The sequence below is a fragment of the Amphiura filiformis genome, chromosome 20 (assembly GCF_039555335.1).
Source record: "Amphiura filiformis chromosome 20, Afil_fr2py, whole genome shotgun sequence".
NCBI classification, from domain to species: domain Eukaryota; kingdom Metazoa; phylum Echinodermata; class Ophiuroidea; order Amphilepidida; family Amphiuridae; genus Amphiura; species Amphiura filiformis.
Genome location: NC_092647.1, coordinates 50,658,056 through 50,730,144, shown reverse-complemented (window position 1 = coordinate 50,730,144; position 72,089 = coordinate 50,658,056). Strand labels below are relative to the sequence as shown.

Here is a 72,089-nt window from a genome sequence, read left to right as displayed (position 1 = left end):
TTAGGAAATGACGTCACATTGACCAGCGAAATTGACTGTCAGAGTCCTGCAATGGTCTAACCTAATTAAATAATGGTCTGCCTCAGTAAGCTGTAATCGATAATATACATGTATTATCGATTCTATATTATTAATGCACAGAACTTGTAAATACGCAAGAGTACACCAAGCAAATTATAGTGTCATATGCAATAAGAAAGCGATTAAATGGGGTGTACTTTGTTTTTACGAATATGTTTAGAGTGTACAATTTGTAAACGCGGACATTCCATTATAAATTAATGTAATGTCCACTTTTTACGGATTTCTTTTTATGTTGTTTATTTTTAAACAGAGCAGGTAAGACCCTATATGGACCGTTAGATATGCACAAGATGGTATAAAAAGGCACCTGGTCTCAGGTGATAGGCCCATGCATAGGTATTATCACCACCAGGGTAGATGGAATTTGAAAGTGGTGCAATATTTTACTTGCCAAAGATCGCTAAGTTGCGTAAATTTGATTTAAAATCACATTTTTAGTCGTCCACCAATGAAAAAAAATAATAATAAAAAAATAAATTTCGGATTTATGTAGCACCTTTTTCCAGCTAGATCTTGAAGGATTCAAAGCGCTGTAATTTCGCTGCCATGATGAATCATCACAATCAGATCGCATCATCTAGGCCAGTTGCAGCCGAACCTGGCGCAGACCTATCCGCACTATCCGATTGTAACATCCACCAAATATCTGTGCAGCTCCCCAAATTCCATTGGGTGGAGGGAGTTTTTGATAACCAAACAACTAATCACCGAATTTTTGAAAGCAGGAGGAAACCGGAGATCCCGGGAAACGTCTGCGAGAGCAAGCATGGAATCGGGATAAGCCAAATGCACATACAGTCCTTGGGCACGGCCGGGGCTTGAACCCGAGACCTAGGTGGTGCAAGGCGAGGGAACTACCGCTGCGCCAACTCGCAGGAATGTGTAAATGTTAAGACTGAGATTTGCAATGTAGTTACATAGACATACAGGGGCGGATCCAGGAATTTTCAATAGAGGGGGCGCCGAGCCACCACCGCCACTGCTGCGGCTCGGCGCCCACACAAAGTCAGGCGCCGCTCTGCAAAAATACACAGAGTCAGGCGCCGATCTGCAAAAAAATAGAGGGGCGCGCGCCGGGTGCGCCCCCCTCTAAATCCGCCACTGACATAGGTAATGCTCATGATGATATTTTCACTACAAGTCTGCAAAATGATAATACAAACCTTTGCTTTAAAGCAGCTTTTGTAAAACTCTTGCAATACTTGATTCAAATCTGGCCACACTTAGAGAGTACAAATTGTTATTCAAAGAATCCCCAACATGTAATATTGGCGATTCCATGAAAGCGACAAATTTGGTCAAGAGGAGGACTTGTAGTCTTTAAAAGGACTACAAGTCCTCCTCTTGACCACATTTGTAACTTTTTTGTTGAAAAGAGTAGTTTGGAATCAGATCTCATTTACACATCGTTTTTGTACGTTCTTGTAATATCCTTAAGGTGGTACTACACCACTGACCAATATGTTGCCTATTTTTGCATTTTTCTCAAAATTTATAGCGCGTCAGTGACAGGTAAGATATGTATATTGTAGGGGCAAGGACTACAACTACTGCACTAGAAATTCAGCAACTCAAGGCAAGTACTTATTGATTTATTGATCAAATATTGGTTTTCCCTCATTTTTGGCTGTAACTCCACAACTGTTGTCTGTGCTGAAATAACATTTCCAGTGTAGTAGTTGCAGTCCTTGCCCCTATAATATATATATCTTACTTGTCACCAATAAGTTATAATTTTTGAGAAAAATAGGCACACAATTTGCCAGGGGTGTAGTACCACCTATTAATGCTATTTAATACCAACTCAGTGCCCACGCTGCTAAGAAGTATGACTGCGATGAATGTGCAACCACTGTAGAAGTGAATGGAGAGACGTGATAAACAGGTTCATTCCAAATGATTGTACGCCACGGAGAACACTGTTATATTCATGTAAATGCTTAATGGTGTGGACGAAAGAGTGTGAGCTACTACATTTTCATGCAGTGGCGTAGATTTCTTTTTGACATTCCCTCGTTTCCTGTCATGAGCTTATCTTTTGTTCAGGTACTAAAATTCAGGGAAATAAAAAGGGCTATGGGCGGAACGTGTCTGCAATAATTATTGCGTTAAGAAAAGCGCCGCTACTTCATTGGTCAAATACCAACCGACACACTGGGGATCTGTGTAATGTACCACCAGTGTGAAATGGGTTATTTTCCCATCTGTGCTGAATTTCAGCTTACCCTAGTACCGTAAACGTTCGCCTAATGGCGCACCTGGGTCCTTTGCTTTGAGATAAATTTCATGTACAAAACAGAGAGCTCCCTCCTCTAAAATTCCCAACAAGAATTTAGGGTACATACCCTTATTTGCTGGTGGGATTATTTTGGGAGGGCACTTTTAGTTTGTGTCTAAAATTCCAGTTATGTCAAGGGAGCCCATAGCGCCATTAGGCGAACGTTTACGGTATGTGGAATAAGAACTCCCATCCTCTACGAAACTTAGGACGAAAGCTCCCATCCAAAAACAACACGAGACAAAAACAAGCTAACAAGCCAACTAATTTGGCTCACCTTTCCTAACCAGCTGTGTTGCGAAAGGAAGTTTTAAGATAGAGAAGGTAGTAGACAGGTTGAAAGATAAAAAAGTAGAGTAGTGTAGGTAGGAGCATCCAAAATGGGACAAGGTGTAAGTACCCAATTGGAGAAAATCCAGCACCAATGGAAAGAGTTGGCACAAGTGCCAAAATGCTGGCAGAAGCTCCTCGACACTGAGATAAGTGTTGCATATCAATGGACAGCTAATTTATTCCCCCTTACACATTTTAAAAACGTTGATTTTCTCAAAACTATAGAAAATGGATTTAATTCCTTTTGAAAACAAACTCTTCACATAGGTCCTGTTACTATGGCATGTGTTTGCGCGTTAACCTCAACTACTAGAACCACCGACATTACTTGCAGGACTAATTATCCAAATTATAAAATAAACCGTCCCTGATATGTCAACATCTACATGCTTACATAGACATAGGTAATGCTCATGATGATATTTTCACTACAAGCCTGCAAAATGATAATACAAACCTTTGCTTTAAAGCAACTTTTGTAAAACTCTTGCAATACTTGATTCAAATCTGGCCACACTTAGAGAGTACAAATTGTTATTCAAAGAATCCCCAACATGTAATATTGGCGATTCCATGAAAGCGACAAATTTGGTCAAGAGGAGGACTTGTAGTCTTTAAAAGGACTACAAGTCCTCCTCTTGACCAAATTTGTAACTTTTTTGTTGAAAAGAGTAGTTTGGAATCAGATCTCATTTACACATCGTTTTTGTACGTACTTGTAATATCCTTAAGGTGGTACTACACCCCTGACCAATATGTTGCCTATTTTTGCATTTTTCTCAAAATTTATAGCGCATCAGTGACAGGTAAGATATGTATATTGTAGGGGCTAGGTAGGAGCATCCAAAATGGGACAAGGTGTAAGTACCCAATTGGAGAAAATCCAGCACCAATGGAAAGAGTTGGCACAATATGTGCCAAAATGCTGGCAGAAGCTCCTCGACACTGGGATAAGTGTTGCATATCAATGGACAGCTAATTTATTCCCCCTTACACATTTTAAAAACGTTGATTTTCTCAAAACTATAGAAAATGGATTTAATTCAACTACTAGAACCACCGACATTACTTGCAGGACTAATTATCCAAATTATAAAAGAAACCGTCCCTGATATGTCAACATCTACATGCTATATCTTGCCATAACTCAAAGAAAGTAGTATGTGAGTCCTTTTGCAATTCTTAAATTATCGTCATAGAACTTCCCATTCTTAAATTATTTACATTATACTTGTTTCAATACATTGTTCAATGTTTTTTATATTCTTGCGTATCATGTTCCCCACGGGAACCCTAATAAAGAAATACAACTTTGAAATTGCTGAAATTAACTGTAAATTAACTTTACTTTTAACTGTAACTAAATTATGAATTAATCACTACTCTTTGAAAGTACTTTCTCTTCCTATCTTCTCGAGTTATTTTCTGTGAGCATTATCAATAATGAAAACGGAGTTATAAATATTTAATTTCATCATAATTAAAACAGAAAGTAAACACATAACGGCATGCAAGTGGCGAATTATTCTTAAATAAAATACATTGCAACGTTAAATATAAATTACAATTTACAATTATTGATTAACGTTCGGAATATATTATCTGATACAACATATCGCCAATATATACACCTATATACACGTATAATAATTATAATTGTCTTGTACGTTTTCTACACTTAAAACTATGATTGGGACATTGTTTCTTATTAACCCTAACCGTACCATACATCAAATAAAAAACCCTTTAAAAAGGGATGTACCGGGACAGGAATGATTTCATGTGAAGATTAAATAATCCTTCTGAAAGATGCCTGTAATGTGTAATATTTGACAGGCGAGACATGGTTTTAAAATGACAATTGTGATTCAAGGTTATTGATTGGCCTTGGTTGGATGCTTGCAATTAAACATATGGGGTAATCTCTGATAATTATGTGATATTGTTGGCTGGCAAAATAGGGAGATTTTGGATGGTGGGAAGTACTGGTTGATTGGTGGTAGGGCCTATTGGTGAAAAGGATTAGTCCTAGATGACGCTAATTCACATGTCCTCCTACTCAAATATTATTATCACCAGGTTTGGATGACATGAGTAGGAAGCAGACACTGTTAGGGTACAAACACCCCTACACATAGGCCTATACCCCACATACATGGATTGCTAAATGGTCTTGTGGCCTAAAAAAACAACCGACGTTCGCACCTTAGGGCCTATATTATAGATTAATTCATCATAGCTCTTTTTGTTTTTGAGAATTTAAGCATACAAAGTAACAAGCAAAATTTCGAGAAATATTATTTTTCGAAAACTGAACCCAAAAATAGCACCTTTAAAGCCAAGAATTGAATGTTTACTGATAATATTCTGAATTTCTTTTAGAATACCCTACCACTGTAGATTTTCAATGGGGGTCTTTTATGAACGACCCATAATGTAAAAAGTGGTAGGGTATTCTAAAAGATAGCCAATATTCTACGTAACAAAATTCAATCATTACTTAGGACCTATGCCCTAAGCTTCATTCTAGTTGTGACATATGTGTCATCATAAAAATAGACCCAAATATTTGAAGGTGATGTGTGCATCAATAGCTTTTGGTCATCATCGTGTTACCAGGAAATGTACATATTTCCAATATTCAGTGATCTTGCTTAGTTATTAATAGGCCTACAGGTCTTCGATGTGTGTTACATGTAGTTGAAAATTATCCAACACATAGGCCTATTAAGATAACAGACCACCACAGACAGACCACTAGGAACATGAATAGAGTAAGATGTGTAAATTAAATTATGTCATCATAACTCAGCAGGTACCTCTCACCAGAGATATTGGATCACATACCATACAACAAACTGAGATACTGAACTCACACAAAGCATGTATGGTACCCGGTGTGTCTGCCCACATGATCCCATAGCCTGCCAAGATAAGTGTTCTAGTGAAGAGAACCAGCAAAACTTCCTAGTCTAGATTCAGAAATATTATTTTCCTAAAACATATACCTATTTTACCTTACCATGCAAAATTAACACAATATTTCTGATATCCGTTCAACCACAAGTTATATGTTTACACATTACAAGCATAAAACATCATCAAAACAACTTGATTCAGGTACGTGCTTTCTTTATGAATTTCTGTTTCATACATAGCCTAGAAACAGCAATTTTTTATATCCAGCTAATAAGTACCGCGGCCAGCTTTGCTGGCCCCGGTACAAAAAACATCAATTCCAAAAGCATATGCACGGGCAGGTATCCTTCGTGATGCGATTGCAGTCATATGGTGACGGAAAGCTTGAGTCAATGAGTCAAGGGTGAGTCTATGCTGGTGTTTTTGGTGTTATGTGATGTGGTAGGCACTATATTATTCATTTTGACAATGTAATGAAACCTTTAATGGTTAGCTTTAATTATTAGACCAACACAATTATTTCAATCGGCTCACAACTTTTAAAGATAAGCCCTTTTAAAGAAATGTACACGTTTTTTACTCTGTCCACAGATGAGGTTTGGCTACATCAAAGATTGAAATGAAATACACGGTTAATGACATAGATGACAAAGATGATAATAGTATAAAGCTTCGGAACGCATTCACTAGTGAAATAAACCTCACTCTACTTGATTTCTTCTTTTGGGGCAAAATCCAAAGCAAAGTCTATGAGCCAGGACCGCCAACTAGCCTCAAAGATCTTTGCCACCTTATTCCAACTGTATTTACAAGCTTCCGACATAGTAGGTAAACTTCGATAGTCAAAAATTACCAGTTCCAAAGCTCCCAAAAGTACTAAACTTGCACAAACAACAAGTATCAATTGGAATACAATGGTGCACTAGAACAAGTGATGAAAATCACTGTGCACATAAACAGACTCGGTAAACCACACAACCAATGTAGGCACAAAAACAGGCAAAGCTAGAATGGCCAAAAATTGCCAATTTCAGAGCCCACAGAAGTGTCAGCAAAACAGTATACAAGTACAGTGGAGCAGACAAACAAAACAAAACAGACAAAAACAACCGACGTTTCGACCATATAAACTGCTCTTCTTTTAGTAGTGAACTTGCTTTCATAGAGTAAAGACGCAGCATATTTTGCTCTGAGCTTGTTGTCGTATTTGCTTCTGAGTTCTGTTTGAACTTGCCTTCAGTTTTTGACTTGAATTTGATTTTAAACTACAGCATGTAGTTTTCGCTATTTATTAGTGTAGTATGGCTGTCAATCACATAACAATACAGAATCATAGAGTAATTAAACTAAGAAATATTACACATATATCTTTTTACTACGATTACTTTTAATATCTAAGCCTGGTGATTTAGCTGAAGATCTGATGAGATTCCTTTGCAGGTCTCAGTTCTTGATCCAAGATCCGGAAATGTCCAAGATCCTGCCTATTCAAGGCCCACCCCTGATTTACCACAATCTCAGTATACAGTCCTGCTGACTATATTTTCACTATCCTAGCTGCTACGCTAGTGTTCTGCAAATGTCCTTCTATGTTAGTCGTAAACTCCTCTCTCGGAGATCTCTTGAAAGAGATCCACTTGACAGTCAGATAACACACTGTGTTATTCCAGCAAAATACCACAGTTCAATGATGGAGATATTTCAGTCTGCCGCTTCTTTGAATCGACAGCACAATCGAGCAATATTGGCCCTACTACCGCCTTTGGCGTATTTTATTCTCTCCAACACAAGAACCACGGACCGAAGTTTGAAGACTTCAATTATAGTAACTTTGTACCAATACTAGGGGTGGGCACACAAGGACTTTTTTCTACAAACTTACACAGGAACCAGTTTTTCTATGGCCAAATTGCATCAGGAAAAAGAATCTGTCAAAAAAAATTTCACCAGATGAAGTCTTAGGTCGGGTTTTGGCGAAAATTCAAAATGGCCGCCAAAATAGGTGTTTTTTCAAGATTTTGCCACTTTCTGTATAGTTTTAGGCCAAATGCACCAAGTACTATGTCTTTATATATGTTTTTGAGGCCGCTGATTCCAAATCTGCCATTAATATAATAGCCATATGAATATCTAGATGGCTAAAATTCAAAATGGCCGCCAAAATAGGTGTTTTTTCAAGATTATGCCACTTTCTGTATAGTTTTAGGCCAAATGCACCAAGTAATATGTCTTTATATATGTTTTTGAGGCCGCTGATTCCAAATCTGTCATTAATATAATGGCCATATGAATATCTAGGTGGCTAAAATTCAAAATGGCCACCAAAATAGGTGTTTTTTCAAGATTATGCCACTTTTTGTATAATTTTAGGCCAAAAGCACCAAGTAATATGTCTTTCTATATGTTTTTGACGCCGCTGATTCCATATCTGCCATTAATATAATGGTCATATGAATATCTAGATCAAAATAGGGCACAAATTTAAAATGGCCGCCAAGATCACCTTTTTTAAAGAATTTGCTGACAGGGACCCATTTATATTGAGTAATAAAAATATGTCTTTTTAGGTGTTTTCATGTCGCAGACTATGAATCTCTACTCGATAATAATCAAATATGATTAATCATTGTGGCAATATCTGATAATATATTCATAATGGTACAAGAGGCACCATTATGTCAAATGTACTGCACCAAGGTTTTTTAGTACGCCAATTGTGTAATTTCAGGTTCACCATAGCAGCTCAAAAACAAACATGAAGCCACAATATCGCTATTTAAGTCTTGCTGGGTTAGCGGGTAGATCAGCCCTACAATGAGGAATGCAAGTTCAAGTCTATCGCTAATTTAAGAAATGGATGCTATCGGTAGAGTGATATTTCAGTGTCAAAGAGACAGTAGCCAATATTCGCAAATAATCAATGTCAGCCAAATTGTGACAAGTGAACTAACAGAGGACTGATTCAAGAAGAAAGTGTTGCTAAGAGCCTGCATATGCAGGATGCCTTGAATCCAATAAACAAGTTGGTATACCCTGGCTTCAATATTTTGTCAGAGTTGAGCACTTTGAATGCCTATACACTAGCAATTAGACTACAAGAAGCATGCCATTAAGTACTCCGAGCTTTGTTAAGCTTTGGTAAATCAAATCCAGATAGATGGTCATGCCTACTAGACTATGAAGTCAGTCTGGATGATCTAGCAGGCATCATATTTCACAAGAAAATGTTGATTTTCCAAGTGACACTTTATTGACAGTGATGATGCAGAGCCTGAGCCAAACAGAGCTGATATTGCTTCCACTATCAAACAACGGAGGTCAAATGGAGACCTAACACATGTCCAAGTCGCTGAGCCATGAACCGCTACTTGGAGGACATTATCTCAATCTCCAACACTCGCTCGATAGAGCAGACAATGTTGTCACCGCAGAACTTAACGATACACAAAACCTGCTGGTCACAAGCTCAATGACATGATAGGGGAGTGACCACATGGTCGATGGGTCTAGGCCTAGCGTAGCAAGAAATACAATGACCACTGGCTATATCGAAAATTCAAGGCTTACATCTGCAGTCTCTTAGCAACACCTTCCTCTCTCTCTCTCTCTCTCTCTCTCTCTCTCGCTCTCTCTCTCTCTCTCTCTCTCTCTCTCTCTCTCTCTCTCTCTCTCTCTCTCTCTCTCTCTCTCTCTCTCTCTCTCTCTCTCGCTCTTTCTCTATTCTCCATTTTCTCAGCCCTTTCAGCCGATTCGGTTTTGGATGCTCCTTGTTTATTCTTTCGGATCCATGAGTTGGAAACAGTAGCATTGAAAGTAGCTTTGTAAGAAAGTATTCCCCGATGCAATTGTCCATGTAGATTTCGTCTTCTATAGTCATTTTTGACATCAAATTCTGCTTCTGTTTCTTTTAGTAGGTATCTGTTTTTGCACGTATGTCCTAAGTATTTTAGTTCATATCCCAATTGAATTGCCCGACTTTATCAAACCAATCTTCAGATTTTTGAGTAGAGATTTGAATTGGTCATAGTCAGCGAGAGATTATGCTGTCATCATACACTCTTCTTGATCCAGTCCTCTGTCATTTCCCTTGCCTCAATTTGGCTGGCACCATTTGCTTATATTGTTCATTGTCTTTTTTAGCCCTTGGACACTGAAATATCATTCTACCGATCACAAAGGATCCATTTCTTAGATTTTAGATTAGCGAAAGACTTAACCATGCATTCCTCGCTGTAGAGCTGAACTACCCGGCGATTCAGCAACACTTTACCGATATTATGGCTTCATATTTGCTTTTCCGCTGTTATATGGTGAGCTGTTATGAAGCTGAAATGACACAATTGACACCATATACAGTCGTGCCTACCAATAATATAAAAAACAAATGCCTTGGTGCGGTACATGTACCATTATGATTATCTGAGGTGATTATTGCCACTATTAATCATATCGCTTAATAGAGTAGCGATTCACATTCTGCGAAATGAAAACACCTAAAAAGACACATTATTCAATATATCAATATAAATGGCTCACTGTCCGCAGAAAGTCTTTTTTTAAAAAGGTGATTTTGGCGGCCATTTTTACCATTATCTAACCTAAATATTCATTTGGCCATTATAGAAATGGTAGATTTGGAATTAGCAGCCTCAAAAAGATATAGGAAGACATATTACTTGGTGCTTTTGGCCGGCCTATACAAAAAGTGGCATAATCTTGAAAAAACACATTTGGCGGCCATTTCGAATTTTAGCCATCTAGATATTCATATGGCCATTATATTAATGGCATATATGGAATCAGCGGCCTCAAAAACATATAGAAAGACATATTACTTGGTGCTTATGGCCTAAAACTATACTAATAGTGGTAAAATCCCTAAAAAAACACCTATTTTGGCAGACATATTGAATTTTCGCCAAAACCCGACCTAAGACTTCATCTGGTGAAATTTTTTTTGACAGATTCTTTTTCCTGATGAAATTTGGCCATAGAAATACTGCTTCCTGAAAAATTTTTGGGTCAGTGCCCACCCCTACCAATACTGGCTAACATAAATTTCACAGAGTTCCCTCTTAGAATTTCTTACAGCCCCGCAAGATCATTTACTGTCCTGGCTTTATATACCATTTCTTATGATTCTGGATTAATCTTAACTATTTATGGCATATTGCAACATTTAATCATCCCATATATGGCACATTACATTATTTCTTAAAGTAGATCATCAAATCACCACAAGCCAATCAGACTCATTAATCTGTTACATCATATCTAAAAATAACACATTTCCACAACACAAACCAATCAGTTTTATTGTGTACTGTACCATGATTCTTGACATAGCGCCAGCAGCACTTACTACTGTGGTAACCATGTTCTATCCGATTCCATTATGATCCAGAAACTTCTACACATTACTATATATGACTTTCTTGATCACTTTAATCATTAGCATTCTAGAATATACCATGTACAAACAAATGGATATAAATATCAAAACTAGTAAAAACTAATGTCTAATGACAAAGTACATAACTTTTAATTAATATTATGGAACATTTTGGGGGCACATAACAATTTTGACGGTATCTTTGTTTTAAGATTTCGTTCGTTTTTATTAATATTAGTTTGTAATATGACAAATAGTGTTTTAATTCTAAACAATTCGATCAAAACACGTTTTCTTCAAACAATAAATAATTACACACATTTTTGTTTATAAAACAAAACCTGTTTTTATTCATATTCACATTTGCATTTAGAAAGCACAGCCACCGACAACAAAAACATTAAAAAGGCAAACTTACAACGCTAAACACGCCTGAAATATAGCCCTTCTTTATTACAAATGATATGAACAATATCACAAATGAACGTGTGTTTTAAATAAAATTCCAATATCGTATCCAAAATATTGCATGGTAAAAACATATTCTAAACCAAAGTGAAAAAATGACAAGCACAACGAATTTAAGTCAAACGCTGAGGGATATATAGTTGTTCTTATCCTGACCCAATTGTTGCAATGCCCCTGTCACACTGTCAGACTGGTACGACATGCATCTTGTCGCAGAGAGAAGCGGCATGAGGTATTAGCCAATGACAAACCTTGAATGGATCCGTTTGTGTTGCGACATACTAGTATGAAACAAGTATTATTAACTCGTATATAATGTCGATACAATTTAAGCCGCATTCCCTGCAGTTCCCGCCAAGATTGAATTTCACACTTCAGGTGATGAAGTTTAATTTCTGAAAATAAGGGCAACTTTTTATGTGCGAATTTGTGATTTTCCTTAATCTGTAACTACATCGTAAGTGTGATTCGCAAACTTATCAACTGATACCGATTTTGAACTCTAGAGATTGCATAATAATGTATTATTACAAATTTTCATTTCCCGTGGCAAAATGGTGAGTGAATTTACTCCTTGGAACTTCAAAGCGCTTTATTACATCCAATACATGAAAGAAGAAAAATGCCGTATTTAAAATCTCTGGCTCGATAACGTTTTATCTGTAATGTTTGACTTTTACAACACAGTCCGTATGTTTCATAGTTTAGTAGTTCGTAGTTTGTTAAAATTACTTTCATCGTGCCTCCACCGTGATAGATCCGGCCATTGTTAATGTTTGCTACCATGTTAGATAAGTTAATAATAATATTGATGTATGTCCAAAAAACGAGGGCACCTGGTGCTCAAGCAACTTATACTAAAAATGTATGTAGCTGGGAGGAAAACCCGACCATTATCTGAAAATTTTGACCTTCCGCGTGGAAAATAACAAATGCTTTAGGTTTGCGTTGTAAAAGCAAACCCGTGAAGTTAGTGCCCTCTTAAGTTATATTATGCTCTGTGTTCTGATTAAAGGGCACCCTGCACAAAATCATACCTTTGTTATGATATTGAATTGCTATACGGAAGTGACATTTTCTTATGGAGATAATGTGCAAATCTAAAAATTGATCGCACGCAGTTTAATTTTGTTAATGAGATCGAACTAATTGTACTAATAGATGATTAAAATCTAATACCCACTTCATTTTGCACTATTACTGCTGGATATGACCCACGCAAAACGTTCATTTACCAGAGATGATATTCCTTTTCAGCACCTTTGCTATTTCCATGAAGGGGTGTGTTTGCAAAACACGGGTTAATTAAACCGGAGGCGCTTGCCGTCAGTGCTGTACTCAAAATCATCAGAAAAGTTTACAATCGACTTTATTTTGGGATTAGGCACTCTTATACAAGTTTTCCAAATGTCCAGTATATCGAACATGATGCAATATTTTTACGCATACATGGATTGCATTGTTCGATGCAACTCTACCGTTGGTGTACCTATATGAACCTTGCTATACAGTAAGCAAAAGAATTAAGGTACCAGTTGTGTTCACTCCTATATATCCTAAATAATGACAAATGAGCTCTTTAGCTCCGATTTAAGACCGTATTTGTTAAAATTGGTTGAGAATTAAAGAAAAGGTGATCCAAAATCTAATGAAGATACGAAATAAAAAGTTGCACTTTTGTATTTTAATCATTGAAAGCACGACGCTAGTTTTTCGTGCTAATCAATGAAAGCAAGGCGCTACTTCTCTTGTTCGTGAACGGTTTGTGTACAAATCAATAGGGCATGTAATGTGTCAAACTGTAACTTTTTCATTTGCATCTTCCTTGGGTTTTTGGATCGTCGTGTCTTTATTTCTTGAACAATTTCAACAAATGAGATCTTAAATTCGAGCTAACAGATGCAGCTATTGGCTGCTGGTTCCAATTGTGACATATCTGCCTTTATTCAGGATACAGGGAGTGAACGTAACTGATACCTTAATTATTTGGCTTACTGTATACCCCGAGGGATTTTGTCACCAATTTACATAAATGTTGTCAGGGAGTACATACCAGATCTTAGACCAATTGTCCGAAGTGTTTTATTTAGTACATTTTCTCCATTACAATCAAGCACCAAAGCTTCTAGTTATCTTATTATACTTAATGAAACAATACTTGAGCAAAATATGATATGATTACTAAAGTGGAAACCTGCACTGGTTGCGTGGGGGTTAATTATGGGTTTTGAGTTGTGTCAAATTTTGAGTGATCGCCACCTTATTATTATGCCCTTATGTTCAGTACAATAAACGAAAGGGCATTTGCCCTGCAGTTACATCAACGAGGTGATGAGTATACCCACTAACCGATTATTTATAGCCTCCTACGAGAAGAAAAGTTTATCTAATAGTGGGTGAGGGGTGTTCGGGGAGAGGTGTAGAGGTCAAAAGGAAAGAAGACAAAAAGAAAGAAGCAAATCGCAAACTTTGGCAACATATTGTATCATTACACACAACATTTTTAATTGGTTGTTCCAAAATAATTGCAGCGATTCGACGCCCAATAAGACGGCGTCCATGGCAATTGACCGCCCCAGCAACGCCACTGACCTCCAAATCGCCCTAATTTTTCCAAAGGAGATTTGAGTTTGCCGGTCTGTAAACACAGCCATATGGACCTATAAAATCTTTACCCTAATGGACTGGTGACAGACGGTAAGATTTTTTGATAAAAGGTGTTAATAAGCAACGTTAAAAGGTTGCTTGGTCAAACATTGTCAATGATCTGGTGTAATATTGGAATCGAAAGATTGCCCTACAGCAGATTACCAGCATAATTCAAAAGGGGAAGATCAGCTGAGACATCTCGTATACTTATATGAAAAGTCCGGTAATGAGCATGACGTCATTTATCATGGTTATAGTAATATATTTATGAGAAGATTTGTTTCGGTATGACCAAAAAGGACAATATCTTTAAAGTCTCGATCCTCGCTGCACATATCTATATCTATATCTAATTCCGTCTTGAAAGGTGTAAGTGGCTTCTCAGATGGTTTAAATCATGAGTTGGATATTAATTTTCTTTCATATGTAATAAAGTAATACTGCAATGAGATATAAAAGCAATATTTTATTTCGTCCCGTTTAGCGTTTTCTTTTATTGAATCATGGCAAATAATTACGCTACACTTGGATTAGTTTGTTCAACACGTTTAAATAGTTTTACCTTTGCTTGTCTTAGAAAATAAGGGACGATGTACTTTCGTAGCAGTACAGTTTTCATTTTTATTACTTGAATATACTCACACTTTTGTAAATCTAGATCTTTCACAACATTCATAACATTTATTCCAAATCTTTATAGTGTGGATCAAGAAAGGTCTTACACAAATGCTCATGCACGACGGAGGAAAGACTACTTGTTTTCCGTAGGGAGTACGTTATCAAAGGTGGGTGGACAGATTTTTTTTTCATATTATTTTTCTGATTAGCCAGTTTTTAGTTACTCTAAACAGTATGAATAGTATACAAATTTTGAATGTTTATATTTCACCAAATGTAAATATTCTTTCCATTGAACGAATAAAACATTCAATATTTGTTTTATATAACTTCTTTATCTTCCACACAATTGGCGGTCATTATAAATAATCCCCAATTCAACAACTCTTCCTATACCTTTGTACAGGAGCCAACCGTTGTTAATCCGTGATGAATCAACACTTTTACTGTAGCGTATACGCGAACGCGAGCGAGACTACGCGTTACGCGAGAGCGCGTAAAATTCGTCATGCCTGGAACCTTTGTGAGTATGCAAGCTTACAAGTTGAATTCAGTATTTTTCAGGTAGCGTTGCCGTTTTATTCTGTAGTTTTATTGCTGATATCAACAGAGAAATCATCGAAATTTTTGTAAGGCTTGTTCTAGTGGCAATGATTAACTGACATTCCTCATAAAATAATCGTGAATTATATACGATCTTTAATTTCTTTTCGTTGTTGAAAGGATTCAATCATGTTTCACCGTTGTTCATCACCGATTAACAACTCGCGTCTGCGTGGTTTACTTCGCTCGGGCAGCTAAAGCTGCCCTCCGAAGTAAACCACGCAGACAACGCGGACGCATCGTTGTTAATCAGTGATGAACAACGGTGAAACATGATTGAATCCCTAAGTCAACGAGGTTCAAGAAAGTTCTCTCAATGTTAATTATTGTTGGTTATACATACCTACACAAAATACAATGCCTGGTAACCCACCACTTGAATAGGTTTTAGCCAAAGCAAGCAAAGACCAGGGCTATTGAAAATTATATAGTCATCTAAGGTAGAAGCTTATTATTCACTTTAACAATAGGATCATTGATTGGTGTTTGACTGTCAAAATGAGATAGATGTCGCACCCGTTTGTGTTACCGATGAATACGACCGTCATGCACATTTTACACTGTAACTCAGAATACAATTTATGGAATTTACGGCTCATTCGTGCTATACGGTCACATATATACATTTATTTTGACTGACAAAAACGCGAGAAAATCGAACATATGGAGGGGAAACCCGTTTTAGGTCCACACTCACAAAGGCGTACAACTTAACGTAAAACAAAACCTTACACTATTCCGACTCCCAGATAATGTTCGCTTTTCCCAGGCTGCGCAGGCAGCAGAGACTTTGCGCAGACTAAGCTCTAAATTGTTCATGGTGATTTGTATAAAAGATCGGGGGAACATTTTTCACTTCCGGGTAACGAGAATGCGTCATTTATAGCGGGAAAAGCAGTGGACCATTTCATCTGTGATCAAGCCAAGACGGCGAAAGCCCAGTTCCGTGAGTAATAATTTTTGGATTTGGCTGACAAAATTAACAAGTTTATAAGCACCACTGTGTTTGAAAACCACTCTTTGTTATGAGGTTTGGGGAAAGTCAACTTATTTATGTATTAATTTATTCTTCAAAATCTACACAGATCTCAGAAATCACAAAAACACCAAAGGCCGGTAGAGCTAGATGAGGTTGGGTAAAATGTGCAGAACTTATTTCTAATGGAGTCCCTTAAAATAAGATGATTCCGTTAACGAGAGAAATGGTTAAAACAATTCAAAAGAGACACAAAAGAACAAGTCAATTATTACTTTTCCACTTACATTTCCTTTCGTGAAAGAAAACAGCATAATATTCAAATGACCCTGATTACCATGGTTACAGTCAATTTATTTCTAGCACTGTCTATGATCTGAACGTGGCTAAATTGATTTGAATTCTTGATTTTCTGCTTCCATTGAGGAGTTTGCTTGATGCACTGTCTGACGACTGTCTGATTGAATAACGCGGCCCTCTTCGTCAAAAACGTGTTTCATATCCAAACTCTGGACAAGTCGTAGGGTGCAGTAATCAGTGATGTGTTTTCTAGCTCTGCAAATATTTTACTATACATGTAACTTTATTTTTTTTTATTGATAGAAACGTCAGAGAGATATCTTGGTACTGGGAGAAAACAAGTAGTTTAATCAAAGAAGGGGCAAAAGGCTGAGTATGCATCTTACTAAAGCGTAAAGGCCACATAACTTACACAAAATCCCAACAAAAAGTGTTCATCGGTAAGTTGTGGTGAAGAGACTCCAAAGCATAACGTTTCTGATATGTATGTACTTTGTAATGTTTTTATAAATACAAGCAAAGAAATCCTGATGTGTAAACCCCAACTGCATTTTGAGGGTTTTTACCCCACTATTTCACTCGTGTTCGCAATTTGAAAAGAAATAAAATTTGCATCGCGTTGCGTAGTCTCGCAATTTGTTAATGCACAGATACGGTACGCCAATGCAACGCTTATCTGCATGCGCGGCGCAACATATGCATGGGAAGCACTGATTTCACAAGTGGTCAAATGCCTCCGTTTTAGCAGATAAAATGTGAGGTTTTTCAAGTTCTTTCGACCGATTCTAATAACAAGTTATAAATGAATTTCGGTCAAACTTCTCAAGGGTCTGTAGATGTTGATCGACGTAATTTGAGGGAGAAAAACGAGAGTTATCGCATCTTCATGTGAGCTTTGAAGTGCAAAAGTGACCACTTTTAACATTAACGGCGATTATTGCCATGTTAATTTTCTCGCTGAAATGACTATTTAGGTACACGATAACCCACTTTGTGGCTAAACATGGACCTGTGCATCAGTGTTGGACAAAGGTGCCATCCGGATTAGAATTAATCGTTACAGTCTCCTCTATATGTTTAACCCGGCTGGCATTTCTGAAAGGGACGAGAACTGTTTGTCACACCCTGTATATTGACTTCAGATTTAAATCAGTATAATCTATGTTCGTTATGCTTTCCAGCAATGTATACATTGACATGCCTATAATTGGTACATAAAAGGTATAACAATTCATTTCCAAGTTTATGTTTTCAGCTATGAAATCAGTATGTCACAAAAAAGTGTCCCAATTTGTAACACATGGCCACAAATGCATTTTGTCTTTGCAGACGTATTTGTTTTGTTTTCTTAAGTAACATGGGCAAAGCTTTAACTCTAGTCTTACAACGGGTGGTAATGCTTTACTTTGTGGAATAGTTTACCACCCGGTGTAACTAATACACAAGTAAACCACCAAATGACCTGGAATAATCATAGGATCACCATTCATTGCACACGGTATGTATCTTCACTGAAAGCCAAACTGGAGTCAAGGTGACTCTATAAGTAGAGTCCAGCCACTCTGCGACTCTATGTCTAAAATGTCTCCATATTGGGAGTCATTTGACTCCCTTGAAGAGTCATAAATTTCTTGACTCCGCGGAAGAGTCACCGTTGATGACTCTACACAGGAGTCATTTGACTCCCAATATGGAGTCATTTTAGACATAGAGTCGCGTAGTGGCTGGACTCTGCTTCTAGAGTAACCAGACTCCATTTATAGAGTCACCCTGACTCCATTACAGGGTCACCCCGACAGTTCGGAAATAGCACAAAATAATGCTACACATAGATGTACATCAAGATAATAATTCAAAGTGTATAACTACCGGAATAGGAGACTTTACTTTGAGTTTCACGCCATACAGGCGATTGTCAGACGACAGGATAAATAAATTTAGGCTGAACCACCATCCCTTAGGAATGGGAGAATATACATTACATGGTGTCAACAGTCAAACTATTCCAGAGTCTGACTCTCTTGAAGAGTCATACACGACTCTGAATGTAGAGTCAATTGACTCCAAAAGTAGAGTTAACTGACTCTCCTGTGACGATCAGGTGACTCCTTTTGAGAGTCAGTGCAAGTTTACTCCACTTAGAGAGTCACTTGACTCTAGTCTGGCTATCAGTGTTGTTGGCGAACAAAATGACTTACCACCTTGATGGAATATATAAGGTATTTGGATGCGGTTGAAGCCGGGTGATATTTTGCTCAATACAAATCTTATACAATAATGGCCGTTTAAAACAAAAATCATATTATGTACACTTTTTAGTCAAGAAATCAAATCTCTACAAAATAGGGCGAATACCATAAGGTGTTTAATATGAAATTCAGAGAGGGTTGTACCGAAAAATAATACTTCAGTACAACAATGCTTAAAATAAAATAAGAAAAACAAAAATAAAAAACTCAATTAATTCTTTAAACTGCTTTGAGTCCAACCCAATCAGATGATGATTGCGAAGTTGGAAAATGTACAGGATGTCCCTGAAAGAACTGTATCGTCAACAACCGACTTTTGACAATTTGACCGCTCCGTTTTTGAGAAGAATTCTAAGAAGCGACCTAATTTTTAATAATTTTTTTTAAATAATTTCAAATATCTATCAATGACAACAGTCGCATCATGTATAGACTTCTCCGTAGTCCACTTGCCCATTGTGCATACTCTGGCTATTGTATTTAAGCTTAAAACTCTGATTTAATTAATTTGTGCACAATTGATAGATTTTCACATCTAATCTTTAGTTCAGTCACCGTACTCCCTCTGCGTGTTAGCTTCCAACGACTAATACACTGGTAGATTCTAAAATCAGAATTGTTCATTATTGAAGTGCCATTATAATTATGACATTATGATAATTAGGTTGCATTCAATACGTATACTTTACTTTTACTGTCACTAATATAGTTATATAAACTTGTTCATACATAACAATTTTATACAAGTATTTTGATGTAATAAATATTCAGTATAATTTCAACTTCAACTGAATGCTTTCATGATTAATAACATGTTATTATTTATCAAAAATCGACTATGGCATAGTCTACATCATGTGCTGATGTTGCGCAGTGATTATGCCAACTTATTTTAATCATTCGTCTCAAAGCACTTCCCAAGTTAAACACCAAGTACGGAATGCAGTTTATTTTCTTTTTTACTTTAATGTATTGTAACTGTGGCAAGAATAAACCGCCTTATTTTCTCCCAATGATGTTGCACTTTGGTCAAGATGAAGCATTTGTATTGAGATTTACGCTTTATGCTTTAGGCTATTTTGATGTCGGTCTGACGATGTCAAACGTGAGATTTTTATGTGATGGATCGGGGAAAATAAAACAGCGGGAATTAAATCACGATGGCCGTGGCGCTCTGAATATAGATCATCGATTTATATTTGAATCCGTGGAAAGACTTGAAAATGGGGGAGCTTCGTAAAATTCTTATATTTCAAGAAAGTTATGGTCAATTGTCAAAATTCAAAAAGTATGTGATAGCTGATTTATTCCTCAACCACACCAAGAATCTAGTTATGTTGTGGCGTTAAAATACTCAAACAATTAAGGTTTCGACGATACAGTTTTTTCAGGGACACCCTGTATATACCTAGTCTTGCTGGATTTGATCAGTATGTCTAATTCCTATCCTGTGTCTCGTATCAATGAAGGGTCTTGTCTCGTTATCTGGATGGCTTCTTGGGCCAGTCTTTTGTTTCCATCCCATGTACTTTTATGTTTTCACAGTGTATTTTGTGCAAGTTCTTACTCACCTTGTATGGCCGATTTGGAGCCAGCAGCTTTGGACTTTACCGTTCGGCAAGTCTGTTTTGAAGCTTCTTGCCTGACTCTCCGGGGTAAATTACGTGGCGTGACAATCTAAACATGATATGTCATTCACTGTCCCTGACTATTTCAATTTGTAGACCTTTCATTGTATAACACATGAGGTTGCTAAATATACAGAATTCCAATCTGTATGATTCCGTAAACAAGAAAATCGGTTAGAAATTTAGAAGAGACAAATAAAAAAGAAAGACATAACTCCCGCAGAGAGGAAAGAAACATGACTTTTCCACTTACAGTTCTACTTATGAAAGAAAAGATTTTATCCAAAGAACATGGCGGACATGGTTAAAGGCAATTTATTTCTAGTACTATTTATAAAGGGTCAAATTGAGTTAAAATCTTCATTTACTACTTCCATTGATGAATTTGCTTCAGGCACTGTCTGACGACTAACTGTCTGAATACACCTGCCCTCTTCGTCAAAAACACATGTTATATCGGACGAAGTCGAGGGCGCAGTAATCAGTGCAGTTTTAGTTTTCTATCTCTGCAGATGCTTGACTCTACCTTAACTAAACGGTTTATTGATAGCAACATGAGAAAGATTTTCAAACAAGATGCAAACAAATAGATCTATGAATCAAATATGACAAGGGCCTGACTACCAGAGCAAGATTTCCAGTCATAAGGCTATTGCTTCGCGATGGTTTTAAGGTGGTGTTTGCGGCATATTCTAAAAATTAGTAAATACTCTGAGCAAGTTTCAAAAATGTTTTTAAATGTAATTAAAACGTTTTTAAATCCTGTTTATTATAACCCGACATATATTAGAGTCACGCGGTAGCCGTGACCAGCAAGTTTTTAAAAAAAAAGACTGATAAAGAAGGCTAATAACAGATGCTCCCGCGAGACTATATTTACAGCTAACATTAAAACACTTGACTTCTATTGTTCGATGTTATTTTTCGCTGGGTACAAAATGTATCTAAAACCATGCTAAATGTTATTTACAGTCCCAGGTGTAATATCTTGACAACTCATTCATTCAAAAGGGCCACCAATCCTACAGTCAATCATTGTTCGTAATAAACAAATATTTTTGCTTCCATTTCACGCGGTATTTCATAGCGAAAATTAGTTGCAAATCATACTGATCCAGAATTTTTGGACACTGCTACAGGTCTACCTGGTTATCACCTTCACACTACTTTTTCAGATTCACTTCCAATTATACCCTAGCAACTTCTGAAATACCGTACATACAAATTCCGAACCCCATTCGCCAAAAAATCAAGTTTTTGGACAATTCGTTTGTTCTTTTCGGACGACACATCAATTCATATAATAAATATTGTACATCGACACGCTATTTCGCAGCCGAGTCTCGTGGTGTAATGGTTAAGGCATTGAACTCCTAATCCGGGGACTCGAGTTCGAAATCCGACGACCAACTTATTTTTTTAATATTTTATTAAACAATAATTTTATTGTCATTAATCAAGGATAACACAATTTTAATCATCCAGTGCTATTATGATATTATTTTTTTTTATCAAAGCAAGATGTTACCAATATTTTTCTCATTTTTAGTTCTGTCCTACCACGGGCGATTCGCATGGTAATAGGACAATATGTGATATGTATGAATGGTTGTTGAATCGATCTAGAGACCTGTCCCTTTGTCATCTTCAGCTATCGTAGAACTGTATTCCAACATGACTGTCATTTCAATTGTTATACCGTTCCGGTTGGTTTATTGCATACATTCTATAGGTGTGAAAAAGTATTATTATATGGAAGGCCAGCAGGGACAAAAACGTATCCAAAAAGATACAACCAAATATGGAAGGCCACTAAAGTCATAGTTACGTAAAGGCAAATTAGCAAAGCGGCAAAAATACCCAAATTCCTATTAAAAGGAGGGACTGTCCCCACCACAGACACACGGAACCCCCGATAGAGAGCAGGGCTTGGAGAATGAGGGAATTTAAAACTACAAACCGCGAAAGACCGCCATCAACCGCCGCATAATAGGGAAATCAACTAGATTGCTTCGCAATACAAAGAACTATCAACCGCGAAATTTGGATATCCAACTAGATTGCCCCGCAGGGCTACAAAACCACAATCATGGTTGGCATGAAGAATGAGGGAAATCAAAACTACAAACCGCGAAAGACCGCCATCAACCGCCGCATAATAGGGAAATCCAACTAGATTGCACCGCAGGGCTACAAAGAACTATCAACCGCGAAATTTGGATATCCAACTAGATTACCCCGCTGGGCTACAAAACCACAATCATGGTTAGCATGAAGAATGAGGGAAATTAAAACTACAAACCGCGAAAGACCGCCAACAACCGCCGCTTAATAGGGAAATCCAACTAGATTGCACCGCAGGGCTACAAAGAACTATCAACCGCTAAATTTGGATATCCAACTAGATTGCCCCGCAGGGCTACAAAACCACAATCATGGTTAGCATGAAGAATGAGGGAAATTAAAACTACAAACCGCGAAAGACCGCCAACAACCGCCGCTTAATAGGAAATCAACTAGATTGCCCCGCAGGCTACAAAGAACTATCAACCGCGAACTTTCGATATCCAACTAGATTGCCCCGCAGGGCTACAAAACCTACAATCATTAAAACATAATTATCTTGCTAAGTCGTGGCACGTATACGCTTCCGTAATATAAGCCATGCTACATATACACGCATTTCTCAGCTTCAATTTGAAGTAAATCGCACTGATTCTGTGTCTCGCTGGCATCGTCAACATTGGGTATGTGTTGTTCATATTTACATTTTCTTAGTTGCCTTGAATAAAGATAAAAGATAAAGATAAAAATAAACGGCTGATAAAGTTTTATTAAATTATTTACTGTCATAAATCAAGGATAACATATAATTTCAAACATCTATGTTTCGTTTTATTCGTTTTATGGAGTACTTCGTAAACCCGATGACTTTCCAAACTTAAAGCTGCTTGGCTACATCATAAAGAAATAAAATCCACCAAAAAACGTTGACAACGTAAAGAAAGCAGCAAGTTTAAAAAGCCCCCACCTCGGCTCACTTTTTGAAACTTGGTCCCATTTTGAATATCAACAGCAAATCGGTGTTTTAACGTTTAAACAATAGCATCATTGCCATTAACATGCCTACTTATTATAAAACAAAACATATATAGGATATTGGCCAAGAACAACATAATAACCTTTCTGATCGTTCCAGAATGCTAACAACTTAATATCGCATCGGCACATTAAAGATACATAACACTTCTGGAAATGTTGTAAGTTGATAATTATGACAAAGTTTAAATCAGTATCTTTTACAAAAGGGACCAAGTTTCAAAAAGTGAGCCGAGGTGGGGGCTTTTTAAACTTGCTGCTTTCTTTACGTTGTCAACGTTTTTTTGGTGGATTGAATCTACATGTGACATGTAATCTCCACAGCAAATATGAAGTTCATACTTTATTTACTTTCAAAGTTATAGCTGTTTTAATAATTGACATTTTTGTTTCAAAATAGGTACAAAAAATCACAAAAATTTCATTTTCAACTCAAATATCTCAGCCCACGTCACTTTCCAGAAATGCCAGCCGGGTAAAATGAAAAGATCAAAGTGTGTACATTTTAACCACATAAGAAGCTTTGTCCAGCGAAAATGTCAAAATCACTATGTATATCCAAACAATACAGTAAAAATCCAAAAAAATGAGAAGTCTAGAACTAGACATCAAAAATGTAGCGCATAGCCTATTTTCTGCTGCATCACGTACGAAAATTGTATTTGATTTGGTTGCATGGTTGCGAAGAAATTAACAATTACATAATGCGCGCATCAATGCAGTTCATTCCAAGTATGATCAACGGGCTTTTTTTTCATACTCACTCACCGCTTCTTATTATACAGTTTGTGTATCTTATCAAATTTAGTCCACATTATCAATCCGATGGTGCTCATGCTTTCACTGAAGATGAATAACAGTTAGTCCGAGAAAAAGGTTGTTTTCTGCAATTGGAAGCTTTCCACCTTTAATTCTTTACGTTGTGCAAATGTTATATTTTAACTTTCCATAGAATATTTTAGCCAAGAATGACAATGAACAAGTGCTTACAGCTTTACGTGTAATTTTTGTTGATACCATGCAACATTAATGTTGATTTTTTAAAAGATTAAAACTTTGCATTAAAATTTTTTGGAAATATTCCAAAAACATTAATGTGTGTGAGATTTTTTTAAGCTAGATGGAATTCTTTATGCAATAATTCTTTATGCAACATTTATATCAACATTAACGAAAAAAGATATAAACAAGTAACGAAAATCATCTTACGTGCAAGCTTACATTTCAATATCGTGCATGTTTTCAAATTTGAACAAAACATAACTAAATGTTTTGCAAGAAACAGATTATTTTAAAAGAACGAAAAGGATTTCACGGTACAAAATATGAATATGACAGTTAACTAGTGTGCATTGTGTTGAATGATCTTTCCTCAAACTTGGAATTAAGTGAATTGACGCATGCTTTATGTATTCGCACATATTCTTCGCAATCAGTCAACCGATTCTAGTAAAATTAACCTATGAAATGCAGATGGGCTACACGCACACATTATTTGATTCTGATTCTGATTTTTTGATTCTGATGTCTATTTCTCGACTTACGTCCAAATTCATTCGCCCGGTAGATTTTTCTGGGACACCCTGTATGCATTTCATGCTGAAATGGCCTTTGGTTTTCTGGAAGGCATAAGTCAAAAACTATGGGTCACAGAAATTAGTCACTAGCAACTTTTTCAATTCAAAGATCCTGCTCAATACATTGATGTCAAATAGATACATTTTCACTCAAAAAAATAACGCAAAATGGGAATTTTTTTGGTAAAAAATTATTAAAATCATGAAAAAAGCATGTTTTACCCAAATTTCGCCTCAATATGGTATGATGGAATATTTTTGTTAACAGATATAAAATATCCATATGCCCTCTATTTCTCAGAGAAAAAAAATTAAGGTTGCAGCATATTTTCTTTTGAAGTTATTGCTACTTTTAGAGTTGACATTTTGGGGTAACAATTGAATAAAAGACGCAAAAAAAACCACATTTTTTAACCAAAATATCTCAGTTCACTTTTCAGAAATGCCAGCCGGGTTAGACAGATTAAGTAGACTCTAACGATTAATTCTAACTCGGCCGGCACCTTTGTCCAAAAATGTTGCTATGTAGCGAGAAAGTGGCCTCTCTACTATTCAGTCTGTATGAGACTGAACATATTGAGTATGTGTTGAGTCACATGAGACTATATATCAGACTTGTAGTCGAGTCACTGAAAGTCGAGTCCGAGTCGAGTCGAGTCATCGAGCCCTCGAGTCTCGAGTCGAGTCGAGTCATGAAGCCTTCGAGTCCGAGTCGAGTCGAGTCATTTGAAGTTGTCAGTCGAGTCGAGTCGAGTCGAGTCAGGCCATTCTGTCGAATCGAGTCGAGTCGAGTCGGATATATTTTGTCGAGTCATTTCGAGTCACTTCACGTTTTATATGCTCATGATACCAGCTGTCAACTTGATAGCCCAATTTGCATGAATTTGTACTTTTTTGAAATTAAAATCCCAGTGAGAGTACATAATATTAATTTTTGAATCTATATGTTCCATCCAGTGCATTGTGGAAATCACTAATCAGTCAGACTTGTAGTATTGCCATTAGGACCCCCATGAGTATGGGTACGGGTGCGTGTCTCGGACCACGAGTACTTGTACGGGTACGGGTACGGGTCCCAGGCCATGGGTACGGGTTTCAGGTCATGGGTAAGGGTACGGTACGGATCCCTAGTCATGAGTATTCAGTACGGGTCCATTCCAAAATAGGGTGCGAGTACGGGTACGGAGCCATGGGTACGGGTACGAGTATCAGTATGGGTACGGAAATTGGGACTCGAGTACGGGTACTGGTCCAGTAGTGGTATGGAAATTGGGACTTCAAATACTTGTATGGATCCTATTATGGGTATAGGTATAAACAAATTAATTAATCAAGTACAAAAAGAGATCAAATATTGGTGGTCAGAGTGAATCTAGCCTAAAGGTGGCATATTTTGGGATGCAAGTGAAAAAACTATGTCTATGTACAGTATGGACAGCCAGCCTGTGCAATACTAATTTCAACATATATTTAACAATGATGTACATAGCCGTTTTCGCCAAACGTTTGACAAACATTTAGCGATCACAAACGTTTGCCAAACGTTTACGAAAATGTTTGACAAACGTTTGGCTCCTTATCCGTTTATAAACAGTTTGACCTATAAATGTTTGACAAACATTGTGATCGGCAATTGTTTGACAAACATATGTTATTAGCAATGTATATTAAATGAATTAAATTAATGTTTGGCAAACAATTAATAAATACGTTTTGTTAATAATTTGTAAAAATTGTTTGATAGTAACTTTTTATAAACATTAATCTTACGTTTTGTCAAGAAAATCATTAAATTGATGTTTGTACATTTTCAGCAAATGAAAATTTTTACCAATAATCGCATTTTTGATCAAAAGTCTCAATTTCGGCTAAAAATTACATTTTGAGTTCGATTAAAAATCACATTTTTTGACCAAGAATCACATTTTTGATCAAAAATGACCAAAAATTATTTTTTGACCAAAAAATCAAATTTTCGCCAAAAATCACATTTTTGACCAAAAATTTTTAAAAAATCATATTTTTGGCCAAAAATCATAAAATAAACGTAAATTTAAAAACGTTTGGCAAACATTTGTAAAACAAATAAAAGATGATTAAAATAAAACGTTTGATAAACATTTTGCTCCATAAACATTTGACAAACGTTTTTAAAACACGTTAAATTAGTGTGTGGCTCCTTATCCGTTTATAAACCGTTTGACTATAAACGTTTGACAATCATTTGCACAAACGTTTGTCAAACGTTTGGCAAAAACAGCTGTGTATAGCTTTCGAGTCTTATTATGCACATCTGGATAATTATATCCATGTTTTATTAATATTTTAAAATTCCTATACATCCCAAATTTCTGTATATGGTATTAAAGAACCTCTCTATTCATTTGACTCGGATGCACATGCCCAAACCTGGGCACAAGAAGTACATGTGGCTGGTGGAAATGCTCACACCAGTCAGTCACATTACCATGTAGTTCTTCATGTGTGCAGCATATATCAAAATGATTAATAAAAGCTATAATAATGATATTTTAACATGATAACTTGAAATTCACCACAAAAAAGAAAGTATCTTGAAATGTTTTCCCAGTTTGCTGGGTTTTTTTTCTGTATTGATCAGTCATTGTGTGAATGAGACATGAGCATGATACATGTAGGGGTGTGTGCACAGGATGTTACAATGACATGTGTGTAGCATTCATGTACATTTTGTGTAGCCAGGGCTGGATTTATATACCTTTTTCAGGGCCCAGGACCAGGCTAAAATAAAATTAAGGGCACTTGCTATAGCTTGCTATCTGGATCCATGCGTTACTCCCCACCCAACCCCATCCACGATGTAACCTATTTGTTTTGATTATGATCAGAGGACTCACAGTGGGATTTCCTGCATTTGTGTAGCCATGGGTACGGGTACGTTACCCGGACCATGAATACGGGTACGGGTCCCATGCCATGAGTATGGGTCCGGGTCCCAGGCCATGAGTACGGGTACGGGTCCCAGTCCATGAGTCCGAAGACAAAATAGGACATGAGTACGAGTACGGGTCCAAAGCCATGGGTACAAGTACGGGTAAAGGTATGGAAATTGGGACTCGAGTACGGGTACGAGCACTACAAGTCTGGTAATCAGCAATGATGGACAGTGGACTTTTCCACCATGCCAAGTTTGAAGCATGTAAAAAAAATGGTGGATCCTTTAGCCAGATCAACAGGCAATCATACATGTATATGGTCAATTCCAGCGAAAGCGGGACAAAATTCTCTCTATGTTAACTTTCCACTTTAAAATGTCATTAATAAAGGAAATCCCGTTATTGATGGAGCATATCATGTCACGTCCAATGTGCTCTCTTTGAGCATATAGGCCTTTACTAGCAAGTCATACCAGGGGACAAGTTATGATAGCTTAAATGAATTGGCGTTACCCACGGATTCAAAGATAAAGCACCATATATGTCATTGAATGTCCTTCAATCAAAATGAAATTATTACCGTTAGAAAGACGTTTGCATGATCTTTCATCATATGTAAAACGATTGAATTCCACCAAAGTTTGTGGACTCTAGAGGCCATTAAGTCAATTTGGCTAATAATTTTGTTACCCGCGTATCAAAAATAAAATGATCGTTCTGAAAAATGTTAAGTGAATATGCCATAAATGACTATATCATGAAACGAAGTTTCGTTCTATAATTCTGAGGTCCAAGTGATTATTTTATGCAAATACGTTTTACCCATAAAATCCCATAAAATCAAATTTGACGTTACCCACGTATCAACTGTTACCCACGAGTCCAGCAAATATAATTGCCATAACTTAAATTAACATTTAATGACTTTGGACACTGAATTTAGTTTGACAAGCGCTTAAAATTGTAAATCGTAAAAATACGTTCACCGCTTTAAAAAAGAATCTACGACGGTTTAAACTTTTGTTACCCACGAATCCCGAATAGATGCTAACCTTGAAAAATAAGGAGATTGTTTATTTTAAGTTTAAATCAGCACATATTCAAGCCATGGGTATGCTATAATTTTGACAGTACTTACAGTTTATACACCTAAGAAACGCAAACCCCAAACGGTACTATAGTACTTATAGCTTTACCCACGAATTCGGCGTTACCCACGAATCAAGGATTTACTCGTAAATTATATGTTTCTTATGCATCTTAACATTTTGAAAACATGCGAAATAGGTTCCAAAACAGTCCTCTTTAATAGCGTCCTCTTGAAGGTATAGTGAAGCTGCATCATGAAGTTTTGATTGATTATCCTAAATTACCATTTTTTGGGTAAATGCAATTGGTTAGAGAAACGGGAATCATTGAAACACAATGGAGGAATAACCGCATGGTGGTTTCCAACCTTCTGTAATATTTTCTATTTTGCCGCTTACCAATACATACCTTCAAATATGTGTTACCCACGAACATTATGGTTACCCACGAATCTCTACTTAAATTATAGTTAACAATGTATTGATAGTGTTTTAGTTCATAGGAACTGTCAAACACGAGTTAATAGAATATTGCTGCATGAAAATATGGAATGATTTTACTAAAATAATAATATAAAACTGTTTGCTCTGTCTATTTGAATTTGGCAACTTTATTATTCTCAAAATTTTTATACCCAAAATGCCATAATGATCCATTTTAAATATTCCATGTAGTCTGTATTTTGATTAAAATTCATTTTAGTGCCATTGCAGCCTGAATTATTGACATACGGAAAAGTATTTTTATTTTTATTAAAAAAAAATAATAGGAATTGCTATTTTCCAGACGCTGTTACCCACGAATCCATCCGAGATCCTCATCCTGCGACGAGATACAAAATCTAACTTTATATTTATATGAAGCATTTATTCTAATCTTTCGAAATAATACAGTAATGTTAAATGATAGCCACTTTGGAAAGAGTTCGAAGAATTGACACAATCTTAACTGTACACCTGGTTCTTTCTTAAAATTTGTAATAACCAAAATATTTCTGTATAGATATATGTAATAAAATTCTATTTTACGTTCAAAGTCTTCACCGATTTCTATAGTGTATTATGAGTCACACATAAAATATTGAAAGATATTAAAGAAAGTGAAATTTTATGGCGTACAACAGGTGAAAAATGCTTGAATTCGTGGGTAACATGCATATGCGCATTTAACACTTTATTTGGTCTAGCAAGAAAAGTTATTTTTCAATCCGATGGCACTTCCACCTGATGATTCACTAGACATGATCGTCTCATTTGATAAGTCTAGAATTGAAAAGGAAAACATTTTCAAAATGGCCCCCAGAGAGAATTTTGGCCCGCTTTGGCTGGAATTGACCATATACATAGTACACACATACATATAACTTATATTTTTAGTTATTATAAAGATGCTGAGAGATAGTAAGCCCACTTTGTAAAATATAAGAATCACAATACACTGAGATGTGTGGAAGAAAACATGCAGATATTATTAGAAATATTATTCAGGTATAATTTATATTTTCGAGTCATTTTTAAAAGGTCGATTCAACCACAGTGACTCGAGTCACAAGCCTCGAGTCATCGAGTCGAGTCATTAAATTTCGAGTCGAGTCGAGTCATCGATTCATCAACCCTCGAGTCGAGTCGAGTCGTCGAGTCACCTTGCCTCGAGTCGTGTCATCGAGTCACCAAAACTCGAGTCAAGTCGAGTCATTTCGAGTCGAGTCACTACAAGTCTGCTATATATACGGCAGTAAATAGCGCCCTCACCTGAGTTAATAAATGTTTGAGTTAATATGCGACACTATACAATATAAATAAGCAGAATTTAAAGTTTAAGACTAAAACGAGGTATGGGCTGGCTGGTGTGGCTACGGGGCGTTAGCTCAAAGACAATATTGATCAAGGGAGCGCCGCTGGCTTACAAAGAAGCAACGTTGCTCCAAAAACAATAGTAAACCAAGTTAAACTATAAATTAGCCCCCCGATAGAGGGCAGGGTCTGAAGAACGAGGGAAATTATGGGGTAAAAGGGTGCACTACACTAAATCATAGTTCCGGTAAAAAATAGCACCTATGCGAAATATATCGGCGTCCCGAGGGAACCAAATTTGAGTGACTCTTGGTTGTTTTGATAAAAACGATAGAATAGGAGCTCAACATTACAAATCTGTTCAGAAAATGTTCCGAATCGAATGTGCATGGGTAATAGGCCCTCGGAACAATATCATGGCCGGAACTGGTAAGGAGGCGAGAGTGCCGGCTGAAATTCGGGATGGCGCTGTTCAGGAGTTCGTATCTCTCAAGTTTGTCTTAACTTGTCCCAAAAAATTAAATAAAATAAAAGTTTAATCTTTATTTAAGACATTGGTTTGATCAAAATATTAAAAATGTTGTTACATGGGGTAGAAAAATAAGCTTACTTTCTTGTATTTTCCCGTGTTTTTCAATGGGACGATTATTTAGTGGTGTGTGCCCAAAAGGGAAAGAAGGGCGCACACCACTAAATAAACTCCCATTGTAAATATACATGAAAGTAAGAAATGGGTGACGTACTGTCTCTAAGTATGGGTATGGAGGGCAAGATGAGAAAATGTCGTATGGATTTTCTAAAAGTAAAAAGTCTGTAATTTAATACAAATTTTTTTGGGGGTCCTTTCAGTCGAACTTTTGAGCTACAGGCACCTGAACAGCGCCCTCACGAATTTCAGCCGACAATTTCGCCTCCTTACCAGATCCGGCCTTGATATCATTCCGACAACCTGTCACTAATTCACAATCGATTTGAAACATTTCTTGAACCGATTTTTAATGATGAGGTTCTACTCTATTGTTTTCATCAAAAACAAGCACGATTCACTTAAATTTAGTACCCTCGAGAGGCTGATATATTTCGCTCAGGCGCTATTTTTAACCGGAAATATACAAGGTTACACCAAATGCGGAAGGATTTAGTGTTGTGCCCCCATAACGGGCTGCCGACAACTTTCGTTATCGACAGCCAGTCACTAAGTAGAGACAGGCCGTTACCTTTAAGGTTACTCTAACCCTAACCCTAAACTTGATGCTTTGTTCATGCGCGTATTTTTTTTGGGGGGCTTTAGCGCCAGCCCCGGGGTCAAATTAGGGGCGGCAAAAACGAAGGGCGGCGGAAGAAGAAGGGCGGCAAAAACAGGGCGGCAAAAACAAAGGGGCGGTAAAACGACCGTGAACACAATTCGGTCAACCTTTTCGGGCTGTTAAGTAAGGGCGGCAACCCCCCCAGGGTTGGGGCGGCCACGGTACGCCACTGTTGTTGATACCGGGGCCCTAACCCTAACCCACTAACCCTAATCCTATAGTTTGATCAGCTCGTAATAGATAATATAAGGCTTTTACCACTACGCCGAAAAGTAGACCAACGTTATCTTGTGTGTTAAAGAAAGTAGACAAAGTATAAGACTTGAATCAATAATTCGTGATGCTTCTGGCGAGATGTCACAAGAAAATTCTCAAAATAAAATATTTTGATATTAATCCGCGATGTTACGATCCACGATCTGATCAAAGTATAACCCACTATCACACTAACCCTAACCCTAACACTAACCCACTAAACCTAACATTAACCACTAACCCTAACCCTTACCCACTTACCCTAACCCATACCACAAAATAATAAACACTCCAAGTGGGCAAGAAAGGGCAAGAAAGCAAGATTGACCTTAATGTTACATTGCCCAAAAGCAATCTTAATGTAAAACAGAGGACGCTATTTACTATACTGCCTTATCTTCAGTCAATTATAGACTAATGGATTCAGTCGCAACAAGATTAAAGGGAACAGATGTGTACATGGACTGTGACCCCGGACTGTGACGTGTTATGCTCGCATAAATTATTATCATTGGTGTCTGCTTTATAACTGTTTTTGTGTTCTAATATTCTGTCTAACGCTATATTGCATCACCGCTATATATGCGACGTGTCATGTCAAAAGGAGGCACTTTTGGGCAGGTTATCAATTTTGAGGTTTTTACATATCTTAAATAATAGCGCCGTTTTCCCCAATGAAATCGGACATTCCTACGCGAAGATATCAGGTATTGAGTTCGTAAGTTATGGTATTATAAAATTGGAAATTAATATATCGGCCTTTAAAAATATTATTGACAGTGTTGAGAGTAGGAATTACCTTGAAAAATCTCTCAAAAACTACAAGATCCCAGTTATATTCCGGTCTGAAACTATCAGACAATATTCTAAACATTAATAACATCACAAATTCGCAACGAACCAAAATTGTAAAAAATATCACCCCGGGCAGATTTTTGGCTATTTCTCCATTTTCGACCCTGTCCAAAAGGGTCTCCTTTTGTTAAGACACGTCACATATGCGCATTTTGTTTAGTGATTAAACCAGCGATGATATACAGACATTAATTGCCGTTTATGAAGCATCTAAGTGGTGGGAACTGGTAACTTTCGGATGCATTTACATCTAAAGCTTCTGTTTTACTTGAAAATGTGACAAACTTATTTGTGGTGGGTTTTTTTATTCTATTTTAATGATCAAAAGTGTTATTTTCAACTTCAAAAGTATATTTTGCAGCCATTATCAGCGATTATATGATGTCTATGGATCGATTGCGTTGTAGGGGTTGGCGGTATCAGAAAGGTTAGTCAACAGTACCGCGATATGTTTGTGCTACTATCTAGATTTTTTTATAGGTCAACTCTTTTGTACACTACATACATCACTTTAACGAAATGAGACTGAAAAAGAATCATTTTTAACAGCCAGTATCGGCCCGCAAACTCAATAAACTGAATTGGTTCGTGTATAATGAAAATGCCATACCAGGAAAAGGACAGGTGCCTTGAAAAGCTTATCTCATGGAGAATTCGTCGGCTGTATTCCATAGTGGCGTATAGTGACTTTTGGTCATTTTTTTGAAAATTGGCACATATGTTTTTAATGATGTTTTCTTTCATTTGTCTAAGTCTCATCAGTCAAAAATAGCTAATTAATTAGTAATTAATTAATTAAATGTGGCGTATAGTTACAAAGTGAAATTTTTTGTTTTCCATAGTGGCGTATCGACCATACGCCACTTTTTATACACAGTTTATAATTATGAAATATCGGCAAAAATGAAAAACATTGTATGTCATAGTGGCGTACACGTCATAGTGACGTATCAGACCTATACGTCACTATGGAATACAAACGACGAAAAGTAACGCCATAAGGATTACACGGCGACCGAGGTGGCGTAAGGTTAACGTTAGGTTAGGGTATTGCGTTTTGCTTGTTTTCCATAGTGACGTATAGCTTTGTGCTTTTTGTTTTCAGTTTGCCAGCAATAGTATGTATTTATTTTTTTGAAAAATATATAACAATAAAATCTATTTAGTTTACTACAGAAATTTCACATCATTTACAAAATATAATGAATGTCTGATTTACACAACTCGATTTTAAATTGGCATTTCTTCAAACCCGATTTTCTCGAAAAGTTGTTTATTCGCGGCGCTATGGAATACAGACGACGAATTTTGCTTCATTCATTGAAAGGCCAATGTCTTATAAGCAATTCATTCATTCATTCACTCATCTTTTATTTCATTCATTTAAAATACATAAACAACAACAGACACAATGAGGAGGTACTCATAATGGCAGATGACCTGAATATAAGTACCCCTGGTCTAAATTATGTTTCAAAATACAACACCAACAAAATATACTCCAACATGTCAACATACAATCCCTTCACCCAACTCTGTCAAACTCTAAACAAAATAAACAAAAAGCAATTGATTACATTATACTATTTGTGACACGATCTGATCCACTCAGGCTAAAGTCGGACATTTTGAGAATTGAGTTTCTACCATATTACCAACTTGCTGATGTTGAATCCCCAGGTCTCTAGAATATGAACCTTTCATATATCCATGTTCTTTTTATTGTTTTTCTCCTCATATTTTGCCTATGTCTCGGAATCATTATTGCCGACATTAGCCTGATTGAACCAGATCTGGTCATATAACTTGCAATTTTGTATTGCATGATGAAATATAGTATTTTTTTTTGATTGACGTTAATTTCCGTTCATAACTTACTGCTCACTATAGATTTTTACCTTTTCGCGACTTCTAGAGGCTTTCTTGGCAGAGTGGTTTTGAATAAATAATCCTCTATTAAACGTAAGTATATTTACTACAGAATGTTGTTCCAACATTCGTTAAAATTCGGGCAACAAAGTAAACTGTTGCATAGTTACTCTAGACTCATACGCGTTTGGTTGCTGTGTATGTTGTTGCCTCCACTGCGATACATGTTTTTTATTTTAATTTCCAAGCAACTTAAACAATGTAATGCAAACTTGAAACAATAATGTTTGATTGATTTAAGATATAACAAGCATAACATACGTACTGTGGTAAATATCGGACTACTCTCTGTGTAAATCACTGCACTTGCAGTGGCGTGTCCAGCGGGGTTGAGGTGCTGTTAAAAATCATGTAAAATCAGCCGTTTTTTGGTGCTTTTAACCATTTAAGCCCCAGCATAACTCTGAAAAACCCTCTGAGCCCCCACCGGAACAGATCCTGGAAACGCCGGTGACTTGAGTAATATTACAAAACAAGTAACATCGCAACTTTATCATTAAATTCTCATGAATGAAATTAATTGCAAACGTAGTTCATGCAATGAATACTCCGTACACGTCAAAACCGTTGCATACATATTACGATTTTTATCCAACATTGAGTAACTATGTAACAGTTAACTTTTTTGAGCAAACGTTTACTACAGAATGTTGTTCCAAGTTTGGCCTAATCGTGGCACATTATACGTTGCTCAACGTTGGTTCAATTTTGGTCAGCAAAGTAAACTGTTGCATAGTTAATCTACACTCATACGTGTATGTTTGCTGTGTACAATGTTGCCTCCACTGCTATATTCTAATGTCCAAACAACTGAGGCAATGTAATTCAAACTTTAACACAATATATATAAACTGCTCATGTAGAAGATGGTGTGTACTGTTTCCCCGAGGTGATATTGAGACCATGGGGTCTCCAGTCTCAGAGGAAACAGTTCTCATCATCTCCCGAATAAAGAGCAGTCTATATTTGTTTTATACACCTTATACATTTTTTTCTGGCATCTGATTGGTTAAAAGCATTTTTGTATTAGGACCCTTGGCTTGCAATAAGCCTAGGCCAATTAAACCTATAAAGACATAGACAAAGAGACATAGGCTTAGCTAGGCTAGGGCTAGGCCGGTTGGATGACCAAAGCTTTATAATACGCTTATCATGAAAATGTTGCAATCTCTTCAACCGGTGTCATGGGACGAGTAGGTTGTTTGCTTCCAAATATTGCTCGCCTTTGCAAATTTGATTTGCTTTTTGGTGTCAGCAATATCTTTCCCTATAATTCCAAACAAATCATCATCTGTTAACTACGCTAAAACGAGAATTACTGGTCGATTGTACTGCAGTGGAATTTTATTCTGCTAGTCGCCATGATTTGTGTTCTGGTTCGAGATGTGCAGTAAGTACCATCTCTTCCACTGACTGTGCTCTTTCGCGTTACACATCCAAATTATTAGACTGTGTAAGAGTATATCACATGAACTATCGTAGGGTGATAGTAGCTTTAAGATGGGTGCTGTCACCCCGTGATAGGTATTATCACCCTGTTTGGTTTTTCCCTAAAAGCAGAAAATGGTAGAAATAACACATGTCATTTTAACCAATCAGCTGACCGAAAAATATGTATGAAGTGTTTAATAATGTTTGATTGATGTAAGATAGAAACATAACGTACGTAATGTGGTAAAAATTACAAACATCTTAACTCTTTCCCTCAAACTCTATTATATGCACGAAGCACGGCCATAGCTAATAATTTATTGTAAAACGAAACACTCGTTCTAAATCACAGTCAAATAGTCGTCAGTTAGATAAAAAAATATAGACCATACGCGCAGGAGATAATAATAAAATACAAAGTAATTCAGCCTGGTGACGGAGAAGTATAAGGAGATACTTCTGCTGCCTTTGTGTAAGGCTAAGTTACGCCCACTCTTTTCTTATCAATAATATATACTATTATTTAAATGGTATCATACCTCAAAATTATTATTCATCAGCGGAATGCGTGTGTGCTATTAAATCATTACTCAAGTACACTTGTTCTCACTCTATGGTTCGCTTACCTCAATCTTATCACTACACTAAAAACGAGTTATTACACCTTAAATATACATACTTATAGACATAATTATCTTAATGAAAAAACATAAAAATATATGTCTACATCAAGGCAGCATCAAGAACAGCATGTTAAAGATGTCGTTAGGTAAAGATAGCAAAATTAGCGAAGTTCAACGATCATTATCTTACATACTTTCTCTTGCATTTTAAAGAGTTAACTGATTCCTGAAAAATGTCTGTTTCTTTCAATAACCGCATTTTCTATCGCATTTTATGTTATTTAGGATGCAAAGGGCCAAGGGTCTAGGCCCATATGTATATACAATATATTTTTATATTACCAATTAAAGACAACATTTAATCTTAAAAAGAAAATGGTGTACAACCCGTTACTTTATCAAATAAAATGATATAATAAATACTGTTCATCAATACCTTCAGATGACTGTATGTAAGCGTTTAACAATATTGAAAGATTTATATATGATAATAAAAGTAACTCAATAGCTTTGGTTTAAAAAAAAATTAATATTGCATAAAGGGAACGGAGAGCAACGTTTACACAGCACTACTCTGAAAACGTTCCTACCCGATCCCTTAACATTTCAAAACTGTCAATTCCCTCAATAAAATTTAATTAATTTGCATTCACTTACAGCCTAATAAGAATAGTCAATCTTAAAATTCAGTTTCTAACTTTGTTTTGTATATAATCTGCATTAATTATCCACAAACCAATTGAGATACAAGATATCCGTTGCATTGTTCCGACATGGTACCGCGTTAGTATTCCAATCAGTAGCAGTGAGTAGTTGAGAATTATTCACCTGGAGAAAATGAAATTAGAATAATAATACTCTCAATAACCATGATTAAAATAATTGATGAGTGCATGGGAATCATAATAGTAAGAACACGTGTTTATTTGGTTCCAATTATTACAATGGGAGAACAACCCCTTTCTGAATTTCTATATTAAATGTAAATCCGTCTTTGCTGTTCAATTTGGTAAAACAAAATAACTATTATATTATATATTATACAGTAAGCCAAATAATTAAGGTACCAGTTACGTTTACCCCATGTATATCCTAAACAAAGGCCGATATGTCATTATTGGAACCAACAGCAAATAGCTACACCTTTTAGCTCGAATTTAAGACCTCATTTGTTGAAATTGTTCAAAAAATATAGACACAACGATCCAAAAATCCATGGAAGATGCAAATTTAAAAGTTGCAGTTTGCCACATTGCATGCCCTATTGATTTGTACACAAAGCGTTCGCGAACAAGAGAACTAGCGCCGCGCTTTCATTGATTAGCACGAAAAACTAGCGTCGTGCTTTCACTGATTAGAACACAAAAGTGCAAATTTTTTATTTCGTATCTTCATTAGGTTTTGGATCTGCAACTTTTAAATTGGCATCTTCCTTGGCTTTTAGGATCTGTGTGTCTTCTATTTCTTGAACAATTTCAACGAAAGAGGTCTTAAATTCGAGGTAAAAGATGCAGCTATTGTCTGCTGGTTGTTCCAATTATGATATATCTGTCTTTGTTTAGGATATGCAGGGGTGAACATATTAAACTTGTACCTTAATTATTAGGCTTACTGTGTGTTCTCTGTATTTGTCTTATATGTCCACCTCTGGCCTTCTTTGCCCTTTTAGACGGCACGCCATGCCAAATTAGTTTTATGCATTTAATTTTTATTTTAATATTTTATTTAACTTAAAAATGTATCTATGTTATGTTATGTATGTAATATATTGGCATGGAAACAAATAAATACCCTCTATTATCCAGTGATATCAAAAGAAGCACCAACATTCTGGGCATAATGTTCCTATGATTTCATAATCTAAGTCAACATTGGGATATGGTATTTTTCACTTCATTGTATGAAGGAAACCACTATTCTTGTCTTAATTATTAACAATATTGAATTCAATATCTCTTAGATACTTTATAGGAGCAAAGCATCTCTACTCTTATTGAATACACGTCAGTATAGGAGAAATAATAATTGGACACATTAACTATATTATAAATTTGTACTGATACATTATGGAACTTCCTCAGAAGAAGTAGTTTACCAGCATTTTTTCATGAATGAAAAAAAGGACCCGTAATCAAATGATGCACTAAAATATACTAGACTCAGGAAGAAAAGAGCAAGGTACGCCAACTTGACGTGGGGAAACAAGCAAATTACAGGCAAAAACAGCAAATGTAGGCATTAGAAGTAGGTTAAGTTCGATTGCCAAAAATTACCAGTTCCAAGGCCCACAGAAGTCCTAAACCAACTAAATAACATGGATCAATGGGAATACAAAAGTGCACTAGAACAAGTGATGAAAATCACTGTGCACATAAACAGACATGATAAACCAAACAACCAAAAACAGACACAGTTCAATGACCAAAAATTGCCAATCCCAGAGCCCACAGAGGTGTAGGTAAAACAGTACAAAGGTACACTGGAAGTGATGAAAATCGCTTTGCACATAGCAAACAACCAAACCAAACGGACAAAAACAACTGAGGTTTCGAGCATATAAACAAAATATTACATGAAACAGTGAAAACTGCATGCTGTAATTTAAAAAAATTCAAATCAAAAACTTAAGGCAAGTTCACATATGGTGGAGAATTAGCTTTGATAAAGTTAAGACACGCCTTATTTTGCTCTGAGCTTGTTGTCTTGTTTGCTACTTAGGTAGCGTCTAGTCTGTATTTTACTTGTTTGGTTTCCAACATCACGTTGGTGTACCTTGCTCTTTTTCTTTCCAGTTGTTCATATTCAAGGTATCTTCTTGTATCATTTATTGATCTTTGATGTGTTTTGCGTCCTCGTCCGTTGGATTCACCATTACCCTCTTTTAGACTCATGTCAGTGTACTAAACATCTTTTTTTTAAAAGTAACTACCCCCCCTTAAATAATGGCCATTATTCACAACGGGGCTATTGTATTACAAATCTGTCAACTGAGTTGGAAGCAGAATTTATTTTTGCGCATTTTGACACCTCATTTGATACGATAGCCCAGAAAACAATAAAACACCGGTCAATTTAATATAGTGAGGTCCAGATTTGAAAGTTGCACTTACATACAAATTTTTACAATACAAAACACCCAGATATCGTTACACCGATTTCCTTCCATTACACTGAATACAAAATCAATACAATTTACTGCAACTTTCAAATCTTGGGTTACATTGATTTAAATGTACGCTGTGACGTCAATATTTAGTCAATTGCTACAAATGAGGTGTCAAAATGTGCAGACATAAATTCTGCTTCCAACGCATTTTACATATTTGTAATACAATCATTCGTTTAAAAAAGTAACTAACCCTCCCCCTTAAATAATGGCCATTATTCAAAACGGGGCTATTGTATTACAGTCTGTAAACTGAGTTGGAAGCAGAATTTATTTTTGCGCATTTTGATACCTCATTTGATACGATAGCCCAGAAAACAATAAAACACCGGTCAATTTAATATAGTGAGGTCCAGATTTGAAAGTTGCACATACATACAAATTTTTACAATACAAAAACACCCAGATATCGTTACACCGATTTCCTTCCATTACACTGAATACAAAATCAATACAATTTACTGCAACTTTCAAATCTTGGGTTACATTGATTTAAATGTACGCTGTGACGTCAATATTTAGTCAATTGCTACAAATGAGGTGTCAAAATGTGCAGACATAAATTCTGCTTCCAACGCATTTTACATATTTGTAATACAATCATTCGTTTAAAAAAGTAACTAACCCTCCCCCTTAAATAATGGCCATTATTCAAAACGGGGCTATTGTATTACAGTCTGTAAACTGAGTTGGAAGCAGAATTTATTTTTGCGCATTTTGATACCTCATTTGATACGATAGCCCAGAAAACAATAAAACACCGGTCAATTTAATATAGTGAGGTCCAGATTTGAAAGTTGCACTTACATACAAATGTTTACAATACAAAAACACCCAGATATCATTACACCGATTTCCTTCCATTACACTGAATACAAAATCAATACAATTTACTGCAACTTTCAAATCTTGGGTTACATTGATTTAAATGTACGCTGTGACGTCAATAGTTAGTCAATTGCTACAAATGAGGTGTCAAAATGTGCAGACATAAATTCTGCTTCCAACGCATTTTACATATTTGTAATACAATCATCCGTTTAAAAAAAGTAACTAACCCTCCCCCTTAAATAATGGCCATTATTCAAAACGGGGCTATTGTATTACAGTCTGTAAACTGAGTTGGAAGCAGAATTTATTTTTGCGCATTTTGACACCTCATTTGATACGATAGCCCAGAAAACAATAAAACACCGGTCAATTTAATATAGTGAGGTCCAGATTTGAAAGTTGCACTTACATACAAATGTTTACAATACAAAAACACCCAGATATTATTACACCGATTTCCTTCCATTACACTGAATACAAAATCAATACAATTTACTGCAACTTTCAAATCTGGGTTACATTGATTTAAATGTACGCTGTGACGTCAATATTTAGTCAATTGCTACAAATGAGATGTCAAAATGTGCAGACATAAATTCTGCTTCCAACGCATTTTAGAGATTTGTAATACAATCATCCGTTTTTGAATAATGGTCATTATTTAAGGGGGGTTAGTTACTTTTTTTGAGATGTTTATTTCATCTCTACATGACTGATCAAGGATAATCCGTGGTGACCACCGAAGAATTGTCACGCTAGTTAAAAAGCAGCATTTTCAATGGGTTTAGATGCAAATTTAAATCTGCATCTTTTTCATCCGAAAGATCACCCATGGCAACACATATTGGGTTATTACCACAAACTTCATCTCAGTTTTAAAATTTGATGCAAATATATTTCTTCTGGTAATGAAGGGTGTAATTACTTTTGTAATGTGTAAATATGACCATCCACCACGAATGTGCTGTTGTAAAATAAACATAGAAAACAAAGGATTCTACTTACTGTTTTACTGATTTAAAATGTAAAATATAATTGTAAAGCTTTTCTTGTTTTGTTTTGTAAATACCTTTCTTAGTTGGGGATCCAAAGGTGGTAAATATTGAGGGGTCGACATAGAGATCTATACAGGGTTTAAGAAGTGTTCTTAGTCAATTGAGGTACTGATTCATAAATGTGGTGGAAAGTCCTTAAATTTGGCATTAAAGAGGCACTGTATGATTTTTAAACATATTTTTCATGGAAATCTATTATAGACAGCCTTCTATATAAATATTATGGTTTGGGTTAGCATAGTCGAAGCAACGTATTGATTTGTTTACCTTCACAAATTGTATTCTTTTGGATGAAAATATAAATCTGCGGTTGAATAATAAACATCTTCAGTCCTGTCGTTTTTATGTCTATCCATTGCCTTGTCTCTTGTGTATTTCTGTAAAGACACATTTAAAACAGTTAACAATTGGTTTCAATAGAGTAGAATAGTACAAACAAATAGCATAGGGCTATATTTTGTTTTGAATTGTTATTTCATGTATGCATCAAGAACAGTGAAGTTGTATCGTCATGATCATAACAATATGTATCAATGTATCAAAATGATGGGTACCCATCAATATTCAGTGAGCATGGCCAAGGCAGCCGCATCAAAATACAGCATATCATCCGCCTAATTTGTATATTCATGTAATAAAAGGTTATAAAGGTATAAATTTGAGTCATTTTAAGAGGATTTAATTTTCAATTTGGACGAAGCAGACGTTTTGTTAGGCAACAAAGCTGATGGGTACCAATCATTTTGATACAGCTTATATACAGTAAGCCAAATAATTAAGGTACCAGTTACGTTCACCCCACGTATATCCTAAACAAAGGCAGATATGTCATAATTGGAACCAACAGCCAATAGCTGCATCTTTTAGCTCGAATTTAAGACCTCATTCGCTGAAATTGTTCAAGAAATAAAGCCACGACGATCCAAAAACCCAAGGAAAATGCAAAGTTGCAGTTTGCCACATTGCATGCTCTATTGATTTGTACACAAAGCGTTCGCGAACAAGAAAACTAGCACCGCGCTTTCATAGATTCGCACGAAAAAACGCGTCGTGCTTTATATATACAATTATTAGAACACAAAGTGAAACAATTTATTTCGTATCTTCATTAGGTTTTGGATCACCGTTGTCTTAATTCTCAACCAATTTTAACAAATAAGGTCTTAAATCAGAGCTAAAGAGTACTGGTATCGCCTGCTTGTTTTAATTTTGACACATTTGTCTTTATTTCGGATATACAGGGGTGAACACAACTGGTACCTTAATAATTATTTTGCTTACTGTATACACAAAACGTATCCGAAAACTTAAAACGAAAGCAATATCTGAAACGTAAATTACCAATTAAAGTAATCATATGAAACGAAGGAACTTTATTTCCCCAAGTTATTGGTGTAGTATCGTTGTTTGGAAATATATAGTATTTTGATAATTGAAAACGCAATTTTCCTATACCAAAGTTGAATTCAATTATATATAAAATTATCCTTTCGGAAAAACATATCGTCAGCCTGTTACGATAATTGCCTTCGACGGTTTTGGTAATTTTGAGAACAAAGTACAAAATATGGTTCAAGTACGCATTTAAATATATTTATTCACTATAAATCTTGGCACGAGAACATATGATAATGAGAAATAGCCATTATAAACAATGTGTAGCCCATCTTATTCTACATCCTGTACGCCAATTTTTATTGAATCGTAAAAAACATATGATAATGAGACAAATTAATAGGAATAATCAGAAATAATTAGGTTGATTAGGTAACTGATGCCTGCTTGATCCATATTTTGTACATCGTTCTCAAAATTACAAAAAATGACATAGACAATTATTGTAGCAGGGTGACGATATGTCGAAATCCACAATGTTTTTGCAAGAACTAAAAAAAAAGATCTTAGAAGATTTCACTATAGGTGATGCTTTCAAGGAAAATCAGTCTGAACTCGGAAATAATAATTTTGAGATATAGCCAAACAAAGGAAATATTTCCTTTTGTTCCCTGTTGTTTTGAAAACTCTTTAATTGCTCATATCTTTGGATCTGGTTGTTTAATTTCAATGGGGTTTTGTGCAAAATGCAGCTTTGCAAAATAATGCTTTTTACTATAACCCTATAAGAAACTGAAAATTGATATTTCCGAGTTCCGACTGATTTTGCTTGATCCCATCACATATATGTCAGGATAAATCCACGTAAATGTGACTCTTATGATTGATGATACTGGTGCAATTAGGGTTACGTAATATTGTGATCTTTTCAGCATTACTAATTTCTGGCATAAATGTAACATCAGCTTTTTCAAGGCCAGATGTATAAGTGAAAGGTTAATTGATGCAGTGAATTATGCCCGCACGACTGATGTTTGCCTTCATGAGAAGCATAATAATTGGAGGTATTGAGGAAAACCTCATAATTTCATAAGTAAAGCAATTTTGATACCAGTTTTACAACAAATCTGGTACCCGTTGTGATATGAAATGGTATAAATCAGACAGCCTTCGAAACCTAATTACAACCACGAAATCGCATGAGTAGGGCAGATGGTTTTAAAATCACAACAAATCTGCGAATAGTACCCACATAATGTCAATTTGCGCGAAAAGCGGACGCAATTTATAACTGTACTTTTTTAGTCAAAACTGCACAAAAATCACAAGAAAATGGCATTTAAATAAATGAATTAGATAGCAAATTAAGTGATGATATTGTTCATAGATATTAAATATCCATGGGTCATGTAGTCTTCACACCAATATGCAGTTTCTACTTCATTTAGTGTTAAAGAAATAAGTAGTTAATGTGACATTTTGGGGTAAAAAAACAAATGACAAAAATAGAATAGAACGCGCGGGTTACAAGATTGACAACATGGCAGAGAACACTCCCCTGACTCTTCTGAAAATTTTGAAATTATGATTTGTGCATTTAATATATCTGTCCTACGAAACCGTTGAATAGAGTGATTTTGGGTACATGGCCTCCATACTGCTAACCCTTTACTATTCCAGAAAATAGATGCACACCCCTATAGAGGAGTTTGGATATCCGGACTTTTGTCCAGTCGTGACTGTTGGAAATCCAGACTTTTAAAGTGTCCAAAGGCGAAAAAATCCAGCAGAAAAATAGTTCAAAATCAGAAATCCTCAATTTGAGAGCTCATTTTGGACATTTCCGTAATTTTTCCTTCATTTTATTGGATATCCAGGCTTTTTCAAGTGACATTTGCAACTGGAATTCCAGCCGTTTTCAGAAAGCAGACTTAGAAATCCAGATATTTCTTTGATTGAAAAGTTACTCCTCTATAGGGGGTGTGTATTTATTTTCTGGAATAGCCCAATGTTACGTTTTGATGCAAACCACGTGAAAATTCAACTCTACGTTAACAAACTACAGGTAATTTATCACTTGCTGGTAACACTATAATTTGAGCACTTTATTTTCAATAAATCAAAATCAATATTAATTCTTTATTGATCATGTCACATATCATGATGTAATGACACTTGTACATTGACATAGCTTACCCGAAGAAGGAAACTAATGTTTTGGTTGTCTTGATCTGCAGAACTACTTTCGTTATCTTCCCATTCTCCAGTCTGAATATTCTGCATGAATAAATGCATTAACACGCGTTATTTTCATATTAAAGATGAAAAGTAGCAGAAATGATTATATTTTCACCAATTTTCAAGAAATATTCACAATCGACGGATGAAACAAAAACCAATGTATTATGCGATTACACCCCTCGGTGCTAATTTATAAATAGCACATATTTCGCTCAATAATCTCGTTTTTGAAATGTCGTAAACATGGTAAACAATATTCTTTGCACACTAAGTAAAATCTCTCGTTTCCGGACTATTTTAACTAGTTCGTGATTTGGGGCTACATCTACGATTGAAAAAGATATTTATAGGCATTTGTATACATTAAATAGATTCCAGCTGCATATACTTTTGCATTATTGTATTTGGTAATAATTATTGTTAATAGAAGTAACATTTAGATTTTGAGCCATGATTTGATTCCATTTATTTGAAAATCCAAGGAGCTCGCCTTATCAACAATTTTTATCAGGTGTTTAAATAAAGTAACAATAATAATAATAAGGTATAGAACACAACGAGGAGAGTCGAAACAGGAATATTAGACGATGTCTGATTTAGAATGATAGAAGTGTTTAAGTAACTTGTAGCGAACGTTTATTATTTTATGTTCTTGTTTGGTTCTATGTCTGAAGACCGGCGTCAGTATTGTATTTTCAGTATATTACCTTTTGGCAACTGAGTATCCTGTAGAGGTAGAATGAATTAGAACTGATGGACGGGTATGACATTTTGGCACATGTCTCACAATTTTAAACACCAGTAATGTCGTAAGGTACGTTATTTTCTGACAATTTTCTGTACACAATTAAACTTTTAACCACAATACCAATTGAAATGTTGCTATACATACAGTGTCCCAGGGAAAATTACCGGGTGAATGAATTTGAACATAATTTGAGAAATAGCCATTATAAACAATGTGTAGCCCATCTTATTCTACATCCTGTACGCCAATTTTTATTGAATCGGCTGACTTGTTGCGAAAAAGTGAGCAATTACGTAACACATGTTTCAATTCACTTCATACCATGTTTGAAAGAAAGATCATTCAACACAATGCACGCAAGTGGTTAACATCTCAATGGCTTTATTTTTTGTGTGAAATCCTTTTCGGTTATCTTAAGGGAACTGGAATGAGCGTTTTGAGCGTTTCGACAGTATTTTTTGTGGGACATGAGAGCACATCAGACATATCGAAGTGCATTCTGAATACGAAGAATGTCTTTCTTATATCAAATAATTTCCACTTTTTGAAATTCATGATATAATACAAATTTTATGACAAATTATTAAAATTTGAAGTTTTTCACATTTTTGATATATATATTCGAGTACTGTTAAATATCAAAAATATCAATTTTTAATCATTTGCAATACAATGTGTATTACATTGCGAATTTCAAAAAATAAAAATTATTTGATATCAGAATAGAAGGACATTCTTCGTATTCAGAATGCAATTCGACATGTCTGATGTGCTCTATTGTCCCACAATAAATACTGTCCAAACGTTCATACCCCATCCTTAAACAACCTGTGAGGTTTTGTTAAATGGAAAATAATGCACGATATTAAAAATGAAAGCTTACATGTAAGTTGATGCTTGGTACTTAATTATTGCATAAATATTTATTGCATAAAGAATTCCAGCTGGCTAACAAATTTTAAACATGTTTAAAAATGTTTTTGGATATTTCCAAGAAATGGTAATAAATAATTTAAATCTTTTAAAAACATCAACGTAATGTTGCATGATATCAAAAATCACATGTACGGCTGTAGGCACTTGATCATTGCAGTTCGTTCTTGGTTCAAATGTACTTCAGAGAGTTAAAGTGTAACATATTGCACAACATAAAGAACTAGAGCTGGAAATATTCCAATTGCAGAAATCACAGTTTTTCTCGGACAAAATGTTGATTGAAATATTGTCAGGAATAATGTCAATGCAAAAGTTTTAGCTTTACTTTAACTTCAATCGTTAATATTGCACAGTATCAAAAATCAGAAACTACCTCATCACTTAATCATGTCTTTTTTGTTTAACAAATTGCATAAAGAATTAAAGCTGTTAATTTTATAGGTAACCAATTTCAGGAATACATGTTAAGTTTCTTATAATTCAACTTCTATAACAATGTGAAGCAAATCAAAAGTTTAAAGTAAATCAGACTAAATTTAATGAGATACACAAGCTTCAGGAAGGGGTGAGCGAATAGTGCCTGTTGATCAAACTTGAAAAATGAAATGCATTTATGCGGACATTATGTAATCGCTCATTTCTTCGCAACCAATCAACTAAATCAAATCGAATTTGCATATATGATGCCCAATAAAAAGTGCTCTCGACTTATGTCCATAGCACCAGAAACAGTTGAAAAGATTTGAATCCAGACCATTTACGCGTGTAAATCACAAATCTGCCATCACTGATCACGTGGCCTCTACTAATCATAACATCAATTGGGAGGTCATTGATCATGAAGCCGATAAGACTACCAGGTGGCTAAAAGAAGCCATTTGGATCCGCAGAAAAGGACATGACACTCTAAACAAGGACGAGGGTGGCTACATACTCAACAACAACTTTAATCAACTCATCACGCCCTCCACGGTGCTCTCTGTTGTTCATAAATGGAAATAGTCAAAAGTGATGAGTTGCCAGTCTGATGAAACGTCACTAAAATGTGAGTACAACACCATAATTTTAAAATCTTTCTCATTCTGATATATAGGCAATTATAGCTGGTGAAAGAAAAAAAAATAATAATAAAACATATAGGCTATATTCAAAGTTTATTGATCAAAGTTTCAACAATTTATCTTGTAATTTTTAAATTATGGTGTCAATTTAAGGCTATCATTTTAGGGCCGATGTTGGTAGCCTTAACTCGAAAATTTTAAAATGATGTTTATCGGCACGCGGCATTTGCATCGACAGAATATTGCTAGATACAATAGGATAGAATCGTCTTGTAATACTTACCATCTCGACTTTGTCGTATATATCAGCAGAAAGTATTCTATGTAAAGGATGCTGTGAGCGTTCTGTTAAGTAAAATATAATCAGTTAAAAATGAAAAAATTATTTTGTAAAATATTTGTTGTTAATTAGTTAATCACCTTCTTTGAACAGGTATATTTATGTAGTATTTAATATAAATGAGTTTAAACGATTTTAAGAGCCAATTCAAGAACCCATATATTCAATTATAAAATTAGTCATACTTCAATTGAGTCATTAGACACCTTTATAAGTGAATTATAAATTAACAGGCATCTCTCAAATATTAGCATATTAACCCTACCAACATCAGGAATTTAATGTAAGGGGAAAAGCCAACTGTTCGTCCCCATTTGTCAATTTTTGTTCCACGTGCACTCATTTTAAGAGCTCTTTACTCTTTTTTATCCCTAAAAACCGGGGATCATCCTCCCCCGGCTAAGCCCCTGAATAGAATCACTATCACTTTCATATTGTTCACACAGCCCTAACTTCCAACTTATTTGAATGGAAAAACTACAAAAGTTGTACCTGCGTTAACCTTTGTGAAGTCTTTGCATTGTGACAGGCATTCCATAATCATTTTCTTTCTTTGTATTATTATTTTTTGTGATTCCAGTATACACTTTTGATAAAAAATATCCAGTAACCTTTATTGGGACAAATAGGTATTCAAATCCATTCAGCGCTTTTTGTGAAATACATTTTCAAACATAGAGCCTGTAATCTAAGTTGTGCAGTACTGTCATTCTCGGGTTTAAATACCTATTTGGAGGGTGCCTGGTTACTGATTGCTGTGATGTGAAAAGATTAAATTGAAAATACTTACTGCCCATTTGTGAACTGGCACATTTTAATATGAAATTTCGGCACCTCTCGAATGACCAATCTTGATGATATGTGGAGAAAACAAAAAGGATTTATAAACAGTGATGTGATAGTTCTTAACAAAGTTAACAGCAGTTATTTAGTGAAATATCGTAAAAATTACATATTCAGGATGACCCCTTACAAGCATGTGCCGCTTGGGTCATCTACGAGCATCTTGGTTTTATTCACTTTTTGTTTCTTTTTTGTGTTGTAATTGGAACTACAACATTGCGATATTGACTAAACACCTCAGCAAAAGTTTGGAAAGTGTTTCAAGCATCTATATCTCAGATTACAAAGTTTTGAATTGAATCAATTACTGGAACTTACATTTATTGCAACTTGCTACGTTGCGTCTGAACCCATCAGACTTCATCAGGCAACTGACCCGCTGTGCTGGTCATGTGACACTTTGAGACGGCTAGGGATCGTCTTGATGGCCCAGCCCAGCGGGTCAGTTGCCTGATGAAGTCTGATGGTTTCAGACGCAACGTAGCAAGTTGCAATAAATGTAAGTTCCAGTATTTGATATAATTCAAAACTTTGTGATTTTAACGACTGGATGACTGAGAATATTCACTATTTATATCTCAGATTATTTGTGACATGTTCACATCGTATTGCATATCAATGGATAGCTACTTTCTTTCCCTTAACAGTGATATCACATTTTGAAACCATCACCTTTTTCACGCCTGGATACACGTCTTGTGAATGTAGTGTGGTCTCAAACAAAATGTGCCAAATTGCCCATTATTCTGTGCAGCAAACTGCAATCCCTTATCTTCACAAGGATTTATAGGCGCTACCGCCCCAAAAGCAACACATTTGGAAGTATAGTACAATTTCTTCACATTTTTCGCCCTATTTTCTTTACTAATTCTTTTTGCCGTCCCTTCTTCTTCCGCCGACCCTGTTTTTGCCGCCCCTTCTTCTTTCCGCCGCCCCTTCGATTTGGCCGCCCCCTGCTTTGACCCCGGGGGGCTGGCGCCCCCAAATCCCCCCCCCCCCCAAATACGCACATGGTGCCAGAGTAGACAATGTAACCAAATTGAAAGACCTGTGACAAATCCTGGTTGAAGATTAGAATGCCATCCTACAGCAACGTGTGACCAGCATGGTGAGCAGCATAAGGAGGAGGTGCTTGTCTGTTGTGGCATCATATGGATTTTCACCCGCTATTGAGGTTAGTGACCAGTGCCGGGGACCAGTGTTGTTTGAGCACAGAATAATGATCAATTTAGTTCATTCTGTTTGAGACCCCACGACATTCACAAGACGTGTACTCAGCCGTAAAAAAATGCGATTGTTTCAAATGTGGTGTTGTTCTAAAGGGGAATAAAGTATCTGATAAAGTAATTAATATGCAACACGTTATGCATATCATTTTGTAAGCGCTCTTTTTACAACGTCATAGTTCATTGAATTTACAACCGTATGACAAAACAGCCGAAAATAGTTAGTTTTTGCACAAGATTTGCAATTTAAAGAGAATTGGCCATTGCTCATTCTAGTGATGCTAGTATATTGGCAATATAAGTGTGCTTTTTCCTTTAATGACATAAAATCTGAAAAAAATTGTAAGGAACACTTGAGGTTTTGACTTTTAAAACCTACATTTTGGTCAAAAATGTGTTGTGTCAGTAGTTTTCAACAGATTTACTACATTTGCCTTGCTATAACATTGAGTTGCGTTATCTGTTAACCTAATGACGAAAAGTGTTTTAGGGTGAAGTGTTAGCTTTCGTTTGATATAAACATTCTCCACCCACAGAGTAGAAAATTTTAAACGAATTATTGTCACTGGCTGGATGGAAGCTATGACATATGATATCAGGCATAAACGAAATTATTGCCGTAAACAAAGATTAAAATTAAACCAAACAAATCTCACCACTAGGAGCAGTATAAACACTTAAGAAAAAAGGTTAATAACATGATGGAAAAAATCTAAACAAGAATAGTATGCTATCATCATTGAAGGCTGAACTGGAAAAATAGAGATATGTTGAGTGTCTTAGTTTATGATTTATTCAATTATTTCTCATTAAAAGTAAAATGGCGGATGTTGTGTTCTTACTCAAATGAAATCAACATAATTCAGAATTAATGGAAAACTATTTTTGAAAATATTACACGAAAGAAATTGGTGCTGTTTACAAAAATATGAACAATTGTCAAAATTGACAGTTTCGAAAAAAAAACCAGCATTATTATAATTTATAAATTATCGGCTTTCTGTTTTCAGTGTAATTTAGCATTGTCTTTCTGGTGCACCTTATTTTGAAATAAAAATTTCTACTATAGTGTTCAAAACTTTTTTTTTCAAAAAGGAATAATTTCACTTGTGTCCGAAAAAAAACCCAAATACATAGAAAACACAGTAAAAAAGAATAAAACCAAAACAGTTTTATATTTTAACATACGATATGTTTCATTTAGCAGAAAATAATATTAATCAAGAAGTGCAACATCCTTATTTTTTTCAGAGATATACAAATATGGATTGAATCCCTTTTGGAAACAAGCTCTTCATGTGTTCTAAATAAATAGATTTGATAATGCTGGTTTTTGACAGTGTCAGTGTTTTTTGCTTTTTTTCATTTGCATTATAAGTTCGGATAGTGACGTCTGCACAGTATTTTGTGGGACCTCAAGGAACATCAGATACACCATGCATTACATAGTAAATACGAGGAATGTCCTATATCAAATATTTTTTTTTTTTAATTTGAAATTTGAAATTCGCAATATGATTATCAAAAAACTGTCCATCAAATGAAAGTGTTGACCTTTCGTATTGAAGATATGCATCAATTTTCATTTAAAAAAAACTATAAATTATAAAAATATTTAAAAAAATAAGTACATATCATTTGATTTACTTCGAGGATTGTTAAATATCAAAAATATTTAAAAAATATACATTTTTAATAATTTGTCCTAAAATTTGTATTATATCGCGAATTTCTAAAAACCGAAATTATTTGATATCGGAAGGATATTCCTCGTATTCAGAATGCAATTTGGTGTGTCGCATGCGCTCCCAGACCCCCAAAACACCGCAAAGGTGGGTGACCGAGCCCTTAAAGGGTGATATTTTCCATCCCCTTGACCTATTCTGCAGGATGAGATTTTTTCGTTAGTAGTCTACTCGAGGGAAAGAATAAATTACGAGTATACCATTAACCTCGAGCACTAAGTAACTCTTAACCAAATTAGTTTTTCTATAAACTCTTGTCGCCGATATTAAGAAAACGCTCTTCAGAAGAAAATTATTTAACATTTTTGCCCTGATTACGATTTTTCGCAGTTTACTTTGTATGAGAAGCACCTTGAAACAAATTGCCTTGATTTAATAATTGCAACTGTACTCAGAGGTGTATTGGACAAAAACACTGTCAATTTATGTGTACAGCTGGGGAGTTTCCATAACCATAAGGAATAGTTGTAACCATGTAGGATGTTTCGTTACCTAGGAAACATCACAACATAGGTTGTGGTCAACAGGCTGTTGTTCATTGACCTTCATTAGCCAATTTTGTCAATAACGAAGCATTTTAGACAGTGCAAACAATTCCTTCTTTGACTTATTTTTATATGACGAGCAATTTGAGAACATCTGTGTTGAAATCGGAGTGTTTTTAATTTTAGCACCTGTGAGGCCAAAAAACTCACCCCCAAGATTATTATAACTCAAGAACGTTATGTTGCAGGTAGGTCAAACTATACTTTTGCTGAATCCTTGCAATGAGAGAAATAATTTGGTGTGTCTGTTAACCAGATCTGAGCAACTTTGAAATGTGACCACTGTGTTGACATTTAACCTTGTATATGGCCGGAGTGCCAGGAATTATTTTTGTTAACATCTTGAATGTGTTATATGCCAATAAAAGAAGATAAAGAATTGATTTGGTAAAGTCCTGGCAGATGCACATTAAACCGTGGTATGTACTGGACTAAATTACATGGTCCCCATATAATCCATTAAGGGTATACGAGGTATTGTTGGTCGAAGCAGCCAAAAAAATCCATATATTATTAAAAAATAACACAATGGTGTTTTGCAAAAGTTCATTCTAAAATCATATACACCAGGCACAAAAAGAAACTCGTCAGTTATATTCATCCTTGCTGTTCAATAACTTGATAATTTTGGATTATTCTGAAATATACATTTTGTTAATTGGACTTTTCTGTCTCATTTGACACCCTGTTCGTGAATATTGAGCAAGAATTGACCAAGATACCGTAGAATTCCGTCTACAAGCATATATGCCTCTAAGCGGGGTATTTTTTGACGAAAGAGACGAAAGGCAAATACCCTCCACAAACACATTACAATAGCTTGGTCTTACAATTATACGTGTTTGTACAGTCGCCTATATCAGTAATATAGTTGTTCAAACTCCAAATAATGTTTTTGTGGAGAGTTTATGCCTCTCGTCTCTTGCATTAAAAAAAAAACGTTTAGAGGCATATATACGGTATGCTTGTAGACAAGGTTTTACGGTATGCGCCTCCAAACTCTCAAACCCCAAAATGAAAAGTTGCAATTCAATTGTGCCTGTTACACTGTGTGCTTTATTGATTGGCCTGTGGTGCTTGTGTGCAATACAACGATGCGTTCCCATTGAAAATCGTTGAAAATGCAACTTTTGATTTTGGGGTTTGAGACTTTGGAGGCGCATATCTTGGTCAATTCTTGTTCGTTTTTCACGAACAGGGTGTCCAATGAGAAAGCAAAGTCCAATTAACAAAATGTATATTTCAGAATAATCCAAAATTATCAAGTTATTGAACAGCAAGGATGAATATAACTGACGAGTTTCTTTTTGTGCCTGGTGTACTTTGAAAACGTGCTTAATTTATTGTTGTTAATAAGTTATGTATGTTTTACAAAAGTGCTGTTGTTTCAGCCACCTTTATAACATAACTTACGAACCACAAACATAACTTACGGACCTACAAAAGTATATCTGTGATATTTGAATTTTTCTACACGCTCGCTATGAATTGAGCAATGCAATTTTTGCTAAAGCTCACTACCATTCGCAAGATGCTGTGAACTACTTTTTTTGGATCTGAAATCATATTTTATTAAATAATTTCGTGTATAACACAAACATGTTTTCGATTTTTTTACTTTTACTAAGTAGGGCCGTATAAATAATATATTGTGATGTGCCCTCTGTAATTAAATTTGATTATCTATCTTTGTCTACAATTTAATGAATAATTTCATGACAGATATGAGGGATGGGAAAGCCCTTAAAGTAACCATGCAAGAGTTAATTTATTTTTTTTTTTTTTTTTTTAATCCCATTTCAGAAAAACAAATTCAATCATATCTATTTTTGGATCTTGAACATCCCCATATGTCTTAATGCGACCATTGTATATAGCATCTAGGGAAAATTATAGCTGTGATTTTCCAGTTTTACTACTTTGGTATAAAAGACAGAAGCAAGAGTTTCTCGTGGAAGATGTGAGTTAGAAAGTAGTTGCTGGTTTTCTAATCTGTTCATAGCCTGTTTGTCCTCCAATAAAGGTACATTTCAGCCAGCCAATTTGCATAGCCATTTATAACTTATCATTTTCCCGAACGTAATTCATGAAAAGGCACGTGAGTTATTTAGGTTATAAATGTAACGTGCATTTTTTACGACTTTCTTCCTAATTTTTATCTAAAACTTCAATATTCAAATAGTTTTAACGAAATGAGTACAGACATTATATTTGCTATTGCGAATACAATAATTGGCTCCTCCTCTCCCCTTTATTATCTCCCTTCTTTTTCCCTATTCACTCTTTCCTCTACCCCAGTCGCATATCCCTCTACACTCATCTACCCGTGCACTCTCCTCCAAGGAAATAGATAATAGAGTGTCGGATTATAGTAGACGTGGAGGCGTATGTCAAGATATGACTAGTTTCCAATAAGTTTGAACTAATGCCGTCTAAAAGAAAGAAAATCATTCTTGTTGTTATATCCCGGATTGCTATCTTACGTTATAGAGTTCCTGGATTATCTTGGTCCATTCAATCAATTTAATCACCTTATCGAAATAGTTAAATCATAGGGGAAAGATCATAATACCTATGGCCTCAGTCAGGTAATCTCAATTGCGAATTGTATAAAGTGCTCATAATTTTTACACACGTATAGACTAATGAAATAACTTTAACCTTTTCAACCAGTTAACTGTAGAAGTCGCGATTTAAATGGATTAATTACCATAGCCACGTGTCTATACCTTTCGTCTTAGGAGTATTGATGTAACACATAGTACATCGTCCACACCAAGTAAATAATTACAGACAGCAAACGAGCCAATAAAAATATGCCCTGCAGCGAAGCACGTGGCTCTATAAAATGCACCGTCGGCTGCTGAGGGTGGCTGATGTTACAAAATAAGCTGAATTTATACTCCGCACGCAGTGATCGATTGGTAGCTCAGCGATGTAGTATAAATTGAGATGTAGCTGCTAAGTTCCCCCCTAATACTTTTTAAAATAAGTATTTAGGGGGAACTTATAAGTTATGGACCCTATATGAATAATGTCTTTCAATATCCCCAGCCAAAATCCTATTGTTGCACTAGTACGCGTTACCTCTGCATTGAACCATATGTGTCAAAGAACAGGGATAAAGACATTGATCGTAATTCTATAGAATATTCATATCATGTAAATCACTTGCCCCTGTTTGATCAACCTCTTTGAAAAGGGCGATATTGTATTCAATCTATGATTGCAGACATACATAGGTGATGAAGTGTAATATGCTTGTAGTGCAGGTGATATATTCAAAAAATGTTTAAATATATTGCTATGGTAGCTAATCCTATTACATCATCACTTCTACGGCGAAAAGTGATGGTCAGAATTTAGTCGGTCATTACTGGATCCCGCCTGCACCAAACTGGTGTTGTTACAGCCCAATTAGGTGGATTAAATCCGCTTAAAAATCGATGTTGAATTGTATTGTGTTGTAAACTTTCATCATTCTTTTGTCTACGTGTAACACGGGTGATGGAATGCAGTTTAATATCCCTGCCAAGGCCACATAATTTCACATTTTAGGTGGGATAGACCTAAGGGGGAACCCAGCTATGGCTGCCATTGAGGTGTAGGAATGCGTGAAATTGGATTCGTCGATAATCATTGTATATGTACCGATATTCTTGCCGTTTATAGTGAGACACACTTACCGCACAAAATATATACCAACTAACATTATCGTATATTTGCAATGACCCCGAGGTCACACGGGGAATGTGTAATTGTGGCGCGAGCTATAAACAGCCCATTCAACAATATGATCATGGCGTCAAACATGTAGCTTCTGTTTTAATAACGCTTGGGGGGTTTGAATCGTTCCGAATGTCCTGTGCGCATTCTACGCATCATGAAGAAGCTCCTATTTCCGGTAATACCGCACACAATTTATACTGGTGTGTTTATAGTGCAAATATCGCGCGACAATATCCTTGATCGGTTGAGAAGGATATCGAGGTACCGTACATACATACTGATAGTGTTTATAGTGGGCAAGTATCCGGATAATTTCTGACCGGTTAGAAATTATTCCACAATGTACCGCACATCTGCTCCCAATATAAACACGCTGACTGTCTGTATAGATTTGGCAACTCAATCACCGTGTTTATAGTGGGAGCAGATGTTATAATTTCTATCCGGTCAGGAATTATCCGGATACTTGCCCCCTAAAACACTGGCAGTATATGTATGTACGGTACATCGATAACCTTCTCAACCGAAGGATATTGTCGCGAGATATTTGCACTATATTAAATAAAATTAATTGAATTAAAATTTAAAGTACACCAATGTGGGCATTTACATTCCTCTTCTACTCTATTGAATAAAGCTGTATCATGCCCAAACGACTATTTTATGTTAATTAACTCTTATCTCCTGATCATAAAGTCTCACATAATAAAGTTTGATTTAAAGGCCCATTCAATGATTTGCTCATCCGAATGATCGACAAAATCATCACAATTCAGGTTTTGGTACCTTTGTCATTGCCATAGATGTGATAACATAGCCTGCTAGTGGTTCAGCTGAAAGCTGTGTATTTAAGACAAAATAAGGCATTTACATGAAATCTGTAATTTATATACTGACAATATATAAATTAGCTACATGTATTTGAATGGGGCTTCAACTTCATAAATACTGCTGTTTTCTTTGTTTTTTGCCTATTTTTTCATTACAAAAATACCAAATGACAATTTCATTGACTTATTCTTCACTTTTAAGCAATTTATAAATAATTTTAATTTTTAACACTTGCGCTGGGATCACTGAATGGGTCTATAAGCCCAAGAAATCCTATATCTACGTCAATTTGTTTTTAGTTTATTTTATGTAATTTCTGCTAAGCAGACGATTTTTATTTCTGTATGATCTGCTGCCCTATATGAGGCAACTAACGATTTAGGTAATTGAAACTGTCAGCTTGATAAATTTTATCTCCAGCGCTGACAAGATAAACCCCTTTTGTTGTATGAAAACACAATTACAATGGTGTATTTCCGATCCGCTGTGATTAAGTGACTACATAAGTTTATTTTTAAGCATCATCAATTGACTTTTAAATATCGAGATACTATCGTAGCGTGTGACATATATCCTCTGTACGATCGATTTTATTTGTCAAATTGACATGCAAATTTAATTTCTAAATGCATAAAACAAGAAATATGTACCAAGCATTGAGGATTTTCAAGTGAATTTTTTTTAAATTTCTAATTCCACCAATCATACAGCAGATACTTGTGTGTAAAGCATAAGGTGTTTGCATATTAATAACTTTTCGTCAGCATTGTATGTTGCTACGTTAGAAACATGCGAGACTATCCTCCGCGAAATTACTTTAAAATTAAGCTACCAACATGATACCAGCATGTTGTTCTTCAAAAGACAAAATACCAGCACTTCATGTCAAACTACTCTTATTCGTTGTAAGAGTAAGTATTGATGGAACAAGATTAGTTACCGTAGCAATAGGTGAAAATAATTTGTGAATGTATTGCCCTGTACAGGACGTCTGCTGTAACTCTGCATCACACCATTGATTATCAATCATTGATTGATCATAATTCTATGTAAATTTCACATAAGGCCAAAAAACGTTGTTTATTTGTCCTCGACCGCCCGTTCGTCAGATTTAGCTAGGACAAGGGATACTCCAAATCCGAAAAAAAAAATCGAAAATAGTCCCACGTCCCAATTTGTTACTTTTTCACATCCTCTAAAGGAGGGATAGGACTATAATACACTAGCCAGTACGGTATTATTTTGAACTGATAGAATATAACAAATTGACTTTTTATAACAAATTTTGATGATTTCCTCAAAACATTCGCTCTCTATTGTCACGCTATTACTACGTAACAAAGTCAACACCATTCCATTCGCATGTCCGTGATATACTTATATAACTTATAAGTTCCCTCTGAATACTTTTTAAAGTAAAGTGAACAATACGAAATACAAAGGTGTACAAAGGTATGGGTAGCCGTATTTGTTTGACACATAATGGACTAAATTATAGCGTCACACGTCATTGCGTTCAGTCACAATAGTTCATTGTGTAAAAAAGAGACCGTTTTAAACAGTCAGTCATTTCAAATATTGAGTTTTGGTTTTGGTTTTGGTCACGTGGTTTCCTATTATCCTGCTGAAGCTCTTGACTGGCATGTTTATCAATACTTTGTTTGTACCATTTGTTAGAAACTTCAAATGTGTAGCAAACAGTTTTGGTTTTCATTTCAGTTTATTTCATAATAGGAAACCAAGTCTATTCATATGTTTGTTACAGAAAACCTGACTGCTATGGACTCAAGTGAAACTTTTAAAACGGCCTCTTTTCTTACGTAATCAACCATTGTGACTGAACGCAATGACGTGTGACGCTATAAATTGGTCCACACGTGTAAAATAAACATGACTATACAAATCTCTGTACATTTTTACATTTCGTAAAATATTTTGGACTTATTTTAAAAGTATTAGGGTGAACTTATAAGTTGTGAACCCTATAGCTATGAAAATATTATTGTGAGGGCAATATCTAAAATATTATGTACCGGTACATCGCTGTTGGTAAAGTGCCGACGTGTTGCAAAAGTACAACTTTATCTTGTCTGCTGTGTGGCCTTAGATACCACAATCGTAGACATAACATTACGGCAGATGTCCACCTGGAAGAAGTTAATCCAAAGGTGGCCCATGAAGAGACATTGGTCCAAACGAAACCGTGGTCACATGGAGAGACATTGGTGTCCGATACGGCTGAATTTCCACTGATGAAGGGGAAATCCGTCCGCCTCCTCTTTTAAAGGAGGCGTACAGTAAGGAAAACATATGCAGTGCATTTTCAAACCTTATCCAAAGGCTTAATATATAGTATAGATTTCCTCAGTTGTTATCCAACTTCGAAATGAATGTTAGCGAACATTTTAATGCAAAATATTTTCACCTCCAACTAAAGCTTGGTTAGGACATTGGTATAATAGCACTATCTCTCTCAGATCAATAGTGAATGTGCGCGAAACACAGTACAAACACTTGTATCATCTGTAAAGTCAAATCTTCCTGGTTATACAGACATTATCCATAATCTGCATGAATAGGTTGTCTTATGGATCAGTACTCATATTGTAATATGGATATGTGATGTCATTGCAACCTTTCCGGTTGCAGTTTACAGTGACATCAAAAATTGCTTTGTTAAAGTACAAGTAAATTTCGCTTCATCATAAATAAAATTATGGGAAATCTAAACTTCTAATTCATTGTTAGGCCTTTGGATAAAGTTGGATTAAGTATGTTCTTGAAATGGCTTGAATATTTCTACTTACCATTCACCCCCTTTAAAGCTGTTTTGGCTTAATGCAGAGTCAATGTACATTTATTTGCACCTGTATGATTAGTTTCTTCGAAAAGAGCGGTATTGTATTGAATCTGTTATTGTATACATACACAGACATGACAGACAGGTGATATGTGCAGCCTATTTTTAGTACAGGGCAATACATACAACATTTTTTTCACCTATGGGCCGCCACACAAAAAACCTCATCTGGTTTCAATGGCCGTAAAATGTTTAAACATATTAATTTTATATTTTCTTCAAACATCTCCACAATATAACTTCAACGAATCGCTGATTTCTCATCCTTCATGTTCAGAAAAATATGTTTTCCTTCTTGTTTTCAGCTGCTTTTTCATCTAGTCAATAACAAAAACAAGTCCCTCTTGTGCATTGCTTATGTTACTTTTCTAGGAATTTTACAATGCCTCGGTATATGTATTACGCACAATTCTGCGTTTATATTTTTCCGCGCCATTTAACGTAATTTGTAAATTTCCATGTAATCCATTTTCTCTTTTTTATAATTGGGCTCGCGTCACAAACACAAACTCTGTACCGTAGCTTAGATTTTCTTGATTCAATTTTAATCACGATACGCACTGATGACTTAATCGTTATGCTTGCATACTTTTTCAAAATATATTTCTTCGCGTGTAAGAAAAACACAACGGACGGTAGGTACGGGTCGGTACACTTTTATTTCAATTTGTTAATAGACATGCAAGCTTTAGGTGATTATTCTTAGAAGACATGACAGGTATATAGTAGCTACTGTTTAAATTGTGATTGATACATTTGTACCTATTATAATCACTTTAAACCTATTATAATAGGCCTATGTTTATCTTAACACTCATACAGCCATGATTTATTTAATATTGAAAGTTTATTTTTCAAACCTGATTTTTTGGCATGTGCTGACACAATCATGTCACAACTTACACTAAATGGAATCAGCCAAATTAGTTATTTTGTCAGGCAATTTTGACGTTATAACTTATATCATTATTCATACATTAAATCCCCTATAGAGAGTCTGCAGGTTGCTACGGTCTTAATTCCCTGTTGTAAAGCACATTGTAATTATATTACGTAACTGACCTGATTCTGTGACTGCACTGACGCTGAGACAGTACTGTAAAGAACACCTTTTAAGGATAAGCAAATTGTGATAAAAAGTCCTTTGATTTTACATTTTTTTAAATCGGCCACACGTGCACTTATTCCCGCCATGTATTTCATTTCATATGTAATTCGGATGTGAAGCAGGCGACTACAAAGTTTCTACATGTACTAAATCCAAAGTGGTTATGGCACCTGGCAGTAAATTTGACCGAAGTCCCCATACAGTTTTTGCACATAAGACATAAAGGTGTTTGCTTTTTTCCAGTTCTTCTTTTACCGTGAAATGTTTAGCGTTATTCTGTAACATGGTGGAGCAAAAGCATATTTTCCATGTAAGTAGATGGTGGTGAAGCTATGGTAGACATCATCCATAAATTCTGCGTAGAAGTTTTTACAAAACTTACGCCGCTGGAACAGTGGATTACCAATGTTATTGTTCCCCTTCCGAAGAAAGGAGACCTCAGCCTCATGAACAACTATAGAGGGATCACACTGATGTCACATGTTGATCCTGTAAATAAGAAGTAATCAGTCCGGATTTAGACCAGACAGAAGCTGTGCATAGCAAAACAGCAAACGCATATCCTCCGTAGAATCATGGAGGCTTCCCATAGTTACGAACGTCCACTCACTACAACATTCATTGACCTCATGAAAGCCTTTGATCCAATCAGCAGGAAGATGATGTTTCCTGTTTTGCCGCACTATGGTATCCTAGAGAGCATCGAAAAGGCAATACGTGCACTGTATACTAATTCACAAAGCGCCGTATTGGTGGATGGCCACATCTCGAATCCATTCCTAGTGACTACTGGAGTATTGCAGGGGGTGTTCTAGTTTCATTCCTATTCATTGTTCTCATCGACTATTTGATGAAGATGGCTACCAAGGGGACTGACAGTGGTGTTGAAACACATCCGCGTCGTTCCAGGCGATATACTGTCAAGGTGGTGAACGACTTGGATTTCGCTGACGATATTGCCTTACTTGAATCTTCCATCTCGCGGGTACAGGCACAGCTGACCAGGACAGTGGCTGCAGCAGAAAGTCTAGTTCTCGCCATCATTGTTCCAAAAACCGAGTACATGGACATCAACTGCAATCCACAGCCATCCGGCCACTCCAAGTATACGGAGATCCCATCAAGTATGTCATTGATTTTAAATATCTTGGTTCTATGATGGGCTCTAGCACCAGTGACGTCTCCCGACGGAAGGCGCTTGCATGGTATGCATTTTGGAAACTGGAGCATCTGTTGAACTGTTGCAATAAAAGTCAAGCTTTTTCACACTACTTGTGTTACAGTATTGCTCTATGGCTGTGAGTTCTAGGTGATATCTACTAACATGGATAACAATGGTACATTATGTTACAGGATACAGGATGCTGAACATTAAGCGCACTGACCATGTTAGTAATGAAAGGGTCTATACCATCACCAGCACTGTGTCCCGACAACTACGATTCCTGAGACATATACTGAAGATGCCGGAAGATGAACCATGCAGAATATTATGCTCGCTACACCCCATTACATGGTAAAAGAAGACCTGGAAGGCAATGAACATCCTACTTGTCTTATGTGCACAACTGCTGGTGGACTTGCACACTTTTTACTGCCAGATGCCATTACCACGTTGGCTTCAAATCGTAGTACATGGAGAAACTTTGTAGTCATCTGCTTCACAGCCGAATGAAATGAATGAATGAATGAATGAATGAATGAAATTAAATGAATGTTAGAAACACGTATACAAAATTTTAACGAAATCCGTTGATAGTAATCTCTCCAAAATGAAGTAGATTTAAAAAAGGGACACGGTGTTTGAATGTAGTAACAAATTTCAACACAGGGGGTTATCTTTAAATAACATTTAATATCATAATTAGGCATAAATGTTTTTGTCTTTTGCTGGATACATATTCAAAGGGAATATGGTGGATATGATAACACACATAATTTCCCTCAGAATAAAACGATTACTTAATTAATAATCCTTTAGACCTTTACCAGTGAATTTTCGTCCCATGATATTTATTTTCAGAAAAATTTAAAATAACTCTGCATGAGGCTACCTGCAACAAATGTGGGGACATATTTTCTCAAAACATATCGTACATGTACCCTTGAAATGGACAGAAACCTTCCCCGACAGTTATTACTAATATTATTTTAGCATTTTGAGAATAAAGAAATAAAATCAGATGATTAATTTTCAAATATATTGAACTAATTTCATAAATCTCCTCCAAATGAATTAAATAGTACGACTAGTACTGCTTGGATTGTACATGTAGTGTGGTTAAAATCTAGCTTTGTGAAGATCAGAAATGAAGTAAGAAACTCATGAAATGCGGGAAAGCGAAACTAAAATATACAACAATTGTCTTGATTTAAAAAAAATGTTGTTAAAATGTCATTGTAAAATGTTTTGGCAATTGTTTTTGCAAACTATTTTACCAACACTTAAATACCAATTATGTTAGAATTATGCAGCAATTTTTCACAAATGTTTTAATGTTATTGAAACGTTTTTTATCTTTTATAATATATCCTTTATATAACCCGACATCCAAACGTTTTTTTATTTTATTTTGTGAAACGTTTTGTGTATACTAGCTCAATCAGACTAGTGTACAATAAGACCGAATATTCCGCACTGCACAGATGTGCAACCTATTACATCTCGCCATTGCTATGACGTGAGACGCAAAGGCAATCCTAAGGATTAATGCCAGAATTTAGCATGATTAATAGGGATAAATAAAAAATGGTAAGAAGTAGGATAATGAAGGTTTGGACTAGGGTTAAATAAGGAATACACCAGATTTTTGAAGAAAAGATAAATCCCTGCAATAGTCTACTTCACATGATGCTCTTTTGATTTTTGAATTATGGAACGCGTATATAATATAGGAATCTGAAAACATATTTTCATATTCCAAGACGTATGTTTCGAGCAAGAAAGGGTCAGTATTCTGGAAGTATCAATCGAACAAACAAATACACAATAAAAAGGTGTATTAGATATTTGCTTACCTTCTTCGCATCCTCTGCATGCTGGAAAGAAGAAAATTAATTTAATTAATTTAATTAATACAGTCATTACCTAAATGAGCGAATAAAAAAGCGATTATAAATGAAGGCCAATTAATGACAAAGGTCCAATAATCAAATGAGTGAAGAGTGAAAACATTAATGGAAAGAATAACAAGAGGAGAAAAGAAAGGAACACGAAAGGAAGAAAACATGAAAAACAGAAAAGGAAACAAATGAGGTAAACCAGAGAGCACCGACTCATTTCTTCCCGGTATTGTTGAGGCAAAAATAAAAGAAATTCCCCGTTGCTTCATTTGACTCGGTATATGTGACGTGTCGTGTCAAAAGGAGACACTTTTGGGCAGGATCGTAAATGGAGAAATAGCCAAAAATCTGCCCGGGGTGATTTTTTAACAATTTGGGTACCGTATGTATGTTAATGTTTAATTGTACTTATTTGTTTTTCATGTCTGCGCCTCGGAATAGTTCTACTAGATTGATGGCGCATTACAAATGCTTGTTATTATTATTATTATTATTATTATTATTATTATTATTATTATTATTATTATTATTATTATTATTATTATTATTATTATTATTATTATTATTATTATTATTATTATTATTATTATTATTATTATTATTATTATTATTATTATTATTATTGTTGTTGTTATGTCCGATTGGGTTAAACGGCGTTGTGGAGCAAAATATCTCTATTTTTTAGATATGAAAAAACCTCAAAATTTATAACCTGACCAAAAGTGTCTCCTTTTGACATGACACGTCACATACACACAAATACCGTTTTATTTCAATAGATTGAACATAAATTTGGTATTTTACATTATTGTGGCCCGTGATCGGGGTCAATATTGGTGGGGGTACTCTTCCCCCACCATGTCCCTCTGGCTGTTGCGAACCGTTTTGCGTGTCGCTCATGAAGGGCAAAATAGTGTATTATATAAGTATATGCGCCCGGCAAACTTCGATTCAAAGTGCGTATGTTTTCGGTTTGCGTGTAACACGTGGTACCAAAAACGTATGTTAAGCACTACATACACAAAACTTTCCATTTGTGGGCTTTTAGCCGATAAATGCACGAGGTGCACTGTCTGCCCCAAGAAACAAACCAATAGCGGATTTATCATTACACATGGAGCAATAATTATTATGAGTCGGTACTCTTTAGGTATATTTTCTTTGGGAAGTACAAATATTAACTGTTCCGTTACCCAAAGACCCGGAGCAAGTCGACATAGTATTAAGTTTTTAGCTAAGGTCTTTAAAACGTATTTGAGAATTTCAATTATTGTTGGTTGGCTTTCGTTAATCCCATTTAGGTTAGTGCATTTGAACAAAAACTTCTATTGCGCTTGGTTCTTGATAACTACAAAGAACTTTTGGCACATTGAATCACGTCGTCAGAAATAAACATGGTACAAAAACAATGTTGGTGTATTTTAAAGCAAACAAGTCGTGGTGTAGAAATGAGTCACATTAATAATACACTGAAGCTGTCATATTCAGCATTTTTGTTTAAGTGACATGAGGCTTTTTACACGATGACCATACAGGGTGTCCCTGAAAGAATTGTGCTGCCGCAAACTTTAATTTTTTCGGCATGCGGTATTAAATGTCCGAACCAAACCAAACTACATACAGACTTGGCATTAAGTATAGAATATGTCTTCACGAAGTGCCAAGACCAATAAGGAAGGGGTCTGCATAAATCGCACGGGCTGGGGTGTGTCGAATGGTGTAAAATAATTCTTTGATAGAAAATGCGCTTTCCATGAGTTTACATTATTGTGCTCATAATGTAGTGCATTTGCCTAAAATGGCGAATTGTAATGAGGCTGAATATGAGCTTTGTGGGGACACAATTTCAGACTTTATGCAACATTGTTCTGGTATTATCCAATTTTGGGGGATTTGAGGTGATATTTCCTAAACTTCCTCAGCAATTGGCGTTCGTCAGTGCTGAATTGCACTTGCAATGTTTCTTTTTTTGCAAAGAGGAAGAGCTTAAAATATGGCTCTTAAAATGACCGTGGTCAGAAAGTTTGAATATCCCTCACTGTGGTCAAATTTTATAAATTAACGGTACAAAAACAACTGCGCGGATTTCAGGTTGTCCAATGAACACACATTGTTTATTTGTGTACAGAAAGTTTATAACATTTGGCGTCAGGGGCCGTTTAAACTTTCTGAGTGCGTACCACTTTTAAGAGCCATTTTTTCAAAACCTCCCACATTCCCAACTGGTACAACAAGTGCATTTTACATCTGATCAACACTTATTGCTATTTAGGTTCAATACACATCACATCCAACTTTGATAAATTTGATAATTTCAGAACAATGTTCAGAAATTCAAAACAACTCAAATTCTGTGTCCTTTCATCCGCCATTTTAGGCTTATTCACTACATTATGAGCACCATAATATAAACTCATGGAAAGCATATTTTCAATCAAAAATAACTTGACACCATCACCTGAAACACCCCAATAAATATCTAACCCGTGCGGTTTATGCAGACCCTTTTCAGGTTAGTTTTGACACTTCAGGAAGAAATATTCCATACTTCATGTTAAGTCTGTAGTTGAATAAAATTACCAACATCCTGATGATACACATCACAGTCTCACTATCGCTGAGAAATGATGGATTACCATATGAAAAATCCTAGCAATAATAATTTCTTGCTTTTTGGAGCAAATGTGTTAAACTTTAATAATTTCATATACTAACACAGAGACACTTTTATAAAAACTAGCTATCGCACATACTTCTTTTTTGACTATTGACAGCTCCGAAAGGAGGAAAGCATGAAAAACAGAAAAGAAAATACAGCTTAATGTAACCAATGAGGTTAAACCAGGTTTTGTTGGGGGAGGGGCAAAGACAAAACAAAAATCCCCGTTGCTATCATTTGACTATTGATGATATGAATAAATCTGCTTTACATTATAATTTCAATGAAAATCTACCCTATTTTTAAAGTACCAGTGCTAATAAATGATACTTTGCGGAATGATGCTCTTAATCGTAAAATTGGTACTCAAACAATGCTGATAAAATAATCGTAATAAAATATGAAAATTGCTGGTGTTTATATTTTGAGTTTCTTTATATTCACATGCATTCACCCTTTACAGCATTACGTTTTGTTACCTGGAGAGATTTGATGATGTCTCACCTTATTTTTCAACCAAATCGACGGTAATAACTCTTGTAGTGAATTATCAACATTTAACCACAAATTGCCTCAGGCAAAACTCACATCCTGGGAACCAAATATGTAACTCATGTAACTCATTGACCCATGTGTGCCATATACTGGCTCTAGCTATAATGACAGCCTGGTGATGTGGTCAACTCATTGACAGATTCCAAACTCAGGAGGGAATTCAATTTTTGATCAATTCTCTTCAGGTAGTGAAACGTAATGAGTACATAGCAGCAGCTGTGTTTGTAGTTTAACAATCACGTATATATGCACATTTATGCAAATTCGGATGTTTTCTAATAATGAACACCATTTACTTAGAAAAAAAAGGAAATTTTCAGACAATATAGCCTTTTAGCTACAATGTGAGACCAACATCACATACTTGACATGATATTCAAATGTTGACAATTTGGGCGAGCTTACATGGAATTGACCAATTACAAAGATTTGAAAATACCACCTCATTGTTTATCCATTCCATCAGTCAAAGTCCACTGTTTGAAATAAGCCCTATGCAGTACAATTCATGATGCAGTTATGTCTACAGAAGAATTCACCACGACCTTTGCAGGACTTAAAAGCTATTACACCAAGATAACACTCATTGAAAACAGCTCAGCTATGTTAAATCAGATCTTCTCTGGTTAAATCCACACTACACATGTTTCTGTTTTACCTGTGCAATGAGCAATGAGCTGGTATTATAGTTTCAGTTGGGTGAACGATTATAAAGCAAACGCAACGTAACAATAATGTGCGGGCCTTTGTTTATGAAAATGAGAAACATAATGGTTTATGACATATAATTTAGGACATGTTACAAAAATATATTTTCTAGAATTTCAGAGAGTACTTTAAATATTGGCCGGTTATTTTTCACACAGTGACGCTAACTAGGCAATGCCCATATACCTATAACATGCACTGTTTGTAGAAGTCACGCGTCAATGGTGAGAGTACTATGTATTATGTATAGGAAAATAGACAGCAACTGCAGTATGTTGCACCCCAAAACTCGACTGTTATGCGATACAACTGTCTGAGACTGCACTTCAAAATGTTCTGCGTCACATGAAGTTGCACCACAACTTTCAAAATGGGTGCAAGAGTGCACTATAAGGGAAATAAATAAATTCGAAAACTTAGTCAAACATATCTTCACCAATCACGGCAACATAGCCTCATGATCAGTGCTTGGTACTCCAGAAGGTAGATCATTGCGCAATATTTCAATCACTGGAAGGGATTGAAAATGAGACATTTTCGTAAAATTCTTATTTTCCATAAAGGACACTGTTAATTTTCAAAATTCAACAATCTGTTTTATTGTGCAAATGCAGGAAGTGATTCGGTCATGCTTGATTCGAACACTAAAATAGCAATATTGAATTTAAGTTCCGTGAGGGAAACCATGTAGAATCCCTTGATGAATTTTGATCATGAAACTATGAACAGTTAACAAACATAGTTAATTCACAATTAACGTATGTGAATATCACGTCACCACTATTTGTATAGAAGAAAACTGCCCTACTGAAGCCTTTTGACTAATGACAAGATTTAGCCCTATGACCCTTTACTCGTAATTAAAGGGCATTCCATGCAACCAAGTACACGTCAATATCAACACCTTTTGAAAAATAATACGTACGGTATATCGACCCGACATAACCTTCGACACCGATTACACCCGATATTGGGTTGGAGCCTTTGGCGTAAGTATTGGCGTTTCAACAACAAAAATAGTAAAACATCAAGAAGCAGAAATAAGCAAAGAAACGGAAAAAGAAAGTAGAGTATAAATATTGAACAAAACAATAAATGGAATTATAAACACGTGTTAATTGTTGATTTAGTTGATTTACAACATCTAATAAGTATGTTTGATCACGCGCTGACACATTGCATGTTAAAAGATTAAATACATACATTTGCTACAAAATCAAATATTATTTGATTCACGCTATCCCCGGACGCTATCATTCGTTGAAACGCAAAACTTATCTGCCTCAGCTATCTTGATATTTCGTCTTACAAAATCATTTATCATTAGGAAGAATACAGAGCCATGCTATGAAATAAACCAGAGTATTAGCTTTTGTTTGCTTAAATCACAGCATCATCGTGCGAATAATGCCACATATTCGTATTTTAAATAAGAACACGTAAATATACATTTTCCAAGACAGATACCAAGAAACAAATAAACACACTAAACATTTAGTGTTGCGCTTACCATTAATAGGTATAATTTCATATCCAAGAATAAGTACATAGAGGAAGAGAGCTTTGAAAACTTTTGTCCAACATGGTTGTAACATCTTCCACCAAATCCACTCTCGTACTGACAGTGCAAAATAATCTCCACAATACGTCTTTGAGAGACTGAAAGAATCGCTCAAGTATTAATTCGCGAGGTGGCGAATTTGAGAGAAAAGCGTACTACTTTTTGAATAGGTCTTGAACTGGTGTTTCTATCACTATCGGTTATTTATAAGAAACAAATTTGATACCCTCCTACAGAATGCGTTAGGATTTACATCGTATACTGCGGGGACAATAATTAAAGTAATGGTGTACCATTTCCATGAGATAATAGTCGAGAAATTCAATCGGAGTAATGCACTATCAATGAAGAAAGAAATGCGTGTTACCAGTCTGTCATTGAAACTTACAGAAATCGTATTATTACTCATCAACTTCAGTTGTAAAATAATGATTGCTAGGTTCTGACGAGAATGTTATTTAAAGATCGTTCCATCGATTATCGTTGATAGTTGTCATTCATTCGTTGTAAACAATAGAATGTTGATTTTCTAGCCATTTTAATGCTAAAGTGGTCCAATGTGAGTTGAAATTTGATGCGATGTTACAAAATGTAAATCAATTGTTTTATTCTAATATCTGATTTATGCGTGTGTATCAGTTTACACTTTGGAAATGAAACTCTAATACAGATTATACACTATTAATGCGATACCTATTTTATATGTGAATAAAAACATTAGCCCGTAGACAATTAGATACCATGAGACCTTGTATTTAGTCTAAATAATTTAGATCCGCCATAGAACGTTTGTAAGTCAGCCTTAAGGGTAGACTAGGTATTGTTGATCGAAGTAGCCAAAAATCGATTTTTATTATCTAAATCAATTATATTATTGAAAGATAACACTTTGATGTTTTGCAAAAAGTTCATTCTACAAATCATATACTTTGAAAATTTGCTTGCATTATTGCTGTTAATGAGTTATGTACGTTTCCAAAAGTGTTGTTTCAGCCCTCTTTACAACATAACTCAAGAATCACAGAACCCTACACACTCGCTATGAAATGATCAATGCAATATCTTCCAAAGTTCACTACTATTCCCAAGATGCTGTGAACCACCAAATCGCAACAGTTTAAAATAGTTGCTAACCTTAAGTCTTTTGTCCTATTTGTACAACTCATAACATTGTACTTCATCGTTTAGCCTGGATTTCTGTCTTGTTTTAGTGACACCAAAAGTAGTCTCCTTCGCAGGGAGATTTCGTAATCTCGGAATTACCTAACCCTCTAATAAATTTTAAAGACGTAACACGATGAAGATATATCCGAAAGCTTTTCTAGTATCTAGTATCTGCGTTTGATACTGTAAAAATACTGTAAAAATAGAGCTTCGCGTGACTATCGTCACTAACTTGTTGGTCATCATGCTCATGGTCACAACTCATGATTGGTAAGTCCTGACTAACGTATTGAAAGCATTGTTTACACATCGTCAGAAATATTTCAGCCAATCAAAAGGGCCTCGTACTATGTTATCTTTGGCAGACTGCTTGTTTGGAGGACAAGTGGCATCAACTTGGCAGTGGAGG

At 35.6% G+C, this 72,089-nt stretch overlaps 1 protein-coding gene across 2 annotated transcripts; it reads right to left on the bottom strand.

The window, feature by feature from the left end:
- Positions 1-34,741: 34,741 nt before the first annotated feature.
- On the bottom strand, positions 34,742-70,680 carry LOC140141947 (uncharacterized). Of its 2 annotated transcripts, XM_072163837.1 has the most exons (8): positions 70,466-70,680; positions 67,787-67,807; positions 64,989-65,009; positions 49,874-49,933; positions 49,027-49,088; positions 45,954-46,034; positions 42,690-42,799; positions 34,742-38,198 (listed from the first exon to the last, which is right to left on the bottom strand). In XM_072163837.1, the coding sequence occupies exons 1-7, from the start codon at positions 70,548-70,550 to the stop codon at positions 42,692-42,694; spliced, it is 438 nt and encodes a 145-aa protein (XP_072019938.1). In that variant the 5' UTR covers positions 70,551-70,680; the 3' UTR covers positions 34,742-38,198; positions 42,690-42,691. The 2 variants fall into 2 exon arrangements, with proteins under 2 accessions (XP_072019938.1, XP_072019939.1); XM_072163838.1 differs by lacking the exon at positions 67,787-67,807 and having other exon boundaries at positions 70,466-70,676.
- Between the last annotated feature and the right edge of the window lie 1,409 nt (positions 70,681-72,089).

Bases quoted from the DNA above. Each gene is read 5' to 3' on its own strand.
- LOC140141947 (XM_072163837.1), bottom strand. From the start codon at position 70,550: ATGTTACAACCATGTTGGACAAAAGTTTTCAAAGCTCTCTTCCTCTAT. The intron at 49,934-64,988 runs GTAAGCAAATAT...CATATCATCAAG, and splicing joins ATGCAGAGGATGCGAAGAAG to ATTGGTCATTCGAGAGGTGC. The intron at 49,089-49,873 runs GTAAGTATTTTC...TTTACTTAACAG, and splicing joins TGCCAGTTCACAAATGGGCA to AACGCTCACAGCATCCTTTA.